The following is a 52,772-nucleotide window of genomic DNA, read 5'->3' as shown; positions in this document are numbered from 1 at the left end:
ACATTGACCCCAAGCATACTTCCAAAGTTGTGTCAAAATGGCTTAAGGACAACAAAGTCAAGGTATTGGAGTGGCCATTACAAAGCCCTGACCTCAATCTTTTAGAAAATTTGTGGGCAGAACTGAAAAAGCGCATGCGAGTAAGGAGGCCTACAAACCTGACTCAGTTACACCAGCTCTGTCAGGAGGAATGGGACAAATTTCACCCAACTTATTGTGGGAAGCTTGTGGAAGGCTACCCAAAACATTTGACCCAAGTTAAACAATTTAAAGGCAATGCTACCAAATACTAATTGAGTGTATGCAAACTTCTGACCCACTGGGAATGTGATGAAAGAAATGAAAGCTGAATGAAATAATTCTCTCTACTATTATTCTGACATTTCACAGTCTTAAAATAAAGTGGTGATCCTAACTGGCACAAGACGGGGAATTTTTACTAGGATTACATTTCAGGAATTGTGAAAAACTGAGTTTAGATGTATTTGGCTAAGGTGTATGTAAACTTCCGACTTCAACTGTATTCTGAGGAGGTGTATATAGACACAGGCGTATAAATGTGGTAGATATTCGGATGCGGTTACTGCTTTTTGTCTTTTGTGATTATTCCGCCGTGGCTCAGTGCTGTCTGGGCCTGTCTGATTATTTGCTTTGATTGTTGGGTCCTGAGGTGAACCAGTCAGCAGCACCTCCTCCACTGTGTGTTTGCATGGTGTGTATGTACACAGTACGTGTGCGTGTGTTGACGTGAGTGCAGATGTGATTTGCTGTGTATAAATGTCTTCCAAGAATCCCAGTTGATCTGACGTCTTTAATTTATGAGATCCTATAAGGATTTTCACTTTGGTTGTGCAGCTGCATGGCAACACTATAAAGGTTTTGGGTTAGGCATTGGGACAAATTAATTATCTCTGTTTTTCAACGTTCTACATGTTGTGTTCCTTACTCTCTTAATGTGTCCACGTTCCTTGTTTCTCACCTGAACTTGACCATGCACTATAATAAATGGAACCTTTATTTAACTACGCAAGTCAGTTAAGAACAAATTGTTATTTACAATGACGGCCTACCCCGGACGACGCTGGGCCAGTTGTGCGCCGCCCTATGGGACTCTCAATCTCGGCCAGATGTGATACAGACTGGATTGAAACCAGGGACTGTAGTGACACCTCTTGCACTGAGATGCCGTGCCTTAGGCCACTGCGCCAACTGGGAGGCTTAGTTGTAAATGCATACAACCATGTAACAACCAATAAAGTGCTTTGGACTTGAACAATAAAAACAATAAAAACCCACTTTTCAGCGAGAAATAAAAACACAACATTCATCTTGTCCTGCGAGAATGCATATGATTATAATGCTAAATGAAAATGAACAATTTGTTGAAACTTGGTAGGCTTTCAGTTTGATATTGGTTTGAATGTAATCACAGACCCAGCCTCCAGGAATCTAGACCAATAGAAATAGTATTACCGCTACAGCACAGAACATTGACTCAAGTGAGAACGTCCGTTCTAATAATCATATTTCTGTGCCTAGACCTCCTGTCTTACAGTGATCTTTCATCTGAGAGCAATACCAGATGAGGGAATATGACACTCTGACAGCGTCATCAGGAAGCTGCACTCTAAACAGGAAGGACAGCGGTGAGGTGGGGGGGGGGGGGGGGGGGGGTAAGGGAAGAGCCTTCAGACTGACCAGTAGAGTACACACCTGTGACCCTCCCCGTTTCTATTTCTGTGGTGGATGTGACGGTCCCTCCCAGTCTGGCTGTCTCCTGCTCTCCTCTCCACACTCTCTCCCTTGTTCTGTTTGGCTAGTTTTGATGTACATTTACATTTACTGAGGTTTGTGCTTATCTCTGACGCCTGTATGTTGCTCAGACCTGGGAGGTTGGGTGAAGGTTGATCGTAATTTGGGAGAAGGTTGGGAGGAGGTTGATGGGAAGTTGAGTGGAGATTTAGGGAATGTTGAAAGGAGGTTCATGGTGGGTTGAAATAATGTTGGAGGGATTTTGTTTGAGAAATGGGAGCCCCCCTCCCATTTCTCAAACAAAATCCCTCCAACATTGTGTAGTGAGGTAATGGGTTTCCTGTCAAAGGAAAAGTCTGAGGCAGAGACCTGTATAGGATATTAATATACTGTAGTACATTGTGGAAGCCCCCCTCTCAACCAGGATAGGGAGAATAGGCAGTCAGAGAATATACTGTATACAAGTGCAAGTACTGAGGACAGGCAGTCAAAGGAGGGCTGATATGTGTACAACATAACATATTTAGATTGTTGTGGTTCTCTATTTCTGTATAATTCTGTATTTAGAGACCCAATACCTGTCCCTATGGCATAGATTCAATGACAGTCCTTAGTAAGGCATGATCTAATCTCAAACCAGTGTTGACATCAGTATAGAGAGAAAAGTAGACATCATTAGCAAACAGAGAATGTTGACATCCTGAGACAGGCATGCCTGGCATTTACCCTGCAGATCATTGAGGCTTAATATGTTGAGCAAGCAAATGTGTGCCAAAACACAGTCAGGGCATGTTTTTGGCAAAGTGGATAACAAGTATTGGCATCATTTCCTCACAAATGACCTAAGGATCCAATAATCAGTTTAATGGATGATGGGTAGAGTGTTGGCACGTGCAAAACTACAGGACCATAGTGCAGACATACACGTAGCTTGGAAAAATGTAATTTACATTAGCCAGCGTACAGGGAGGCATGAAGATAGAAAAACGTTCAGGAGATTATAAAGTTGTAAATTACTTTGGGCAGCTAAACCTGCAAATGTTAGAGGAGCTTGATTCTTGGCTCGTAGCCAGAATAACGCCTTTGGAAAGGGGAGACTTTGACTATGTGTTGAAACAGCATGCATACCTTCAGGTCTGTGAACATCTGTGTGAGTTTGTGTCTCATTTCTCCAAATATATCCTTTGCTGTCTCTCTCTTCGTCTTTTTTTAGTTCTTATTATCCCTCTCTTTTAGCATGTTCTGTTTGTCCTTCACTCCTTCTCCTTGTCAATCCTTCACTCCTTCTCCTCTATGTATTACTACAGACACAGTACATTCCAGTAATGCCTCTCTGTCACTCATTCACTCACTCGCTCCCTCTCTTGATCTCTCTCTCTCTCTCCCTCCCTTCCCCTCTCTCTCTCTCTCTCTCTCCCTCCCCCTCTCTCACTCTCTCTCTCTCTCGCTCTCTTTCTTTCTCACTCTCTCCATCTCTCACTCCCTCTCCTAGACTCAGTCGTTCTCTTGTGACTACTTTACAGTGTTCTGCTGAAACATGACTACCTGGGCCATCAAGAATGTAATGTGTGCCGCATTAACTCTGTAGTCTACCTGCTCCGTCACACTCTTCACATCAGCACACACAGAAACTTCACCTCTCTATCGCTGACCAGGAGAACATACTCAGTCAAATTAATGACTGGCAGACACCGTGAAATCATTTACTGGTGCTTTTTAAAGCACAAATAGTATCTGAGTGTTTTGCTATTTACTGTAGTAATGCTAAACATTTCTGAACTCCAGTACTTTTAGGTGCATCCATGTTGAATGTAAATGGACAAATCATGGACAATTGAAGTCACCATAATGTAAAGTTCCGTTTGCCAAGGCCTCTGTAGAGACTGAAAACATATACAGCGCCTTCAGAAAGTATTCACACCCCTTGACTTTTCCACATTTTGTTGTGTTACAGCATGAATTTAAAATGGATAACGTTTAGATTTTGTGTCACTGGCATACATACAATACCCCATAATGTCAAAGTGGAATAATGTTTTGAGACATTTTGACAAATTAATAGAACCCCTTTGTTATGGCAAACCTAAATAAGTTCAGAAGTAAAAATGTACTTAACAAGTCACATAATAATAGCACACTGTGTAATAATAGTGTTTAACATGATTTTTGAGTGACTACCTCATCTCTGTAACTCAATTATCTGTAAGGTTCTTCAGCCCGAACAGTGTATTTCAAACACAGATTCAACCACAAAGACCAGTAAGGTTTTCCAATGCCTCGCAAAGAAGGGCACCTATAAGTAGATGGATAAACATTTAAAAAGCAGACACTGAATATCCCTTTGAGCATGGTGAAGTTATTAATTACACTTTGGGTGGTGTATCAACAAACATAGTCACTACAAAGATACAGGCATCCTTCCTTACTCAGTTGCCGGATAGGAAGGAAACCGCTCAGGGATTTCATCATGAGACCAAAGGTGACTTTAAAACAGTTACAGAGATGAATGGCTGTGATAGGAGAAAACTGAGGATGGATCAACAACATTGTAGTTACTCCACAATACTAACCTAAATGACCACAATACTAACCTAAATGACCACAATACTAACCTAAATGACAAAGTGAAAGAAAAGAAGGAAGCCTATACAAAATGCATCCTGTTTGCAATAAGGCACTAAATTAAAGCTGAAAAAAATGTGGCAAACAAATTACCTTCATGTCCTGAATACAAAGCATTATGTTTGGGGCAAATTCAACGCAACACATCACTGAGTACCACTCTTCACATTTTCAAACATATTGGTGGCTTAATCATGTTATGGTAATGCTTGTCATCGGCAAGGACTAGGGAGTTGTTTAAGATAAAAAGGAACGGAAGAGAGCAAGTGCATTGGCAAAATCCTAGAGGAAAACCTGGTTCAGTCTGCTTTCCAACAGACACTGGGAGACAAATTCACCTTTCAGCAGGACAATAACCTAAAATACAAGGCCATACACTGGAGTTGCTTACCAAGACGACATTGAATGTTCTTGAGTGGCCTTATTACAGTTTTGACTTAAAATCGGCTTCAAAATCGACAGTTGAAGTTGGAAGTTTACATACACCTTAGCCAAATATATTTAAACTCAGTTTTCCACAATTCCTGATATTTAATCAGAGTAAAAATTCACTGTCTTAGGTCAGTTAGGATCACCACTTTATTTTAAGAATGTGAAATGTCAGAATAATAGTAGAGAGAATTATTTATTTTAGCTTTCATTTCTTTCATCACATTCCCAGTGGGTCAGAAGTTTACATACACTGAATTTGTATTTGGTAGCATTGCCTTTAAATTGTTTAACTTGGGTTACATGTTTTGGGTAGCCTTCCACAAGCTTCTCACAATAAGTTGGGTGAAATTTGTCCCATTCCTCCTGACAGAGCTGGTGTAACTGAGTCAGGTTTGTAGGTCTTCTTGCTCGCACAAGCTTTTTCAGTTCTGCCCACAAATTTTCTATGGGCTTGAGGTCAGGGCTTTGTGATGGCCACTGCAATACCTTGACTTTGTTGTCCTTAAGCCATTTTGCCACAACTTTGGAAGTATGCTTGGGGTCATTGTTCATGGAAGACCCATTTGCAACCAAGCTTTAACTTCCTGAATGATGTCTTGAGATGTTGCTTCAATATATCCACACAATTTTCCCTCTCATGATGCCATCTTTTTTGTGAAGTGCACTAGTCTCTCCTGCAGCAAAGCACCCCCACAACATGATGCTGCCACCCCCGTGCTTCACGGTTGAGTTGGTGTTCTTCGGCTTGCAACCCTCCCCCTTTTTCCTCCAAACATAACGATGGTCATTATGGCCAAACAGTTCTATTTTTGTTTCAACAGACCAGAGAACATTTCTCCAAAAAGTATGATCTTTGTCCCCATGTGCAGTTGCAAACTGTAGTCTGTCTTTTTTATGGTGGTTTTGGAGCAGTGGCATCTTCCTTGCTGAGCAGCCTTTCAAGTTAAGTCGATATAGGACTTGTTTTACTGTGGATATAGATACTTTTATACCTGTTTCCTCCAGCATCTTCACAAGGTCATTTGCTGTTGTTCTGGGATTGATTTGCACTTTTCGCACCAAAGTACGTTCATCTCTAGGAGACAGAACGCGTCTCCCTCCTGAGCGGTATGACAGCTGTGTGGACCCATGGTGTTTCTACTTGTGTACTGTTGTTTGTACAGATGAACGTGGTACCTTCAAGCGTTTGGAAATTGCTCCCAAGGATGAACCAGACTTGTGGAGATCTACAATTTGTTTTTCTGAGGTCTTGGCTGATTTCTTTTGGTTTTCCCATGATGTCAAGCAAAGAGGCACTGAGTTTGAAGGTAGGCCTTGAAATACATCCACAGGTGCACCTCCAATTGACTCAAATGATGTCAATTAGCCTATCAGAAGATTCTAAAGCCATGACATCATTTCCCCAAGCTTTTTAAAGGCACAGTCAACTTAGTGTATGTGAACTTCTGACCCACTGGAATTGTGAATTATAAGTGAAATAATCTGTCTGTAAACAATTGTTGGAAGAATTACTTGTGTCATGCACAAAGTAGATGTCCTAACCGACTTGCCAAAAGTATAGTTTATTAACAAGAAATTTCTGGAGTGGTTGAAAAACTAGTTTTAATGACTCCAACCTAAGTGTATGTAAACTTCCGACTTCAACTGTATGTCAAGACTTGAAAATGGCTGTCTAGCAATGATCAACAACCAACTTGACAGAGCTAGAATAATTTTTGAAAGAATAATGTGCAAATATTGTACAATCCAGGTGTGCAAAGCTCTTAGAGACACACCCAGAATGACTTAGCTGTAATCGCTGCCAAAGGTGATACTAACATGTATTGACTGCATTTTTCCACATTTTGTTTCGTTACAGCCTTATTAAAAAAAAAAAAAAATATTCCCTCATCAATCTACACACAATACCCCATAATGACAAAGCAAAAACAGGTTTACAATTTTCTGCTAATTTATAAAAAGTATTCAGAGCCTTTACTCAGTACTTTGTTGAAGCACCTTTGACAGCGATTACAGCCTCAAGACTTCTTGGGTATGACGCTACAAACGTGGCACACCTGTATTTGGGGAGTTTCTCCCATTCTTCTCTGCCAATCATCTCAAGTTCTGTCAGGTTGGATGGGGAGCGTTGCAGCACAGCTATTTTCAGGTCTCTCCAGAGATGTTCGATCGGGTTCAAGTCTGGGCTGTGGCTGGGCCACTCAACGACATTCAGAGACTTGTCCCGAAGTTACTCCTGCGTTGTCTTGGCTGTGTGATTAGGGTCATTGTCCTGTTGGAAGGTGAACCTTCGCCCCAGTCTGAGGTCCTGAGCGCTCTGGAGCAGGTTTTCATCAAGGATCTCTCTGTACTTTGCTCCGTTCATTTTGGCTCGATCCTGACTAGTCTTCCAGTCCCTGCCGCTGAAAAACATCCCCACAGGTTGATGCTGCCACCCCCATGCTTCACTGTAGGGATGGTGCTAGGTTTCCTCCAGACGTGATGCTTGGCATTCAGGCCAAAGAGTTCAATATTGGTTTCATCACACCAGAGAATCTTGTTTCTCATGGTCTGAGAGTCTTTAGGTGCCTTTTGGCAAACTCCAAGCTGGCTGTCAAGTGCCTTTTACTGAGGAGTGGGTTCTGTCTGGCCACTCTACCATAAAGGCCTGATTGATGGAGTTCTGTAGAGATGGTTGTCCTTCTGGAAGGTTCTCCCATCTCCACAGAGGAACTCTAGAGCTCTGTCAGAGTGACCATCGAGTTCTTGGTCAGCTCCTTGACCAAGGCCCTTCTCCCCCGATTGCTCAGTTTGACCGGGCAGCCAGCTCCAAACTTCTTCCATTTAAGAATGATGGAGGCCACTGTGTTCCTGGGGGCCTTCAATGCTGCAGACATTTTTTGTTACCCTTCCCCAGATCTGTGCCTTGACACAATCCTGTTTCGGAGTTCTTCGGACAATTCCTTCGACCTCATGGTTTTTTCTCTGACATGCACTGTCAACTGTGGGACCTTATATAGTCAGGTGTGTGCCTTTCCAAATCATGTCCAATCAATTGAATTTACCACAGGTGGACTCCAATCAAGTTGTAGAAACATCTCAAGGATGATCAATGGAAACAGGATGCACCTGAGCTCAATTTCGAGTCTCATAGAAAAGGGTCTGAATACTTACATAAATAAGTTATTTCTGTTTTAGTTTTTTTTATAAATGTGCCAAAATGTCTACAAACCTGTTTTCACTTTATCAATATGGGGCATTGTGTGTAGATTGCTGAGGGAAATGTTTTTATTCAATCCATTTTAGAATAAGGCTGTAACGTAACAAAATGTGGAAAAAGTCAAGGGGTCTGAATACTTTCCAAAGGCACTGTATTTCTGTATTTCATTTTCAATAAATTAGCAAAAAATTATAAAAACCTGTTTTCACTTTGTCATTATGGGGTATTGTGTGTAGATGGGTATGAAAAAAAATCGAGTTAATCCATTTTGAATTCAGGCTGTAACACAACAAAATGTAGAATAAGTCAAGGGGTCTAAATACTTTCTGAAGAAACTGTAGTTCTGCTGTTGTCTGCTTACTGCTGCCGTGCAGTAATACTTCATCATATGAGCATTTTGTCTATTTCATAAGAATCAGGCATGTAGACCACATTCATCTATAGCATTAGTTAAGTTATGGTCACCTGGGGCGAGATGCGGACTGTTGCCTGCCAAAGTAATCTGTGCACTATCCTAAAGAGCTTTAGACTGTCCTTGAATATTTCTGCTTGGATGCAAATAAGGCTTTGGCTTGGGTTCAATTGACAACCTGCCCATCTTCTCACATCTTATACAGAAAACATGTTTGCTAGGTTAAAAAAAATTCACATAACATCTTGGTATCGGTTTATCTTGATAAATAATCATGCATTGTGGTCTTTTATTATGTGGAAACTTACACTATCAAAATTCAGTGTGAATCAATGAACCAAGATGGGTCCTTGGTTTGCTTTGCATTGTCTCCACATAAGAATTGGTTTTGTCTCTAGCCGAATAATTTTTTGTTTTTAATTTTTATGAAGATAGCTACATTCCTCCATCCAGCAAGGGAACCTGAGCCATGTGAATGGTAATGGTGGTGCTAGCATAAAGGTGGAGCTAATGATTCCCTGCCATCCACTTGGTGTATTTGATACTCTGTTATCAGCAGGCTAGGCACTAATGGAAGATCAGTCTGTGGAGTTCCACAAGGCTCCCTACTGAGACATTCTGTCAGTTGGAGCTGGACTGATCGTGGATCAAGGGCAAGATGGAACAGCATAAGCATGGAATAGGCCAGATATCACCTAGAATGAAAATATGGCCTGTAATAGGCATGGAATAGACAAGATATAAAGCTTTCCATGTGGATATAGGTAACACATGGAATGAGGCGATATCCCGAAGCGGGATTGTAGTCCACATTTATGAATATATTTAAGGGGTCAGGTGCTGCTGATACTTTGTACGTGTTAAATTAACACTTATTGGTGTTATTAACTCCAGTGTTGGAGTTAATAACAAGTGTTAAACCAATATAAATCATTATCACATTTCCCAGCATGGTCTATTGCAGGTTGATTTTTAAAATTGTTTGTTTCTATATCTATGTTTTTGCATGTACATTGATCGATTAATTAATTGTATGCTACTCAAATATAAATAACATACATTTTTCTAAACTAATCCAATCTGGAATTATTGTAAATGCTTTAGGTAGTCTCATATATTCAGTCATTCTGAATGCAGGTTGCGGGTGAATACAAATTGCAAATGTTGGATATCCCCACTCTGGCTGGATTCCAATAGGAATTACGCATCACTTTGCAAGCCAGCATAATATGACTTGCAGGCCTGATATTGCCTATAAACCATGAGTTTCAGGCAACTATATTAGGGTAAAACTAGGCCCTCAAATGAAGGTCTAATTAAATATGTGTTTTGTTGTATTAAATAATACAATTTCAATGATAACAGATTCACTTAGGATATCACTTGGTGAAGGACACAGGACTAAAAATGGATGAATGCAACCATCATGTCTTTGTCACCAACAAATACAGTCATGGTGTTAAATTTACAACTCACTCGAAAGGCCAGGCACTATCGGAAATATGCAATTGAGCTTTACACTAAGCAGTGTGTTAATTTAACAATAAAAAGTGTGGACCCATATAGACACTGGACCAGTGTTAAACTTAACACTCAGTTTTGATTTAACACTGGATCAGTTGCTGTGTGTGCAGGTGTAGCTTTGATTTCTCAAGAGGGGAACATTGTAGGTGAGGGGGAGTAGATAAACTGTAGACCAGGGTTTAGTAGAATACTTAGTAGATGACTCCAATGCTGGCAATACAGAGAAGAATCATACTGTACAATCCTGATGAGCCGGCTCAAAACTGCACACACACACAAAAAAAGGTGAATAATGACTTCTGTGTCAATCCTCCTTCACTTGCTATATAAAGTAACCGTTTTTAACAAATCTTAAACTATAGCCTCTCGTCTTGCAGCTTGAGTGGAGTGTGTACCTGTATTTGGTTTCCAGGGAGAGATAGAAAATGGAAAGGGAGGAGCAGGTACATTATGCATCTGATGAGAGCGGGATTTCCCCACAGACAAGACCAGCACTCAGATCAAACAGAGGATCCTACATCTACCCGCGTCCCAGAGACACCTGCGACCATAACAACTCACATCAAAACCATGAAGTGGAGAGAGAGGCATAAATCACCCTCTACAGAAGTGACAACTTAATAATAACCACATCACATTCATACTGTGTGGAGCATGGACACACATATTCCTACAAAACACACACACACACACACACCGTTCATACCAACATACATGTACAGTACATTCTTATACCTCTTGCCACATACAGATACATAACGTACTCGTATAAGATATAAAACAGAAAGGTGAACGTTTCATGCACGCATACACACAACGATGGATCGTTTTAATAAGATGGATAGTTTTATACACAGGCAGATCATTGAACGGCATTCAGCTACATTAAATGCGCAATGATGTACACCCTCGCACACTCACACACACTGGCCTTGTCTAGCCCCCATTTCCTCCAAACAGAGAGAGCTTTATCAGCCATTGAGAAATGACAGCACTCGCTAAAATATTTGAGGGCTTTTTCACAGATCCAAAGGGGGTCAAGGGTTCCAGATCTAATTTTCCATTGCTCTTGGTATTTACTTTTATTCCGTTTTTTCCCATCATGGCCTAGAGCGGTTAACTAGCTAGCGCACTGTATTAAAACGCTTCAATATAAATGTCCTTAATATAAACACAAATATGAAGCTGTTTATATATGATGTTTCTAAGCATTACAAGCTATCCTGTTTTGTGTTTGTTTACTTTTTTCCGTCAGAGTGGGGAGGTTGGTGTAGATTGGTGTTGGCAGTGGAGCCTCGGGCCAGTTCAGAGTTGAGTTAAGGTCGGTCCTGCTGCCTAATTCTGGTCCATTAACCTTTGGTGTTGCGCTTACCTCCAGCCCTAACATAGGCCTCGACCCTTACTCAACTTCAGTCCCCCCAAGCCCCTCTTAAACCGCTACTCTGACCCCCCCCCCCCCCCCCCCCCCAAATACCTTCTTCCCTGATTGAGACTTTTGAGGGTCAAAGGATCATGTCCCCCCTCTCAGACGAGATGGTCTATACAAACAGATGTTAACAGATGTTGCAGCTGTTACTGTATGATATGATTCAGTAATTCAATTACTATCGTTGTTATCTTGTCTCTTCTTTCTCTCTCTCTCTCCCGCTCTCTCTCTCTCCTCTCTCTCTCTCTCTCTCTCTCTCTCTCTCTCTCTCTCTCTCTCTCATTCTCTCATTCTGTCATAATCATGACTAATACTTCCACCAGTGACTTGACTCATAATGGATATGCCATACAGCCAGTGGCCTTGGATAAATGTGTGAACGTTACATACATAGGACTAAATATATATATATAGCTCAACAGCTCAGTTTCCACCGTCGACTGCGGTCCGAGCAGAAACAATGGCATCCTATTATTCATCAGGCTCTAATTAGGCACGTTCTGGCTGCAGCCCTACTGGTGGTCATGTGTGGTCAGCAGGGACTATGGAACTAGTCTTTATTCTTTTAACGCAACCTCCAAAGGAAATTGAGATTTTTGCCATAACTGCAGGCAACACATATTATGGAGTGTGTTTCCATTGTAATTATGGAGTGTGGTGCTGTCTGGAGTTTGGCATGCGTTCTTTCTCAGGAAGTGTAAGGTGACTCCCTACGTACTGTATGAAACTGAATTTAAATATATCATAATTATATAATAAAGCTCATATGAATTTGGCCTGAGCACATGTTTAAGGTCAATGATCATGATGCGATAAGAGGGCAAATGTCCATAAAGGCAGAGAGCCTGAAAGAGGCTGGACAGGGGAATAGAGTTCAGCCTTGACACATTTTAGTGGCTCATCCAAACTTGACCTCTGGTCCTCTCTTTAAAACCACAATGTTTCACTGAACGGTTTCACTGACCGATTCCTCTGACACCCACACAGCTTCTATGAGCCTCAGCGTAAAATGCCAAACACAGTCACTTCTCTGTCTGTGAGCAATGAACATTTCCTCCCTGACCGGTATGCGGTTTTGTCCCTGGCAATTTACAGCAAAGCACTACATTATTTTCCTATTACATTGATGACATACTTATCTGCTAACAAGTGATGTGGTGTTTCTCAACACCGTTGCTGAAGCTCACTCGGGGAGCTAGTTCTTTTGGCTGTTACTTCTTCTTCTCTCTCTTTTCTCCTTTTTCTTTTTCTCCCCTCTTTTTTCTTTCCCTTTCTACAGACAAAAACAAAAACTATAAAAATGTGACATGTTTTAATTTGTAGTAATAGAGACATATCAACAAATCTAATCAACTTGTACGCATTACATCCAGTCCATAATGTTGGCTCACTATTTTGGGGTTCAAGTCTAAGTGAGTTTAAGTTTGATGAGTCACAGGCAGTATTGTCCAGAAATGTTCCATAAACATGAGCAGATAGGAAAGGTCATAATTTCTGAGAATAGCTCTGGTGGTGTTAAGATACACCTCTTAGGCCTACTTTCTCGCTAGGGGCGATGTGAGTAAAGGACACAGGGACCACGATCACGACCTGTCATCATGTGAGATGGAGGAAGAAAGGGCACTGCGTTATGAGGTAGCCTATTCATCTCTGTTCTGTTCTGAAGTCAGTGTGGGTTATTCATTACATGGTCATTGTAAATTCAGCATCTATTTCGTGAATATGTAATGAATGAATAAATTCATGGATTAATCAATTCATGAATTCATTGAGATTTAAGGCATCTGTCTTTACAAACCCCAACTTTGTATATAATTATTTTCCATATGCCTGCTGCTACTGGGAAACTTTTGAGATTCCAGGAAAGCATATCTACTATACTTTTTTATGTAATGAATGTTACACTGTAAAAAATGTCCTGTTGATTTGACAGTAACTTACTGGCAGCCAGTTACTTGTAAGTTACTGTAAAAAAAAGGAACAGTATGTTACTGTACAGTATTTTATGGTATACTGTTACTATTTTTACGGTATACTATTTTACAGAATACCAATACCGTTACTGTAATATATTTAAAGTGCCAATAATTCTACTTTGGTCATTTTACAGTAACAAATACTCTTACTGTAAGGCCTTATTTGCTTATTTCCCAGAGTTCCTTGCCTTTCAAGTGAATTGTAGAGTTACCATCCTTGACTGTAATTGTTAGTAACAGATTTTTTAATTCCTTCATTTTCTGTCCTGTGGCTTTCACCAAGTGAGTTCCTAGGCGAATGTTATCATTCAAATTAAACTCTTCATGACAACACATTACATGCAGTGCCTTCAGAAAGTTTTAAAACCCCTTGACTTTTTCCACATTTTGTTGTGTTACAGCCTGAAATTAAAATGAATTAAATGTAGATTTTGTGTCACTGGCCTACACAGCACATAATTTTAGCCCATAATGTCAAAGTGGAGTTTTGTTTTTAACTTGACAAATTAATTCAAAATTAAAAACTGAAATGTCTTCAGTCAATACGTATTCAACCCCTTTGTTATAGCAAGCTTAAATAAGTTCAGGAGTAAAACTGTGCTTAACAAGTCACATAATAATAATAGTGTATTAGTATTATTACCGCTCCTCCGCTCTCTCCACTGGCTTCCAGTTGAAGCTCGCATCCGCTACAAGACCATGGTGATTGCCTACGGAGCTGTGAAGGGAACGGCACCTCCATACCTTCAGGCTCTGATCAGGCCCTACACCCAAACAAGGGCACTGCGTTCATCCACCTCTGGCCTGCTGGCCCCCCTACCTCTGAGGAAGCACAGTTCCCGCTCAGCCCAGTCAAAACTGTTCATTGCTCTGGCACCCCAATGGTGGAACAAGCTCCCTCACGACGCCAGGACAGCGGAGTCAATCACCACCTTCCGGAGACACCTGAAACCCCACCTCTTTAAGGAATACCTAGGATAGGATAAAGTAATCCTTCTACCCCCCCCCCCCCCCCCCTTAAAAGATTTAGATGCACTATTGTAAAGTGGTTGTTCCACTGGATATCATAAGGTGAATGCACCAATTTGTAAGTCACTCTGGATAAGAGCGTCTGCTAAATGACTTAAATGTAATGTAATGTAATGTAGTGTTATGCGGATACTATTTAATGAAGCTGCCAGTTGAGGACTTGTGAGGCGTCTGTTTCTCAAACTAGACACTCTAATGTGCTTGTCCTCTTGCTCAGTTGTGCACCGGGGCCTCCCACTCCTCTTTCTATTCTGGTTAGAGCCAGTTTGCACTGTTCTGTGAAGGGAGTAGTACACAGCGGTGTACGAGATTTTCAGCTTCTTGGCCATTTTTCGCAAGAAATAGCCTTCCTTTCTCAGAACAAGAATAGACTGACGAGTTTCAAAAGAAAGGTCTTTGTTTCTGGCCATTTTGAGCCTGTAATCAAACCCACAAATGCTGATGCTCCATTTACTCAACTAGACTAACGCCGGACAGTTTTATTGCTTCTTTAATCAGAACAACGGTTTTAAGCTGTTCTAACATAATTGCAAAAGGGTTTTCTAATGATCAATTAGCCTTTTAAAATGATAAACTTGGATTAGCTAACACAACGTGTCATTGGAACACAGGAGTGATGGTTGCTGATAATGGGCCTTTGTACGCTTCTGTAGATATTCCATAAAAAATCTGCCGTTTCCAGCTACAATAGTCATTTACAACATTAACAATGTCTACACTGTATTGCTGATCAATTTTATGTTATTTTAATAGACAAAAAATGTGCTTTTCTTTCAAAAACAAGGACATTTCTAAGTGACCCCAAACTTTTGAACGGTAGTGTATATCCCCATGAAACTGACTGAGATAAAATAATTGGTATGCAGATTCTGCAGGGATGTTTCATGGTAAAACTTGAAGAATTGTCTTTCACGATTGAATGAGGTGGTGGTTTTGTCTTACAGTAATCTTATACTATGGTATTATATTTTGTTCTGTTATGGTCCCGTGTGGCTCAGTTGGTAGAGCATGGTGTTTACAACACCAGGGTTGTGGGTTTGATTCCCACGGGGGACCAGTAGCGGATCAAATTTTTTTTTAATGAAATGTATGCATTCACTACTGTAAGTCGCTCTGGATAAGAGCGTCTGCTAAATGACTAAAATCTAAGTATAATGTAGAATAGTATCATTATGTGATCTTGCAGACATTGATTCAGCTTTGATCTGACTTTATTAAACAAGCATTATTCTCCTCAGTAGCCTGTTCTCTCCGCATAAAGTAGAGAACATACACATGATCTGCACATGTGCAGAAGCTTCAGGATATTTAGTCTGCCGGACTTGTACCAATAAACTAAAAATAAATATTGCATTTATAATAACAATTATCAAAAACGTTTTCTGTCTTGCTTCAGAGGATTTGCTTTGATTTTGTTGCCTGTATGCTTTAAGTGTGGCATTTTTATTGGAATATTCACAAATACAGTAAGTGAACTGCTACTGTGTTTTATGCAGCATTTTTACAGTGATATTCGAAAATACAACAAATATTTCCCTGACATATACATTTTTCCCACAATGCAATGTAATTTACTGTAATCTACTGTATTCAGTTTATAAGTAAGTTACTGCTGATTATACAGTAATTCACTGTGACAATTACAGGATTTGTTTTACAGTGTATTGTACTTTCAAACATCTGTGATAATAGGCTATTAAAAATATGTAGAAATCGCTCTGCCATTTTCTGGTTGCTAAAATTCTAATAGTTCACCTAATTTCAGTTTATGTGACAAAAAAAAAGCAAGTGTAAAGAAGTGTAGATAATCTTTGTACCATCTAAACCGCTGTGAAATATATTTTCCATAACCAAAATGATTGTATTTTCAGCAGTTTGTAGCTGGTGTACAAAACCGAAAGTAAAAGATGCAAAAACTAAACTTAAGAACGAAAAGTTTATAAATAGGGCACATAGAACAGATGTCTAGCTTCTTAGACTTGCTTTCAATGAGAATGACAGATCTATGACACACATTTCTGTGTGAATGTGCAGCTTTTAATACATGGTTGCAGACATAAACCCTTGCAATAACTCACACGAGACTTCACCTTTAAGACCTTTCCCTCAAGAGGCAGTAGCCCAGTCAGTCCTTTTCTATGTAGATGATGGCCCTGCCTTCAGGGGGCGAGAGAGACACTGTACAAACTCTTGGAAATCTGCTCTCCCGTCAAGTGCGGTAGAGGCGTAATCAGGAGGGAACAGGGCTAACGCGCACTGTGCCACAGAGAGCTTTGGATATTGATAAGCCTGTGACGAAGCAGCGGACAGCAAACTCCCATTGTAGGCTACGTACCACACTTGTGTTGCGCTTCATATAGAGGCGCACCGTGCGTTATAAGGAGAGAATAACCTCGTGTAGGCTACAACGCGTGGAAAAGGAAAATAAAAAGGGATTTTAATCAACTTGAAGAGTTTTGATGTCTCGAGGGATAACCTAGCATTCGCCTGTATTAATGTGTAGTATAAATAACATTTTACTAATCTAGTCTAGAATATTGTTTGTTTGTAAGCTTTGTCTGATATATACAAGTAACTTAAATTGTTTGAAGATTTTCTTTCTCATTATATTGATTATTTTTTAGGATAATGTAAGATGTTTATTTTAAAGCTATAGGCTATAACATTGGGCGTTTTAATTTCGCACCTGGACTTTTAATGACTCGACTGGTGCCTTAAAACATTTTTAAATTGTGATACCAAACTATCTGAGACTATCATCCCGACTGCATGAGATTATTGTGTTTGGAACACACCACAAACAGTTCCTTGGGGATTTAAACACATCAATTCAAGATGGACCAAATCATCATTAAAAAAGTCGCCTTACTCCCCTAGTTCCCTGACAGTGGAATTTCGAACTGGGTGGACGTTTTGTGTGGCAAGCGAATCATTGAGTAGGCTACAATTGCTAATTCACTGGATACTTTGCTGAGACGGCAAGTGTGGGTGTCCGTCCACTCGCAAGGCAAGGAGTTCCAATTCCACAGAGCGAGCCGCTGTCCCCACGCCTAGTGCTGAGGGGAGAGACTCGTGCTGTTTCCATAAATGCTTGGTCTATCGCGGAGAATCCAGCCTGGGCAGCAAGATGAGCTCGTGGGTTTGGGTTCAGCTGCTCCCGTTGCTTGCGGCATGTCTGCGGTCGGGCAGCGCAGAGGTATGTGACAGAGTCAATTAATTAAAATATAGGCCTAATTGCCCAAAGTCCGTTGCCAAATATATGTTTTTCTGTTTAGCTAATTTGAAAGACTACGTTTATTTTCTTTGTTTAATTTCACTGTGAAGGGTAAAATTAGGCACCATTGTTGAGTATATTTGACACCAGGCCCCAATTATAGACCATTGTTGAATTTCAGGGTCATTGTATTTTAACAATGTGTGCACTTGGCCTTGTGTGCTCTCTAAACAAAAGGCACCAACTTGTTACATTCAATAATGTTTTGTACAAAACAAATGTGAACCAGGCCCCTCACCCCTCCACTTAGTGTATGCTTGTGGCGTACAACCACATGTGCACTTGTTATTATTGATTAATCAGGAAGTAGTAATTAAGCTGTGTCTTGTACGTTAAACTGCTCATCATCTGAACCACACCTTATGACAGCTCACCTCATGGCTTTAATGCTTCTATATACAATTTATTTTAAACAGTCCTAAGTTTCACTTCAGGCTGTGAGGGCCTCGTGGTGAGGACATCCGATTGGGCCCTGCTTTGCAAGGTAACCATAGAACAATTACAGCACATGGCAGACCCGTCTACAGAACCTAAACTTCTTATAGTCCAGAATCCCTAAGTGAAAATAACAATCTTTCTCCATGAACATACATTTTTTTGGTATGCTTGGGGCACATGCTCTGATGATGCGCTCATTCGTTGGGCCCCATAACGAATGCTTGTCCACATGCTCATGCTCAACATGGGCCCCTCTCCAGATGTCTAAACTCATAAACCTGTTGATAAACATCATATGAGTGGAAGGTGAAGGCCATCTAAAATCTCACCACACCCATCATGAAACATGCCTGGGAGCTAAGCAAGGCCAAATGTGTATTGATGTGTATGTGCATGTGTGTGTGAGTGTGTCCACAGGATATTTGACAGGCTAGCAATAGGATGAGCCCTTGTCACAGCAACACAACTATAAATCATTGTAATTATGCTATGGCTGACCATTGTCTTGAATCATGGTGTTGAGGGCCTTAATACACATGATGACAGTTAAAAAGAATAGGAAAAAGACGTTAAACTCAAGGAGAGAGGGGTCTCGTCTTGACTGCTGGAGTCGATTCTATGTACTTTGTATCGTAGCATACACAGCAAGCATCCTAAAAGTTCCTTCCCCAGGATACGTCCTGCATATGACACACATGTTAAGTGCATGGTGAATTATATCATGGTGAGTCCTGTCCCCTTATGGTTTCTATCTTTAAGAGAGGAGATATTATTCAAGTTTGAGGGTCTCATTTTGATAGACTTGAGAAGAGGCCAAAGTGGCCCTAACTTTAATATAATACTAATATAGACAGAGTGTACAAAACAGTAAGGACCCCTGCTCTTTCCATTACATAGACTGACCAGGTGAATCCAGGTGAAAGCTATAATCTCTTGTTGATGTCACTTGTTAAATTGATTTCAATCAGTGTAGATGAAGGGGAGGAAACAGGTTAAAGAAGGATTTTTAAGCCTTGAGACAATTGCAACCTGGATTGTGTATATGTTCCATTCAGAGGGTGAACGGGCAATACTAAATATTTAAGGGCCTTTGAACGGGGTATGTTTGTAGGCATTGGTTTGTTTCAAGAACTGCAATGCTTCTGGGTTTTTCACAAGTTTGTGTATCAAGAATGGTCAACCACCCAAGGACATGCAGCCAACTTGACACAACTGTGGGAAGCATTGGAGTCAACATGGGCCAGCATCCCTGTGCAACGCTTTCGACACCTTGTAGAGTCCTTGCCCCGACGAATTGAGGCTGTTCTGGGTCAAAAGGGGGGGGGTGGGGGGGGGGGGGGTGCAACTCAATGTTAGGAAGGTGTTCTTAATGTTTTGTACACAAAGTTTTTATATGCCATTTAGCAGACACTTTTGTCCAAAACAACTTACAGTCATGCATTTTACTTACTAGTGGTCCCAAGAATTTAACCGACTATCCTGGCATTGCAAGCACTATACTCTACCAACTGAGCTACATCGGGCCATCTTTGGGAAATTCACAGGATTAGGCAGTAGCGGCTGTGGGAAGAGACTGTAGTGAAACAAAGCTCTGACTATGTGGGTCATAACAACATACACACACAGTCTTCAGTTATGGGAAATGAATGTGTAAACAGGGCGAAATGCGGCGCACCCCTGCTTTGCTGGGTTTCCTTGAATGCCATTCAGTTGCTTTCATGCTATCAGATCTATGACTTCCTTTTTATTTATTTTTATTTATTCAACCTTTATTTAGCTAGGCAAGTCAGTCCTCTAATGTGTCTTTTTCCCAGAACTGCCAGTGGTGTGTGTTGTCCACCACATTTGTCATGTCAAAGACTTGGCTTTTGGAGGCAGCCTTGGAGGGATGCAAATAAACGTCCCAAATCATACGAATTGCCCTGAGGACAGGTTGTTGGAGGTGGCAGTAAGGATGGGTTAGAAAATATTGTTAAGTATAGTTGAACTAGTTCTCTGTCATCTGTACATCCTCCCATCCAGTGATGTATTGGTGTACATGCCTGTAGCTAGTGATCATATGAGGTGTCTTTGAGGTATACCATCAGGGAATTCCCTCAATCAACTATATCCCACAGAATGGAGTCTAGCTGTATAATGTAATGTCTGAATGTGTTTGTGTGTGTTCCTATAAACGTATGCATAAACCATGTGCTCATAGGCATGGTTTAAGGGATTGCATGTGAGAATGTGCACATGTTCAGCCGTATGTGCATGTGTGTGTGTGTGCGTACCCGCATGCCGGCAGGCAGCAAAACTAGACCCATAATCATGTATCCTTATTCCTCACCTCTCTACTCCTATAGCCTGTACCTGGCATTCCTCAGCTCAACCCACTTCCCATTAAACATCACTAGGGCAATGTATTCCCTGCTAAGTGCACTATGTATGAAATACGGTGCCTGTTGAGATGCAGCCTGGGTCTGTCTCTGTTTCCATCTCTATTCAGAGCGATGGAGATCTACTGTGTGATGGCTCTAAAACAAGTGCCTGTCTCAGTCTGTGTAATCAGAAGAATGACGATAGATTTTAGAAGACACTGACTGTTCCAGAACTTCCAGATGTGACTCAGTCAGATGCAGATTTGTTTGCGTGTGTGTGATTTAGAGTTCACCAATTAGGACCAGAGTAACTCCTGGATTCCTACAGTGTTATAGGGTGAAGGTTATGATTTTCTGTTTATGTCAGTTGCAGGGGGTGAAGTGTTTATTTAATTTTTCCCGCTCAGACACAAATCACCATGACAGCGGCCACTCTATGAACAAAGGCCCAGACCATAATGCGCAGCCAGCACAATTAGGGTGCGTCCCAAATGACATTGCTCTGGTCAAAAGTAGTGCACTAAATAGGGAATAGGGTGCCATTGGAGCCTCAGCCTTAGACTGGGGCCAAGGAGAGGAAATAACTGGGATGGCTCCTCAGGGGCATCACTACACAAATAGAGATGTTAATTTAACTCATGGCATTTTCCTTTTGTATGACTGGACTTTCTTCAGTGCCCAACAACAATGGGGAAAAGTACATTGTGTACATTAATAGTGTGTGAATGCCGTTCACGCATGGCTTCTTCCTCCTCAAAGCGCTCCCCAAAGGGCTTAGTTCTATTCTCACAAGAAACTGAATGGATGAATGTAACGGGCAGAGGTGGTTCGACTTGTGTTAGCTCCCGGTATGAATGCCTAGGCATTAGCTCAGAAAGCTAACCCAGTCTTGTGGTGTGCATGAGACCCGGGATTCAGACCCAATAGGTCAAACAGTGGTAGACCCAGCTAGCAAGAGTTAATATCTCCATAGATGCAACTTCTTCTCCTTTATTCATCCATCCTTCCATTATTCCCCCAATGTCCATCTCTCTGTTCTGATCCACTTCTCCTCCTCCTCCTCCTCCTCCTCTCAATCACTCCATCCCCCACTACTTCCTGAACCCTTCCTGACTCCTGTGACCCCTAAGTATTAGCAGATGAGGTGACACAAGGCCAATAGTCATTCACCCCCTCTTAGTGGCCATTGTGAATCCAAGCAGCCATTTCCTTCATCCTCTTGTTTCATTAATGATTAGGGGGGTAAGTCAGGTAACCCCCTAACCCTAACCCACACCTACCTACATGCAGTGGTGGAAAAAGTACCAAATTGTCATACTTGAGTAAAAGTAAAGATACCTTAATAGAAAATGACTCAAGTAAAAGTGAAAGTCACCCAGTAAAAGTCTAAAAGTATTTGGTTTTAAATGTACTTAAGTATCAAAAGTAAAAGTATAATTAATTTCAAATTCCTTATATTAAGCAAAGCAGACGGCACAATTTTCTTGTTTTTAAAATGCATGAATAGCCAGGGGCACACCAACACTCAGACATCATTTACAAACAAAGCTTTTGTGTTTAGTGAGTCTGCCAGATCAGAGGCAGTAGGGATGACCAGGGATGTTCTGTTGATAAGTGTGTGAATTGGACCGTTTTCCTGTCCTTCTTAGCGTTCAAAATGTAACCAGTACTTTTGGGTGTCAAGGAAAATGTATGGAGTAAAAAGCACATTATTTTCTTTAGGAATGTAGTGAACTAAAACATTTCAGAAATAGTAAAGTAAAGTACAGATACCCCCCAAAACTACTTAAGTAGTACTTTAAAATATTTGTACTTAAGTACTTAAGTACTTTACACCACTGCCTACATGTACCACTGCTGTTGTCTCTTTGCTTCCATATCTACACAGAATAAATGGGGAAGCTGAGAAAATATTTGATTTGGGAGAATCTAGTTTTACTCCTGTCTCATCTCTTTCTCTCAGGGGGATCCTCTCCCTCCAGGTTTGGTGGAGCTGGTTAGGAGCAACCCTATCTCTTCCATAGAGGACCTGCAGCTGCTGCTGCTCAGTACCTCCGTAGGTAAATATCTCCAACGTTGTACTATGCTGATACTCATCAACATGCATATGCATTTTAGCAGAATCTGTTTACAAAGAAACCTACTGTCATAGGTGCATATATGTTTACGTCCCTGGGATTTGTTTATGTCCCTGGGATTCAAACCCACATCCTGGCTTCCGAAGCCTAATGCTCTATCAACTGAGCCGTACAGGACCACAAGCCAGCCAGACACACTGGTCACGCCAAGTGATGGAAGCTCTCTCAGACTAACTAACCTGACCAACAGAGACCAAGGGAAAGATAGTGAAAACTGTTGTCACATGATGCCCAGATTTCATTCCCAACAGGGACAGGCCAACATCACACACAGTAAATACTATAAACAGAATCTCACAGACTGACTAACAGACAAACCGTCAAACCCACAGTGACACAGAGGGCAGAAAGACTTCTTAAATAGATACACATATTACCCAGATTTTATTCCCATCATTGAATAGCGAACATCACATACAGTAAACACTATATACAAACTCAACGAGATAAGAGAAACAAAGAGGGAACTATTCAGTGTCTCAAGATACAAAAACATACAAACATGAGGTCATGACAGAAATAAATTCCCACACAAACAGACATCTATTAAGGGGAAGCTAAACTTATAAACAATGCCTCAAACTCTCGCATAAACACACACATGCACCGTACACAGATAAACACACAGACGCACACACGCACACACACACACACACACACACACACACACACACACACACACACACACACACACACACACACACACACACACACACACACACACACCCCCCCCGTAAAAGTCATAACCCCCTAAAACATTTTTTAAATAATAAACAATTGAAGCAACAAGCTGATTAGATCTGTAAACTAATATTGGATTGGATTGTTTTTTCTCAGATGAGGATTTCTCAGATGATTTTTTGCCGAGTGGACAACACTCCAACAACACTAGCAACCGACTGCCAAGGAGTCTGGGTGAGTTTTCACCTTCCTCATAGTCTCTGACACTAGGCTATAATTCCACATATTTCCGTCACTCATGTTGACTTGGGTGGTTTTGGACAGCTGTATCTAATCCAAAATGAGTTGTGTAATGCATGTTGTGGTAAAGAAACATCTAAAGTATGTCACCATATTGTGATTCGTTAGTTATTTGCTGAACAAACACCTTATGGCTTGCAACTCCAAGTTACACTCCAGCACGTATGGAGACTCATGCGTACACTGTTTCAATAGCATGTGATTTCTTTAAACAGCATAAGTACTATACCTTCAGTAGAATTAGTGTAAACAAAATGTTTTATACATTTTGAGGCCTATGTGCTGGCTGTTTTGTATGCACTGAGCAGTGTAGAGGGTATGCTTTTAACATTATGCCTGAGGCTCCAGCACATTTACAATTATGTGTCTGATTTGCTGATTAATGTACACTGACCCATCTTATGAAACCTGTAAGTAATATATGAGTTTTTAAATGGTCCGTTTGTCCGTCTGTCCGTCTGTCTGTCTTTGTTGTCTCAGACGCCCAGCCGGCTCAGCAGGCACTATGTAAGGTGAGGACAGAGGTGATGGAGGTGACCCGTGCCATGTTGGACCGCAGCAACGCCAACTTCATGTTGTGGCCTCCCTGTGTGGAGGTACAGCGATGCTCCGGCTGCTGCAACACCAAGAGCCTGCAGTGTGTCCCCGTGCTGACCCACACCAGGCACCTACAGGTACATATACACCACCCCCCATCTCAACACCTGTCCTCTACCCTGAAACCCAGGTTGTTTCTGTAAAAGATAATGTTCTCAGCTGACTTAGGCCTACCTGGTCAAATAAAGGGTTAGTCCTAAAAAATAAAAAAGCGATTTAGTCATTTTGAATCTCCCTCCTCCTCTTCCTCCTCCTCCGCCTCCTCCTCACTAGGTGATGAAGATCCAGTACGTGGACAAGCGGCCCAACTACTCCAAGGCAGTCGTCTCGGTCCACGACCACGTGGAGTGTCGCTGCCAGCCCGCCCCTCGTCCCCCGGCCGCCCCCAAGAAGAAGTCCACACCCCGCAGACAGCAGAAAGACAACAAAGGAGAGGGCCGTCCAGCCAAGGCCAGATCCAAGGAGGAGCTGCACCGCAGAGATGAGCTGAAGCACAACCAGAGGATCCAGCTGGAAGACCTGCTGGACCAGCACTGGAACCCCAAGGACACCTCCTCAGACGCAGGGGAGAGGAAAGGGGGCTATGGGCTGGACCATGACAAGATGGATGCTCAGTGGGTGCTTAACTCTACCAGACAGCTGGGGGCTAATGAGTGGACCGAACGTCGACATCACGATGACATGGAGGAGGGGCGAGACAGTAGTAGTGTCAACGGCACTACAACCGCAATGGACATCGACATGGCACAGCTTGACCACGAGAAGAGAGACAGGGTCGAGACACGAGGGGACTCGCTATTTAACATTACTGAGGGAAATGTCAGTAGGGGAGATAGGCAGCAGGGTAGTCTGAGCCTCAGTGAAGAGGAGGGAGACCAGGAGACACAGAGACAACCCACGCAAACACAGAGTCCCTCGCGACGCACCAACACATCAAAGCAACAGCGACATGGGACCAACTCCTCCTCAGAGGAAACCAAAAGCAGAGAGGGAGCCAATCAAAGAACGGAACAGCGATTCCATCCTACGGAGGAAACCAATCAGAGGCCCGAGAGCAGATTCCCTCCCCTTGAGGAAGCTGATCAAAGACGTAAAGACAATGAGACCCCTGATTCAGAGAGGAGCCTCCAGCACGCTCTCCAACTGGAACAGGAGAAGCTGGAGGAGGAGAGGAAGGAGCTGTTGTTACTCCACAGGAGGCTGGACGATGAGAAGGAGCTCCTGAGACGCGAGCAACAGAAACAACAGCAAGAAGAAGAGGAGCAGCAGTACCATCGGCCTAATCATAAACATCAAACTCAAACCACCACACAAAGAACAGGTAGATAGAGAACATTGTGAGCTAGCAAGTGTGTGTGGTGTGTGTCTGTGTGGCTGTGTCTGTGTGTGTATGTGTTTTGGATTTATGTTTCTCAGTTTCATGTGTATTCCAAACTGTTAATTAAATCATCTGAATCTGATATTCTCCTATTCTCCCAGACACAGTGTCGCCCACTTCGACGCGAGCGCCCTCAGTCCTGGCTGGTCCCCGGCCACCTGCTCGGCCCGGCCCACCTAGGAAGAGAATGAGGAAGAACAACCGCAAGCGCATCAGCAAGGCTGCAATGAGAGCAATGCTAATGTAGAACCTACAATCTCTCTGAAGGTAAGAGATAGAACAGATAGAAATGGTTTCCTAACACAAATACTTTCCAAACCCATTCAAATACTTTCCAAGTACTTTCAAATACCAACACTTTCAAATACTTTTTTAGGCAAGGTATTTGCAAACAGTTTTCAAATACTTTCCTAACCCTTTCACATACTTTCCACAGAAAAGTGTATATTCATATACAAAAACTATATTCTAGACGAGCCTGGTCTAGATTACAACCATTTTAACAATTTTTCTGTTTCTCCTTCTCATCCAGGGAGTGATGCTCTCTGTGTTTGTTGTGGACAATCCAGTGGCGACACCGAGCAGTTCATTCCTTTCTTATGAGTTAATATTCGAGTGTCAGTAACCAGCTCGTCCTGTGACCGTGAGGTATTCCCTAATAGTACTAATGATTGTCTGGTGAACCCAAAACAACCCTTGGACGGAAAGAAATATGGGACAAGAAGAATGGGATGTAAATACATACGAGGTTGAGGTGATCCATCAACATATCTCTGATCCATCAAAAGATGATCTCCTATTAACAACAAGATGTTCCCCCAGTCGGATCAAGAACATTGGAACGTCGGAACAGAACATTCAAACAACATTAGAACGTTGAAACACATCATTGGAACAACATTAGAACTTTGGGAGATATCATTGGAACACGGGAAGAACGTTGGAACGTTCACAAGGATGTTGGACTGTCGTTGGACTCAGTGCTATTGGACCTCCCTCGTGACTTTTGAACAGCATAGTAAACCACTCCAGTCAGTAGAGATCAAGTCGGTTAAAAACTCTTCATATTCTCATCCAAGGCATGGTTTATTATCCCAAGAAGTGGACTGATCATGCTTGTCAAGAAGATCAAAGAGAGAGAGCATTTTTATGTCAGTCCAAATCTCCCGTTTCCCTATGAGCACAATACGTTGAAAATACGTGTTTTTCGTTGAAAATACTTTTAAAAAATACATATTTCCAAAATGTTGCTTACTGGGTTCTGACATGGAAGAAGACATTTTATTTTTCGGACTAGAAAGGTACAATGATAGAGGACCGGGAAAATACCATGGCAAGCAGATATTGCAGGGACAATGGGAAAGAAATGATGACATTTATATGAGCTAGGACTGTTGGAATGACTGGTAGTCTTGACTGATGTGAGCAGTATCCCTACATTGTGCTTAGGCTGCTCTATATGTTCTAGTCTATTCCTGCACTAAGGAAGGTCAATAGAACTACACAGCAAACATATTACATGTCTCAATAGTTACACAATGTAGAATCTCATTTTCTATAAACATATTTAATTGTATTTAATTTGATCTAAAACACTGGAATTCCATCAACAACAATGCACAGGTTTGCATTCTCATGTTCAGCTGAGGCTTCTGCACTTCTTTCGGAGAATGGGATTAAAACAAGATGCAAGGTGCTAAACGGGGTTGCATTACACCTTTAAGTCTGTCTTTAACATTATTTATTCCTTATATCACATAGGTCTCCTGTGTTCATTTTCAGTAGGATTACTGCATATGAAGCATTTTGGGGGTTGAATATCGATCCCTTTTCCGGTCTCAATATAATTTGAGCTGTCAGCCTTTGTGCGCACAGACCATATCCTAAATTCAATCAGATTAAGCGTTATGTTTTGGCAGTGTCAGAGGAGGAACTGCATTGGAGCCGTCAAATTGGCTCGAAGTTCAGAACAAGAAAGTGTAGGCTATATATAAATAATTACGCTCAAATTAAAAACCGATGAATCAAATGATAGGATTTTCATCATCCTAATGGAGGTGTAGATTACATCTCACATTCCAGTGTTCCAACTTGTTAACAAGGCTGCATAGGATTTCTGTTAATGAGACTCAGCCAATGGCAATGTCCGCTTTAGGGATTAACGCCGGGAGCCACTTACGGATTTGACAGCTCTAACTCAGTTCCACCTCTGACACCGCCAAAACAACCGCTATGGGAATGTTGGCTAAAGGGGACGCGGATCTGATTGAATTGAGCCCAATGTAACTACAAAGAAAAGCTTTGAAAAAGGGAAAAGGTGTTGCCTGCCATTCACTGTCTGTATGATAGACAGGTGATGGTAATGACTTTGTGTTGTTGTATAACTTTGTGTGTCAGTGTGGTTGTGCGTGTGTATGTGCGTGTCTGTGCTCGAGCGTGTGTACAATATGCGTGTGTATGCCCATGTGAGTGTTAGAGTATATGTAAGTATGGGAACAGAATCATATTTATGTGTTTGATCACTAACACTCATGAATCCATAAATCAGATAGTCCCTTATTCTAAACGCTCACGGCTAACCAGTCCTTGTCTGCATAGGGAACAGTAGAGCATCAGACCTTCTGTATCCTGAGGCTGTGTGTTGCTTTATTTAATACAGATAGACACAGAAAGGGTACTGGAATGAGGCGCCATTGTCATTTTTAACACAGACAATTATGCACTATCAAATACAGAAATTGGGGCTTCTCTCTCTCTCTCAGTTTGTGACAGCACACACAAACACGCCGCAGACTGAGACTGCAGTATTGTGACCCAGCTAAAGCAAGGATTGTGGAGAAATCATACAGTGTGACTGTGGGCCAGTAATCCTAGTTATAACAGCCCTGCTGTATTCAAGCCTTTGCTACAAAATGTTGACATTTAATCTTGATTTACAGTAAGTTGTCCTAAAAAAAGGGTTCAAGCATTGCTTTGTAATATCCTATGGATTTTACAAGGCCATTTAGTAAAACTATTTGGTGTATAATCTAACACTACAATTTGAAGAGAAGAAGTGCCCTGATAAAAGTGTCAGATATTAAAAGCAGCATGGGCCAGATGTGTCAAGCAAAGAAGCTCAGTGCTTGTGTGTGGGCCACTGCTGGTCACCTGTCAGGTAAAGTGTTCTCACTTCAGATAGCCTAACTACCAGCCAAACTTATTTTAAATATTGAAAATGTGGCATATGTCATAATGCCTTCTTTCAACTGTAATTAGTTATTGTCTGTTTTGTTATGAGTTATCAAAAAATGAATGTTGTGATAATGGCCACTTAATTCTATTTTGATATGATTATAAAAAACATATGTGAGAAAGTGTACTTGTGCTGTGAGCTGTTGTCCTGCTTTTTGTGTTGTGAAGTAAGAGAAGCTACCCACTGGGCACAGACGTCAGTTCAACGTCTAGTTTTGATTTACATTTGGTTGAGTTGTCAACTAAGGTGAATTCAAGTTTTAATGTCACGTGCACAAGTACAGTGAAATGCCTTTCTTGCTAGCTCCAAACCCCAAAATCTATCTCAATAGCTAGGTTTCCATCCAATTGGCGGCAGATTTTCATTCAGTTTTAATGTACTGAATAAACATCTAAAGTTCATTGTGTTTCCATCACATTTCAACTCTCCTGATAGTTGTCACAAAGACTGTTGTGTTAAATAGCAAATGTGCCTACTCGGGTCTTGGCACGTGCACTCTAGCCAACAGCTCGTAGATACAGTGCGGGTAGGCTGTGAGGTCAGTGTTGCCAACTCCTCAGTAAGGAAAGTAGCTATTGGCTGTCCTAAAAGTCGCTAAATGTTGTCATCACCTAATTTGCATAATTGGCCATGTGCATGTAATTGTGATGGACGCTGTAGGAGAGAGGAATAATGTCGTGGGAGAGACAAAAAGTGAGTAAAAAACACCCTAAATATGTTTAGAACTACAAATTAACTTTCTTCTGTCGATTCTTGTTTTTTTTATGTCACAATTCCAACTCTCCTCCTTTATCCGGGCTTGGGACCGGCAAAAGTGACCCAAAAGAGACACTCTGTCAGAGTTACTTCGTTTTTTAATTTTAATTTAAAATAAAAGTTTTTTAGTTTAGTTTTCTTAATTTGGTTTGGTTTTTAACCTTATGGTCCACTTAGGAGCCTACAACAAGTCACAGTAAAACATGAACATTTTTAACCATAACATTTTTACATTTTTTTGTATACAATCTACATTAACAATCTAAATGGACCAAAAAGAGACAATAGGCAAAACTGTCAATGGCAATGTGAGAAAATTATGGTAACTAGTCTGGGCCTAATTCAGGTTAAAAAATGTTTTAATGTAAGCCATGGCGGGATCAGCCAGTGGCGGCTTCCCGCATGCGCGATTCATTTGCAGTCTGGACGCGGAGGGGTGAACATCTCCTGCTCTGACTGCAGCTGGGAGGGACTGTTGCGCGAGGACTGGGCCGCCTGTGAGTACTTTGGGACGGGGGTGGGGCCCACGGCAGCACCCGCTGCTCATTGAGAAGAGTAAGAACAATACATGCTTTCACGTCAGAGTCTCCAAAAGTCTTCAATAACACCAGAAAAGGTCGCTAGATTTGTCACTAGTCGCTTTTTTGAAAATGTGTCGCTAGAGGGGTCTGAATACTCGCTAAATATAGCGACAAAGTCGCTAAGTTGGCAACACTGTGTGAGGTTAGGCTAGTCTACATGATGAGATTATTATGGATAAGAGCGAGACAATTTTTTTGCAGTCAAGCATCATCCCTCATTTCACCAGAATAAGACCTTCGATATTTATTGGAAAGGAGCATCAAAATCACTGTGCACTTTCACCACCCTGTGAAGTTCATCATCATTTATTTAATCTGTAGCCTAATAAACTGCATGGTTTTCTGAGTCATAGTGGGAGGACCACATATCATATCATCACGTGACTCCAAATTGACTTCGATATGATGGATATTAGGGCATTAAGACGTTTCTACCACCATTTCTCGCATTAACTAATTTTACCGACACCAAAAGATCCCACCATGGCAACGAACATATTATCTGTCGGCATTTATAAAATTGTACCAAAACTACAGTGCCTGGCAAAAGTATTCATGCCCCTTGGCATTTTTCCTATTTTGTTGCATTACAACCTGTAATTTAAAGGGATTTTTATTTGGATTTCATTTAATGGACATACACAAAATAGTCCAAATTGGTGAAGTGAAATGAAAAAAATTACTTGTTTAAAAAAATTATATAAAATAAAAACCGGAAAAGTGGTGAAATGAAAATTACTTGTTTCATAAAATTCAGAAAAATGAAAACGGAAAAGTGGTGCATGCATATGTATTCACCCCCTTTGCTATGACGCCCCTAAATAAGATCTGGTGCAACCAATTACCTTCAGAAGTCACATAATTAGTTATAGTCCACCTGTGTGCAATCTAAGTGTCACATGATCTCAGTATATATACACCTGTTCTGAAAGGCCCCAGAGTATGCAACATCACTAAGCAAGGGGCACCACCAAGCAAGCGGCACCATGAAGACCAAGGAGCTCTCCAAACAGGTCAGAGACAAAGTTGTGGAGAAGTACAGATCAGGGTTGGTTATAAAAAAATATCCAAAACTTTGAACATCCCACGGAGCACCATTAAATCCATTATTAAAAAAAATGAAAGAATATGGCACCACAACAAACCTGCCAAGAGAGGGCAGTCCACCAAAACTCACGGACCGGTCAAGGAGGGCATTAATCAGAGAGGCAACAAAGAGACCAAAGTTAACCCTGAAGGAGCTGCAAAGCTCCACAGCAGAGATTGGAGTATCTGTCCATAGGACCACTTTAAGCTTTACACTCCACAGAGCTGGGCTTTACAGAAGAGTGGCCAGAAAAAAGGCCATTGCTTAAAGAAAAAAATAAGCGAACACGTTTGGTGTTCCACCAAAAGGTACGTGGGAGACTCCCCAAACATCAGTCTTCTAGAGATTTGAGACTGGGATGGAGGTTCACCTTCCAGCAGGACAATAACCCTAAGCATACTACTAAAGCAACACTCCGAGTGGTTTAAGGGGAAACACTTAAATGTCTTGGAATGGCCTAGTCAAATTCCAGACCTCTATCCAAATGAGAATCTGTGGTATGACCTATATATTGCTGTACACCAGCGGAACCCATCCAACTTGAAGGAGCTGGAGCAGTTTTGCCTTGAAGAATGGGCTACAATCCCAGTGGCTAGATGTGGCAAGCTTATTGAGACATACCCCAAGAGACTTGCAGCTGTAATTGCTGCAAAAGGTGGCTCTACAAAGTATTGACTTTGGGGGGGTGAATAGTTATGCACGCTCAAGTTGTCTGTTTTTTGTCTTATTAACAATATTTTGCATCAAAGTGGTAGGCGTGTTATGTAAATCAAATGATACAAACCCCCCAAAAATCCATTTTAATTCCAGGTTGTAAGGCAACACAATAGGAAAAATGCTAAGGGGGTGAATACTTTTGCAAGCCACTGTACCTGTTTCCATCACAGCTGTCATTATATATATTTTTTTATACGGTATGACTTTACTCCAGAGGAGGCTTGTGGGAGGAGCTATAGGAGGATGGGCTTATTGTATGGCTGGACTGGAATAAATGGAACGCATATCAAACACATCAAACATATGGAAACCACATTCCATTCCAGACATTACAATGAGCTCGTCCTCCTATTGCTCCTCCCACCAGCCTCCAATGCTTTACTTGTATAGAAACTGTGGATGGAAATGTGTAGGACTAAAAATAACACAAGGTAGAACAAAAACACAGAAGAAATAAAAATAAGAAATAAAATAAGAAGCTATATACAGAGTCAGTTCCAATACTATATTTACAATTTGCAGGGATACTGGAGTGATAGAGGTAACATGTATAGGGGTAAGGTGACTAGGCATCAGGATATATGATAAACATTGTAGCAGCAGCGTAAATTATGATTGTATGTGGGTGTGTGTGTGCATGTTATGTGTGCGTGAGTGTGTAGAGTCCTGTGAGTGTGCATAGAGACAATCTAAATAAAGAGTGCAAAAATGTAAATAAAATACAAGGGTCAACACAGGCTGTGCAGTCATTCTGTTAGCTATTTAGCAGTCTTACGGTTTGGGAATCGGTGAGGATCAGTGGCGTGTATTCAGGGAATCCAGGCTTCACCAAAAAATTGACAAAGAAAAAAAGATACAATCATTTATCTTTCGTCTCTCTGTGTTTTCATAATTTTCTTTCAATTCTAAAGAGGCTTCACTGGAGAAAGCATCTGAGTGAGCGAAACAGCGCATCACTGTTTCTGTATGTGTAGGCCATCTATCTGATGCTGTCTGGTCATAAAGAGCATGACATTGTTGCCACTTGTAGCCTTGAATGCAAGGGAAGCCTGCGAGAATTTGGCCTCCCTTGACAAAAAAGTATACAATAATAGCCATACAGCATTTGAGCTAAACTGTGAATGGTCCTGCTGCACCCCAAAAAAGGTGTCAAGTGAAGTCGATTTGGCTTCAAGCCTATCACAGAGAAATTTGTCATTGATAGAAACAACTTGAATTGATGCATCTCGTTGTGTTGTCCTCCGGTGGCTGGCTAGCTGGCTAGCTAAAATTGGCCCTTTTCTAAATTAGCCATGGATGGAGAGAGGGATTTGGACTTGTGGTTTTTCTTAGTTCTCTGTACTGGCCAATGATTATAACGGCGATTCTGATCCAACCATAAAATACATTGTGCACCTGGACTGAGAGGATGGACGGTTATTATGTAGCAGGATGTAGAAGGCTAACGTTAACTAGCTAATGTTGCACATGAAGAGAAGTTAGGCTAGCGAGCAAGCATTTTAGCCAGGTAGCCTAGGACAACAAAAAATAAAAGTGTGTACTGAATGACAGAGTGATAGACAGTTTCGTCAATGTGAATGAGAGGAGGATGGCATTGCCATTTCTCTGAAAGTAGGTTGAGTCAACATGTTTTTTCTACTTGCACGAACGCACAAACACACACACAAACACTCACACACAGAACCATGGACAGCCACATCATATTTAGCTTACATTGATTGGACTAAATGGTTTTTGGTATCTTTTAGTTGTCACTGTATTAGACTAAGCATAGGTGATTAGATGATCAAATCAAACTTTATTTCTCACTTGCACCAAATACATGTGTAGACCTTACCGTGAAATGCTAACTTACAAGCCCTTAACCAACAGTGCATTTCAAGAAAGAGTTAAGAAAATATTTACCAAATAAACTAAAGTAAAAAAGTAATAAAAAGCAACACAACACAATACAATAACGAGGCTATATACAGGGGGTACCTGTATAAGACATTTTCCAAGATGGCGTAGCAGTCAGACATCTTTGTCCTGTCATGTCCCTTGTATATATATTTTTACATCTTTTTCTTCGCATATCTTTTTAAAATATTTTCCTAAACCTCAACTTCTAAATATTCTCCTGCAACCCGCCTCACCCAATGTGGCGTGGATCTGTTTTTATTTCTAAAGTATTTCTATTTACTTCAGATCTGGAATCCCTCAACTGAAGCTAGCCAGCTAACTACCTACCAGCTATCAGTCAGCAAACCATTGCTAGCGGTCATCAGCTCACCTTTAGCTTGGAAAGCTCTTGCCAGTTCGAACATAACGGACCCATTATTAATTTTTTTCCCCATATCGCCGGATTCCTACTGCAAACTCTGAACATTTTCATCTGGATCTTCGCAACTAGCTAACCGCAATCCTGGGTGACTACTCCTGGCTAGCGTTTCCATCCCGGAGCAAGCACCAATTAGCCTGAAGCTAGCCCGGCCAGGGCTCCTGTGCTACCACCGAAGCCCACTCCTGGGCTACAATATCCGAACCCTTCTACCGCCGGTACGGGGCATGGAACGCCGATCCTCTACGACTGGAATACCGACATAATCTGCCCGAGGATTCCAACAGGCCCCTCAGGCGCGACGTCCACTGAAGGCCCATTCTGCTAACTGCGGCCTACTAGCTACCTAGAGCTACTTGGAACCCTACTAATTCCACGACTGGTCTATCGACGTCACCGCATGAAGAGGCAAAAACAGACTTACCCCCATCGCGATGTCCCCCAAAGGCTAACTTGCTAGCCCAAAGTCTGTTAACTGCTAGCTTGCTTGCCCCGGTCTGCTAACTGCTAGCTTGCCCCGGTCTGCCAACTGCTTGCTTGCTAACCCGGTCTGCCAACTGCTTGCTTGCTAACCCGGTCTGCTAACTGCTTGCTTGCTAACCCGGTCTGCTAACTGCTAGCTTGCCAGCCCCGGTCTGCTAACTGCTAGCTTGTTTAGCCCCGGCCTACTAACTGTTAGCATCAGCCTGCTAACTGTCTGAATCGCCGTGTCCCCAGTCAGCCCAACCACTCACTGGACACATATGTTCACTTGGCTACGCATGCCTCTCTCTAATATCAATATGCCTCGTCCATTACTGTCCTGGTTAGTGATTATTGTCTTATTTCACTGTAGAGCCTCTAGCCCTGCTCAATATGCCTCCAACCATGTTGTTCCACCTCCTACATATGCGATGACATCACCTGGTTTAAACGTCTCTAGAGACAATATCTCTCTCATCATTACTCAATGCCTAGGTTTTCCTTCCAATGTACTCACATCCTAAATTACCTTTGTCTGTACACTATGCCTTGAATCTATGCTATCGTAACCAGAACCGGCTCCTTTTACTTTGTTCTGAACGTGCTAGACGGCCAGTTCGAATAGCCTTTAGCCGTACCCTTATCCTACTTCTTCTCTGTTCCTCTGGTGATGTAGAGGTTAATCCAGGTCCTGCAGTGCCTAGCTCCACTCCCACTCCCCAGGTGCTCTCATTTGTTTACGTTTGTAACCGTAAAAGCCTTGGTTTCATGCATGTTAACATTAGAAGCCTACTCCCAAAGTTTGTTTTACTCACTACTTTAGCACACTCTGCCAACCCAGATGTCTTAGCCGTGTCTGAATCCTGGCTTAGGAAAACCACCAAAAACCCTGAAATCTCCATCGCTAACTATAACATTTTCCGCCAAGGTAGAACTGCCAAAGGGGGCGGTGTTGCAATCTACTGCAAAGATAGCCTGCAGAGTTCTATATTACTACTCAAACAATTTGAGCTTCTACTTCTAAAAATGCACCTTTCCAGAAACAAGTCTCTCACTGTTGCTGCTTGCTATAGACCTCCCTCTGCCCCCAGCTGTGCCTTCGACACCATATGTGAATTGATTTCCCCCATCTATCTTCTGAGCTCGTGCTACTAGGTGACCTAAACTGGGACATGCTTAACACCCCGGCCATCCTACAATCTAAGCTTGATGCCCTCAATCTCACACAAATGATCAATGAACCTACCAGGTACAACCCCAAATCCGTAAACACGGGCACCCTCATAGATGTCATCCTAACTAACTCGCTCTCCAAATACACCTCTGCTGTTTTCAATCAAGATCTCAGCGATCACTGCCTCATTGCCTGCATCCGTAATGGGTCTGTGACCAAACGACCACCCCTCATCACTGGCAAATGCTCCCTAAAACACTACTGCGAGCAGGCCTTTCTAATCAACCTGGCCGGGGTATCCTGGAATGACATTGACCTCATCCTGTCAGTAGATGATGCCTGGCTATTCTTTAAAAGTGCCTTCCTCACCATCTTAAATAAGCATGCCCCACTCAAAAAATGTAGAACTAGGAATAGATATAGTCCTTGGTCCACTCCAGACCTGTCTGCCCTTGACCAGCACAAAAACATCCTGTGGCGTTCTGTATTAGCATCGAATAGCCCCCGTGATATGCAACTTTTCAGGGAAGTTAGGAACAAATATACACAGGCAGTTAGAAAAGCTAAGGCTAGCTTTTTCAAACAGAAATTTGCGTCCTGTAGTACTAACTCCAAAAAGTTCTGGGACACTGTGAAGTCCATGGAGAATAAGAGCACCTCCTCCCAGCTGCCCACTGCTCTGAGGCTAGGAAACACTGTTACCACCGATAAATCCACTATAATTGAGAATTTCAATAAGCATTTCTCTACGGCTGGCCATGCTTTCCACCTGGCTACCCCTACCCCGGTCAACTGCCCGGCACCCTCCACAGCAACCTGCCAAAGCCCCAACCATTTAGTTGATGTTCTGAAAGAGCTGCAAAATCTGGACCCATACAAATCAGCCGTGCTAGACAATCTGGACCCTCTCTTTCTAAAATTATCTGCCGAAGTTGTTGCAACCCCTATTACTAGCCTGTTCAACCTCTCTTTTGTATCGTCTGAGATTCCCAAAGATTACCCCTACCCCGGTCAACTGCCCGGCACCCTCCACAGCAACCTGCCAAAGCCCCAACCATTTAGTTGATGTTCTGAAAGAGCTGCAAAATCTGGACCCATACAAATCAGCCGTGCTAGACAATCTGGACCCTCTCTTTCTAAAATTATCTGCCGAAGTTGTTGCAACCCCTATTACTAGCCTGTTCAACCTCTCTTTTGTATCGTCTGAGATTCCCAAAGATTGGAAAGATGCCGCGGTCATCCCCCTCTTCAAAAGGGGTGACACTCTAGACCCAAACTGCTACAGACCTATATCTATCCTACCCTCTTTCTAAGGTCTTCGAAAGCCAAGTTAACAAACAGATTACCGACCATTTCAAATTCCACCGTACCTTCTCCGCTATGCAATCTGGTTTCAGAGCTGGTCATGGGTGCACCTCAGCCACGGTCAAGGTCCTAAATGACACAACCACCATCGATAAGAGACATTACCGTGCAGCCGTATTCATCGACCTGGCCAAGGCTTTCGACTCTGTCAATCACCACATTCTTATCGGCAGACTCGACAGCCTTGGTTTCTCAAATGATTGCCTCGCCTGGATTACCAACTACTTCTCTGATAGAGTTCAGTGTGTCAAATCAGAGGGCCTGTTGTCCGGACCTCTGGCAGTCTCTATGGGGGTGCCACAGGGTTCAATTCTCGGGCCGACTGAATTCTCTGTATACATCAATGATGTTGCTCTTGCTGCTGGTGATTCTCTGATCCACCTCTACGCAGACAACACCATTATGTATACTTCTGGCCCCTCTTTGGACACTGTGTTAACTAACCTCCAGATGAGCTTCAATGCCATACAACTCTCCTTCCGTGGCCTCCAACTGCTCTTAAACGCAAGTAAAACTAAATGCATGCTATTCAATTGATCACTGCCCGCACCTGCTCGCCCGTCCAGCATCACTACTCTGGACGGCTCTGTCTTAGAATACGTGGACAACGACCAATAACTAGGTGTCTGGTTAGACTGTAAACTTTCCTTCCAGACTCACATTAAGCATCTCCAATCAAATTAAATCTAGAATCAGCTTCCTATATCGCAACAAAGCATCCTTCACTCATGCTGCCAAACATAGCCTCGTAAAACTGACCATCCTACTGATCTTCGACTTCGGTGATGTCATCTATAAAATAGCCTCCAACACTCTACTCAACAAACTGGATGCAGTCTATCACAGTGCCATCCGTTTTGTCACCAACGCCCAATACACTACCCACCACTGCGACCTGTACTCTCTCATTGGCTGGCCCTCGCTTCATACTCGTCGCCAAACACACTGGCTACAGGTTATCTACAAGTCTCTGCTAGGTAAAGCCCCGCCTTATCTCAGCTCACTGGTCACCATAGGTGCACCCACTCATAGCACGTAGGCTCCAGCAGGTATATTTCACTGGTCACCCCCAAAGCCAATTCCTCCTTTGGTCGTCTTTCCTTCCAGTTCTCTGCTGCCAATGACTGGAACGAACTGCAAAAATCTCTGAAGCTGGAGACTCATATCTCCCTCACTAGCTTTAAGCACCAGCTGTCAGAGCAGATCACTGCACCTGTACATAGCCCATCTGTAAACAGCCCATCTATCTACCTACCTCATCCCCATACTGTATTTATTTATTTATCTTGCTCCTTTGCACCCCAGTATCTCTACTTGCACATTCATCTTCTGCACATCTACCATTCCAGTGTTTAATTGCTATATTGTAATTACTTCACCACCATGGCCTATTTATTGCCTTAACTCCCTTATCTTACCTCATTTGCACTCACTGTATATAGACTTTTTGTTTTCTTTTGTTCTACTGTATTATTGACTGTATGTTTTGTTTATTCCATGTGTAACTCTGTTGAATGTGTCAAATTGCTATGCTTTATCTTGACCAGGTCGCAGTTCCAAATGAGAACTTGCTCTCAACTAGCCTACCTGGTTAAATAAAGGTTAAATAAAAATTAGTCAATGTGCGGGGGTACAGGTTAGTCGAGGTAATTTGTACGTGTAGGTAGGGGTGAAGTGACTATGCATAGATAATAAACAGCGAGTAGCAGGGGGGAGGGGGGGTGTCAATATAAATAATCCGGTGGCCATTTGATTCATTGTTCAGCAGTCTTATGGCTTGGGGGTAGAAGCAGTTAAAGAGCCTTTTGGTCCTAGACTTGGTGCTCCGGTACCGCTTGCTGTGCAGTAGCAGAGAAAACAGTCTGACTTGGGTGATTGGAAACTTTGACAATTTTTTGGGCTTTCCTCTGACACCGTCTAGTATATAGGTATTGGATGGCAGGAAGCTTGGCCCCAGTGATGTACTGGGCCATACGCACTACCCTCTGTAGCACCTTACAGCCAGATGCCCTTGCAGGATGCTCTCGATGGTGCAGCTGTAGAACTTTTTGAGGATCTGGAGACCCATGCCAAATCTTTTCAGTCTCCTGAGGGGGAAAAGGTGTTGTTGTGCCCTCTTCACGACTGTCTTGGTGTGTTTGGACCATGATAGTTTGTTGGTGATGTGGACAGAAAGGAACTTGAAACTCTCAACCCGCTCCACTACAGCCCCGTCAATGTTAATGGGGGCCTGTTCGGCCCGCCTTTTCCTGTAGTCCACGATCAGCTCCTTTGTCTTGCTCACATTGAGGGAGAGGTTGTTGTCCTGGCACCACAGTGCCAGGTCTCTGACCTCCTCCCTATAGGCTGTCTCAGCGTTGTCAGTGATCAGGCCTACCACTGTTGTGTTGTCAGCAAACTTACTGATGATGTTGGAGTCGTGTTTGGCCACGCAGTCGTGGGTGAACAGGGAGTACAGGAGGGGACTAAGCACACACCCCTGAGGGGTCCCAGTGTTGAGGATCAGCGTAGCAGACGTGTTGTTGCCTACCCTTATCACCTGTTGGCGGCCCTTTAGGAAGTCCAGGATCCAGTTGCAGAGGGAGGTCTTTAGTCCCAGGGTCCTTAACTTAGTGATGAGCTTTGTGGGCACTATGGTGTTGAACGCTGAGCTGGAGTCAATGAATAGCATTCTCACATAGGTGTTCCTTTTGTCCAGGTGGGAAAGGTCAGTGTGGAGTGCAATTGAGATTGCATCATCTGTGGATCTGTTGGTGCAGTATGCGAATTGGAGTGGGTCTAGGGTATCCGGGAGAAAGCTGTTGATGTGAACCATGACCAGCATTTCAAAGCACTTCATGGCTACCGACGTGTGTGCAACGGGGTGGTAATCATTTAGGCAGGTTACCTTCGCTTCCTTGGGCACAGGGACTATGGTGGTCTGCTTGAAACATGTAGGTATTACAGACTCGGTCAAGGAGAGGTTGAAAATGTCAGTGAAGACACTTGCCAGTTGGTCATCGCATGCATATGTTTACATGTTGAAGTTGAAATGGTGCTGGAATAGTGGAGGCAGTTCCTGTTTTCTTTGCAACCTGCAGTACCTCTCCGTGGTTCTAAATCAATAGTTGTTTATTCGTCCAAAAATGTTGGAAACATTAACTTTCTTGACCATGCTGTAGGACATGTAACTGTTTGATACATGCAATATGCTTTGTGGACTTTACCGGACAGAGGTTGTTCTCCGGTTTTGTGATGAAACAAAGGATTTGTTGAACTTATTCTGCCACTGTGTCTTCTTATTGTTGTAAGCTATAGAGCAAACAATGTAATTATCACAACACACAGGTTGTAATATTTCTTTTTTTTTCTGGTTTGGCTTCCCACTGATTTTACCCACGCACCGCTACTGTTGGATAGAAGCTGTTCAGGAGCCATTTGGTGTCAGACTTGATGCCACGGTACCGCTTGCCGTGCGGAAGCAGAGATAACAGTCTATGGCTTGGGTGGCCTTCCGGGCCTTCCTTTCACACCGCCTGATATAGAGGTCCTGGATGGCAGGGACCTTGGCCCCAGTGTTGTGCTGGGCTGTCCGCACCACCCTCTGTAGCGCCATGCGATTGAAGGTGGTGCTGTTGTCATACCAAACAGTGATGCATCCAGTCAAGATGTTTTCAATGTTGCAGCTGTATAACCTTTCGAGGGCCAAGGAAAAAAAAACTTTTCAACTTCCTGAGGGGGAAGAGGCGCTGTTGCGCCTTCTTCATGACTGTGCGCGTGGACCATTTTTTTAAGTCCTTAGTGATTTGGACATGCAGGAACTTGAAGCTCTCGACCCATTCCACTGCAGCCCTGTTGATGACGATGGGGGCATGCTCACCATCACATAGATTTTCTGTGTTGAAATGACGTGGAAACAAAGTTGATTCAACCAGTTTTTGCCCAGTAGGACACTTTAAATAATTTTGTGAAGTCATATCTATCTGTTCCCAAAATAGAATAGGCCTATAGGCCAGAACCAGTGGAAGTGACTCAAATTAACCACTGTCACATTCTACCTATCAGGTCCATTTACTTTCTTTTACTTCAGTTTTTGAGAGTTGGCGAGAAAGAGTTCCCTTAAACGAAACAATACATTTTTGTCTGTGAGCCAACAATAAGGACGGACAAGGTGAGGCAGAGCGATCAGAATATCTTACAGAGAAGTTCGAGGAAAAACAGACTTACAGATTCGAAAAGCAACTCGTGCTTTTTCACAGAGAAGCATCAACAACAGATGAGTATGAAGTGGAAACCAGCTGGGAAAGAACTGCTATGTAAACTGCACTTTGATTCTCTGACAGTGTTTTGGCGCGTGAGTCTCTCGCTGATGCAGTGCTGAGGCGAAAATGCAGCAGGTGCTCATTCCAAAGTGACTGCGGTGGGGACACACATGAACTCTGGCACACCTCGTCATTCTGTGGTTTACTTTGCACACTTACCCTCTACTCGACTTCTGGAACTCACAAACTCAGCTGTAAAACTGCATCTCAGCCCCTGATTATGGCCTTTGAACACAGCAGCTGTCCCTCTCTTGTATATTGGGCTTGGGCATACACAACATAGCTTTATGTTCCTCTCAAGACATCATACAGCAGGTCCCAGAATCCCATATCCAAGGCCCCTACCGTCAACCTCACATCCCCATACTACTTTTAAACGGCACACCATCTCAACATTCAGCACAGAGGTGGGAGGATATATTCAAGGAAGGGATGGTGAAGTTGTTTAACCCCCACAAACATCAAACAACAATAGGGAGAGCACAGAGGTGGGCCTGTTGACTGCCCCAATAGCCCCCCAGTTGATTGGGTTCATCCACCATGGCAGTGGGTGTCTGTGTGGGACCAGGGACCATGACTAAGGCGACATGGTTCGCAGATGACTGGGCCACCCCTACACTGATCTGGGTCATTGGATCAGAACAACACCATCCCCAACTCTGGACATTCACTTCCCCTGCCATGTGAGATATCTCATCCTCTTTCTCAGTTTGTTGGGACTGTTCAACCTTCTAACTCTGTTTCTCTTCTGCCCTTTCTCCACTGGTATTCAATGATGCCTTGAGTGGAGCAGGTGATTGTGGCGTAGACAGGGTAAGTGATAGATCCCATGGTTCTGGTGGTGATAGCACCCTTAGAAATCTCCTGGTGTCTTCACAGTTTTCTTCTTTTCTATATTTAGGCATTATATCTACAGCACTCTGCAAGCAAACACACACACACCCACACAGGGGCGCAACATTGGTTTTAGAAGTGTGAGGGACAAAACCTGTCTGGGGGTCCTACCTAAAGCTAAAACCCTTTTGGGATCATTTTGGGGTCACTTTTATTGTAAATAAGAATAGAATACGTTTCTAAACACTTCTACATGAATGTGGATGCTACCATGATTCTGGATTGGGGTCATCTTGGAGTCACTTTCATTGTAAATAAGAATATAATGTTTCTAAACACTTCTACATTAATGTGGATGCTACTGTACCATGAATGAATCGTGAATAATGATGAGTGAGAAAGTTATAGACGCACAAATATCATACCCCCCAAAAAATGCTAGCTTCCCCTGTTATTGTAATGGTGAGAGGTTAGCATGTCTTGGGGGTATGATATTTGTGCGTCTAACTTTCCCAGTCATCATTATTCACGATTCATTCATGGTAGCATCCACATTAATGTAGAAGTGTGTAGAAACATTATATTCTTATTTACAATGAAAGTGACTCCAAAATGACAATATATTATTTACAATTTATTTCATTTTGGCACAAAATAATCTAAAACACAACCTAAACAAACAGAAAATGCATCCAACAAATGTGTAGTCACAAGCATGATGTAGTCATTGCGTGCTATGAATGTGGCACCAAATACTTTTTACTTCTTTAATACACATACAAGTGAATTTGTCCCAATACTTTTTCTCCATTGAAATGGGGGGACAATGTACAAAAAGTGATCTAATGTCTAAACGGTTCATCCGATATGGATGAAAATACCCTCATATTGAAGCTGACAGTCTGCACTTTAACTTCATAGTCATTGTTTCATTTTAAATACACACTTTTGGAGTATAGAGAAAAAAATGCTTCACTGTCCCGATAATTACGCAGGGCACTGTAATTCATATCATAGGCCTAATCGTACTGTAGAGCTCATTTTACTGGCACACAATATAGCTGGATCACCCCGTCCTGCCTCTAGAGGTCCACCACCCTGCAGCCCCCCAACCCAACACACCCCACTCAGCTTTAGGATCTTAGTGAAACATTCATAATTGGTTTCAGGTGTTAGGCCAAGGCCAGAGTGACAACCAAGAACCCCAGGGCCGGGACTGAGCAGCCCAGAAGCTAGGGATCTCCCCTGACGTGGGCATGTTTTCAATACAGACTTCTTTTGTCATACAATATTCCATATAAGGCATCCAGACCTTATGAAAGTTATCCAGTATACCTTTAATCTTGTAATAAATCAAATCCAGTGATACATATCTTGACATTTCTGACATCCATTGTGACATAGTGGGAGGCTAACCAACCTTCCCATTAAACACCAGCTGGCTGGTGTGTTTACGGACATATTCAATTTCTCCCTATCCCAGTCTGCTGTCCCCACATGCTTCAAGATGGCCACCATTGTTCCTGTACGCAAGAAGGCAGAGATAATCGCCGCATTGCCTCTCACTTCTGTCATCATGAAGTGCTTTGAGAGACTAGTCAAGATCCTATCCCCTCCACCTTACCTGTCACCCTAGACTCACTGCAATTTGCATACCGCAATTTGCATACCGCGCCAATCGCATACCGGGCCTCCGTGTGGCCTGGGCCTCCCTGTATGGCTCAGTTGGTAGCGCATGGTGTTCGCAACGCCAGCATGGTGTGTGCAACGCCAGGGTTGTGGGTTCAATTCCCACGGGGGGCCAGTACAATTTTTTTTTTTAAATGCATGAAATGTAAGTATTCACTACTGTAAGCCGCTCTGGATAAGAGCGTCTGCTAAATGACTAAAATGTAAAATGTAAATAGGTCCACAGACGATGCAATCACCATCACACTGCACACTGCCCTATCCCATCTGGACAAGATGAATAGCTATGTAAGAATGCTGTTCATTGACTATAGCTATAGCATTCAACACCATAGTACCCTCCAAGCTCATCATTAAGCTTAAGGCCCTGGGTCTCAACCCCGCCCTATGCAATTGGGTCCTGGACTTCCTGCCGGGCCGCCCCCTGGTGGTGAAGGTAGAAAACAACATCTCCACTTCGCTGATCCTAAACACTGGGGCCCCACAAGGGTGCATGCTCAGCCCCCTCCTGTACTCACTGTTCACCCATGACTGCGTGGCCATGCACGCCTCATCAAGTTTGCAGACGACACAACAGTAGTAAGCTTGACCACCAACAATGACGAGACAGCCTATAGGGAGGAGATGAGGGCACTCAGAGTGTGGTGTCAGGAAAACAACCTCTCACTCAACGTCAACAAAGGAGATGATCGTGGACTTCAGGGAACTGCAGAGGGAGCACCCCCCATCCACATCGACAGGATAGCAGTGGAGAAGGTGGAAAGTTAAGTTCCTTGGCGTACACATCACGGACAAACTGAAATTGTCCACCCACACAGACAGTGTGGTGAAGAAGGCGCAACAGCGCATCTTCAATCTCAGGAGGCTGAAGAAATTTGGCTTGTCACCTATAACCCTCACAAACTTTTACAGATGCACAATTGAGAGCATCCTGTTGGGCTGTATCACCTCCTGGTACGACAACTGCACCACTCACAACCGCCGGGCTCTCCAGAGGGTGGTGCGGTCTGCACAACGCATCACCGGGGGCAAACTACCTGCCCTCCAGGACACCTACAGTACAGCACCCAATGTCACAGGAAGGCCAAATAGATCATCAAGAACAACAACCACTCGAGCCACTGCCTGTTCACCCCGCTACCATCCAGAAGGCAAGGTCAGTACAGGTGCATCAAAGCTGGGACCGAGAGACGGAAAAACAGCCATCACTAACACAGAGAGGCTGCTGCCTACATACAGACTTGAAATCATTGGCCACCCTAACAAATGGATCGCTAGTCACTTTATTAATGCCACTTTAACAATGATGTTTACATATCTTGCATTACTCATCCCATATGTATATATTGTATTTTATACCATCTACTGCATCTTGCCTATGCCGCTTGGTCATTGCTCATCCATATATTTATACATACATTTTCTTATTCCATCCCTTTACTTAGATGTTTGTGTATTAGGTAGTTGTTGTGGAATTGTTAGATTACTTGTTAGATATTGCTGCACTGTCAGAATTAGAAGCACAAGCATTACGCTACACTCCCAATAACATCTGCTAACCATGTGTATGTGACCAATAACATTTGATTGGATTTTGATTTTATTTAATGGCAATGCATCTCTTAGCCGCTATAAATGCCAGGTTACATAGTTTCTTCAGATACCAGTCTCCAGTATCAACATTTCCAAGGAAACAAAAAACAGTCAGAAGGGAGAATCTGTAAACATGCTGACATAAAATAACATTCTCTTTTCCAGAATACAGACAACCTTCACAAGAGCATAACATATGCAAATGTCTCCCCTTTTTGTTTTTTACACCACCAGCAGAGGAATTACATTTCAGAGTGCGTGATATTCCATTTCACTGGCATATAGTACGTTCTATGGATGGTCTTAAACTACAGTAATTTATGTCTGAGATTATATGAACAAGACAGGGTATTCAACCATATCTGTATCCATTCATCATCATCAATAGTCTCTCCCGGGTCTTCCTCACATTTTTATTTGACATGTTTTGTGCCATCAGGAAAAGCCTCTCAACAATTGATACAGTTTGGAAATCAACTTTAGAGGTTTGTCAGACTGCCTTAATATAGTTTCAATCTTTGAAGCTTCTTGCTTGTCCAGTGTTTGCTGCACAAGGGGAATAAAGTGTTGCATCTTCAAAAGTTCACCTTAGCTCCATCACAGACTGGTCTTCCCTGGTTGCCTGACCCTGCTGAGACCCCAGTCACCATATGAACCTGCTCAGATGAGGCATGTCAAATAATTACCTTGGTGTACATTTTTACATGATTTTATCCAAGAATAGAATCAATGCTTCAATAATGGAAATTACCATTATTCCCAGATCCCAGACTTGAGACTGTAGCCCATCCATCAACTCAAGATCGTTCCCGAAGACTGGTCTTCCCTGGCTGTCTAACACTGCTGGGACACCTGTCACCATCTGATCCTGCAAAGACATGATGAGCATAGTGTTGTGTACCGACTGTGCATCATGACAATGAAGCCTGTAGAGCTGTTTATACCATGTCACTGTGAAAAGTAGGGAATTAGCTAGGGAAACTGACATATCAATAACATTACATTGCTATTCTGACACCCCCAAAAAACTCACAAAACTCACAAACCGTCAGAATATCGGTCTTCAATCGTTTGGCCGCTGGTTTCATCATTTGATTTAGGTCTAGGCTAGTATGATTGAGGCAAAAAGAATAGCTACAGTTCGTGAGCTAGCTACCTAGCTCACGTTAGCCAACTTTTGGCTTGCTCTAATGGTATATCAACTGGCAAAAACTAGCCAAGTTAATTTACTTCTGTTGAAACAGGACAAAACAAAGGCTACAAAACATTGCCATACCCACAACAGCTGTTTTATACTGCTTCCTGACAGACAGCTAGAGACTAGAGCTGAACTGGCTGTGGTAGCTACAGTACTATCTAGCTAGTTCATTCATGTCAGAGAGAACTTCAGTCGAGAGGGGATGAAACATGTAGCTAAAGCATTAGTTAACGTTTCATGTCAGTTACACTACAAACTCAGCACTGTGAATATATATACACTGCTCAAAAAAATAAAGGGAACACTTAAACAACACATCCTAGATCTGAATGAAAGAAATAATCTTATTAAATACTTTTTTCTTTACATAGTTGAATGTGCTGACAACAAAATCACACAAAAATAATCTATGGAAATCCAATTTATCAACCCATGGAGGTCTGGATTTGAAGTCACACTCAAAATTAAAGTGGAAAACCACACTACAGGCTGATCCAACTTTGATGTAATGTCCTTAAAACAAGTCAAAATGAGGCTCAGTAGTGTGTGTGGCCTCCACGTGCCTGTATGACCTCCCTACAATGCCTGGGCATGCTCCTGATGAGGTGGCGGATGGTCTCCTGAGGGATCTCCTCCCAGACCTGGACTAAAGCATCCGCCAACTCCTGGACAGTCTGTGGTGCAACGTGGCGTTGGTGGATGGAGCGAGACATGATGTCCCAGATGTGCTCAATTGGATTCAGGTCTGGGGAACCTGTTGTCTATTCCATTTGCACAACAGCATGTGAAATTTATTGTCAATCAGTGTTGCTTCCTAAGTGGACAGTTTGATTTCACAGAATTGTGATTGACTTGGAGTTACATTGTGTTGTTTAAGTGTTCCCTTTATTTTTTTGAGCAGTATATTTTCTGTTAAGTCAAATAGCAGTTACCTTGCCAGCTACATCAATCACATAAAGATTTGTGCTTACTTTTACAACACGCACGCACGCACGCACGCACACACACACACACACACACACACACACACACACACACACACACACACACACACACACACACACACACACACACACACACACACACACACACACTCTCACGGAGGAAGAAATCAAGCCTGAATAAGATAACAGCCCTTAAGATAAGATAAGAGCCCTTGTGCTGCAGGGAAATATAAAGATCATATCCATTGTGTGTGTGTGTGTGTCTGCCTCTGTGCGACTGTGTGAGTCATGTGTCCAAGTACTAAAGGAAGACTACAGATGACCTGTAGTCTAATGTTGCTTACTTAGAGTCCCCAATGTCTCCTTCACAAAGCTTTTGTGGCTCCCTAATTACCTCCATCTCTTTGACGTAGAGAGCATGGAACATGTCATTTTACTGCATGAAAAGTCTGCAAACATCAGTAAACAACTTTTTCACTTCTCTCTAATTTAAAGCCATTTTCAATTTCTCCTCTGTTCAATTTCCAAGACTTGCACATGATCAGAGATGTAACAAGCCTGAGTCTCTGTCCCAAATGGCAGCCTATTCCCTACTTAGTGCACTACTTTTGAGTAGGGCCTTATGGGAAGCATATTTCGAGTCGTAAGAATTAGGGGAAGGCCCATTGAACACAAAGTCTCAAAGTACTGCAGTGCATGGTGGTAGGTTGTTTTTTTGGTTGTAGGTCATTCCTGAGTTGGAATTACAGTGTAGCAGTGGAGGCTCCTCAAAGGAGGAAGGGGAGGATAATACTCCTCAGTGAATTTCATAAAAATAAAATGGTGAAATATTGAAAAAATATATATTTTTAAGATGAAACTATACTAAATACTGCATACTCACGTCACCAGATTATTTATTTATTTATTTTTATTTCACCTTTATTTAACCAGGTAGGCTAGTTGAGAACAAGTTCTCATTTACAACTGTGACCTGGCCAAGATAAAGCAAAGCAGTTCGACACAAACAACAATACAGAGTTACACATGGAATAAACAAACATACAGTCAATAATACAATCGAAAAAGTCTATATACAATGTGTGCAAATGAGGTAGGATAAGGGAGGTAAGGCAATAAATAGGCCATAGTGGTGAGATAATTACAATATAGCAATTAAGCACTGGAGTGATAGATGTGCAGAAGATGAATGTGCAGGTAGAGATACTGGGGTGCAAAGGACCAAAATAAATAAAATAAATAACAGTATGGGGATGAGGTAGTTGGATGGGCCATTTACAGATGAGCTATGTACAGGTGCAGTGATCTGTGAGCTGCTCTGAGAGCTGTTGCTTAAAGCTAGTGAGGGAGATAAGAGTCTCCAGCTTCAGTGATTTTTGCAGTTCGTTCCAGTCATTGGCAGCAGAGAACTGGAAGGAAAGGCGGCCGAAGGAGGAATTGGCTTTGAGGGTGACCAGGGAAATATACCTGCTGGAGCGCGTGCTACGGGTGGGTGCTGCTATGGTGACCAGTGAGCTGAGACCTAGCAAAGACTTATAGATGACCTGGAGCCAGTGGGTTTGGCGACGAATATGATGCGAGGGCCAGCCAACGAGAGCATACAGGTCGCAGTGGTGGGTAGTATATGGGGTTTTGGTGACAAAATGGATGGCACTGTGATAGACTGCATCCAATTTTCTGAGTAGAGTGTTGGAGATTATTTTGTAAAATGACAACACCAAAGTCAAGGATCGGTAGGATAGTCAGTTTTACGAAGGTATGTTTGGCAGCATGAGTGAAGTATGCTTTGTTGCGAAATAGGAAGCCGATTCTAGATTTAATTTTGGAATGGAGATGCTTGTGAGTCTGGAAGGAGAGTTTACAGTCTAACCAGACAACGTGGTATTTGTCGTTGTCCACATATTCTAGATCAGAACCGTCCAGAGTAGTGATGCTGGACGGGCGGGCAGGTGTGGGCAGCGATCGGTTGAAAAGCATGCATTTAGTGTTATTTGCATTTAAGAGCAGTTGGAGGCCACGGAAGGAGAGTGGTATGGCTTTGAAGCTCGTCTGGAGGTTAGTTAACAAAGTGTCCAAAGAAGGGCCAGAAGTATACAGAATGGTGTCATCTGCGTAGAGGTGGATCAGAGAATCACCAGCAGAAAGAGCGACATCATTGATGTATACAGAGAAAAAAGTCGGCCCGAGGATTGAGCCCTGTGGCACCCCCATAGAGACTGCCAGAAGTCCGGACAACAGGCCCTCCGATTTGACACACTGATCTCTGTCTGAGAAGTAGTTGGTGAACCAGGTGAGGCAGTCATTTGAGAAACCAAGGCTGTTGAGTCTGCCGATAAGAATGTGGTGATTGACAGAGTCGAAAGCCTTGGCCAGGTTGATGAATACAGCTGCACAGTATTGTCTCTTATCGATGGCGGTTATGATATCATTTAGGACCTTGAGCATGGCTGAGGTGCACTCATGACCAGCTCGGAAACCAGATTGCATAGCGGAGAAGGTACGGTGGGATTCGAAATGGTCGGTGATCTGTTTGTTAACTTGGCTTTCGAAGACCTTAGAAAGGCAGGGTAGGATAGATTTAGGTTTGTAGCAGTTTGAGTCTAGAGTGTCTCCCCCTTTGAAGAGCAGCATGACCGCGGAAGCTTTCCAATCTTTGGGGATCTCAGACGATACGGAAGAGAGGTTGAACAGGCTAGTAATAGGGGTTGCAACAATTTTGGCGGATCATTTTAGAAAGAGAGGGTCCAGATTGTCTAGCCCGGCTGATTTCTAGGGGTCCAGATTCTGCAGCTCTTTCAGAACATCAGCTATCTGGATTTGGGTGAAGGAGAAATGGTGGCGGCTTGGGCAAGTTGCTGTAGGGGGCGCAGGGCTGTTGACCGGGGTAAGGGTAGCCAGGTGAAAAGCACGGCCAGCCGTAGAAAAATGCTTACTGAAATTCTCAATTATCGCGGATTTATCGGTGGTGACAGTGTTTCCTAGCCTCAGTGCAGTGGGCAGCTGGGAGGAGGTGCTCTTATTCTCCATGGACTTTACAGTGTCCCAGAACTTTTTGGAGTTTGTGCTACAGGACGCAAATTTCTGTTTGAAAAAGCTAGCCGTTGCTTTCCTAATTGCCTGTGTATATATATATATATTTTTTTTTTTCTTATTATTATTTTATTTTTTTAAAAATTTTTAAATTATTTTTATTTTTTTTGCCTGTGTATATTGGTTCCTAACTTCCCTGAAAAGTTGCATATCGCGGGGGCTATTCAATGCTAAGTAAAACACACTGTTTTGCAATAAAGGTCTACAGTAGCCTCAACAATACTCTGGGGTAACACCATGGTGAAGCTGGAGAACAGCTAGTTTTTCGTCCTCTGGGTACATTTACAAACCTAAGAGGCTCATGGTTCTCACCACCTTCCATAGACTTCCACAGTAATTATGGCAACTTCTGGAGGACGCCCTCCAACCTATCAGAGCTCTTGCAGGAGGAACTGACATGTACACCCAATCAAAGAATCAGAGAATGAATCTCGTACTGAAAGCATAAGCTACAGCTAGCTAGCACTGCAGTGCACAAAATGTGGTGAGTAGTTGACTCAAAGAGAGAGAAAGATAATTGTTAAACTGTTTTGAACAAATACATTTCTTCAAAAATGAAGGAGAGAGAGGCTGCAGTCCAAATTCAAAGTACATTGCCCTTGGGCCTAAATCCTCAGCCCTTGAATGACGTTTTACATCGTCACATCCAAGTGTACCTTAAATGTCCCATGCCCAAGCGAGGGAGAGTGATGATCAGAGAGGCAACGTCCTTGGTGAAATCTTGAAATTCAGCTTTTAAAAATCTACCTAAATATATTAATGTACCTAGCAAGCTAATGTTGGTGGCAGGTAGCCTAGTGTTTGGAGCGTTGGACTAGTAACCGAACGGTTGCAAGATCGAATCCCCGAGCTGACAAGTTAAAAGTCTGTCGCTCAATGATGGCCTAGGAACGTTGGGTTAACTGCCTTGTTCAGGGCAAGGCAGTTAACCCACTGTTCCTAGGCCATCCTTGAAAATAAGAATTTGTTCTTCACTGACTTGCCTAGTTAAACAAAGGTTAAATAAAAAACATAGCTAGCTAGCACTCCTGTCAGGTAGCTAGCCAGCTACAGTCGGCTAGATAGTTTTATTGTTTGGTTATCCCAATACGTTTCAGAATTACCCAAAATATGTTTAAGAAGCTGTTTACGTTTTATAGGGTCCTTACTACTAGATTAAGCCAATTTGCCAACACTAAAATAAATGTAATCTATATATTTATTTTAGCAAGCTAGCTTCGTAATCTGACATGCCAATAATCTGACATGCCGTGTTGATTAAATTTGACACTTCGCAGCCACCGGAGTATGACACGTGACTACAGTTTGCATTGAATTGTGGGTCATATCAACCCCGCAAGTGATCAAAGTTCTTCACTCGCTCCCTCGAGCTAAATCGAGGGCCGAGGGGGCAACGTTAGTAAATTGGACCTCCACTTAAGATGGTAATTAAACTACATCTGGTTTCGACAGGGATTTCCCCAAGGGAAAGTTGCTAGCACGAGGGCTGAGGGGGAAAAATAACGTGTTTGGACTGCAGCTAGAGAGGGCTAGCTATATTTCTTTTTTTTTCTCACTTTCACTTAAAAATACACTATGCAGAAATTGCTCCGCCATTTCCTGGTTGCTAAAATTCTAATAGTTTGCTTAATTTCAGTTTATGTGACAAATAAAGCAAGTATTGTGTAGAGAATTATTGTACATCTAAACCGCTGTGAAATATCATTTCCATAACCAAAAATATTGTATTTTCAGCTGTTTGAAGCTGGTGTACAAATCAAAAGTAAAAGACTCAAAAACAAAACATAAGAACGTGAAGCATAGAAATAGCGCACCTAGAACAGATCTACCGCTTCTTACACTTGCTTTCAGTGATAATGACAGATCTACAACACACATTTCTATGTGA

General features: G+C 42.5%; 1 protein-coding gene and 1 non-coding gene across 2 annotated transcripts; both read left to right on the top strand.

Annotated features, from left to right (window-relative positions):
- The first annotated feature begins 15,353 nt into the window (after positions 1-15,353).
- Positions 15,354-15,429, top strand: trnav-uac (transfer RNA valine (anticodon UAC)). The gene has a single exon. It is a non-coding gene; the product is annotated as a tRNA-Val (tRNA).
- A 1,155-nt stretch (positions 15,430-16,584) lies between these two features.
- Positions 16,585-28,899, top strand: LOC106600896 (uncharacterized). Its single transcript, XM_014192654.3, has 7 exons — positions 16,585-17,568; positions 22,408-22,504; positions 23,420-23,497; positions 24,044-24,237; positions 24,434-25,481; positions 25,640-25,805; positions 26,071-28,899. The coding sequence occupies exons 1-6, from the start codon at positions 17,500-17,502 to the stop codon at positions 25,783-25,785; spliced, it is 1,632 nt and encodes a 543-aa protein (XP_014048129.2). The 5' UTR covers positions 16,585-17,499; the 3' UTR covers positions 25,786-25,805; positions 26,071-28,899.
- Positions 28,900-52,772: the final 23,873 nt, after the last annotated feature.

Source organism: Salmo salar, chromosome 03, assembly GCF_965601325.2.
Source record: "Salmo salar chromosome 03, fSalSal1, whole genome shotgun sequence".
Taxonomy (NCBI): domain Eukaryota; kingdom Metazoa; phylum Chordata; class Actinopteri; order Salmoniformes; family Salmonidae; genus Salmo; species Salmo salar.
Note: the sequence above shows the minus strand (reverse complement) of the source record. Positions and strands in the feature narration are given on the sequence as shown.

What these genes read in the sequence shown, in the direction of transcription:
- LOC106600896 (XM_014192654.3), top strand. Translation starts at nt 17,500, where the DNA reads ATGAGCTCGTGGGTTTGGGTTCAGCTGCTCCCGTTGCTTGCGGCATGT. An exon ending in GCTGCTCAGTACCTCCGTAG is followed by an intron (nt 22,505 to 23,419) that starts GTAAATATCTCC and finishes GTTTTTTCTCAG; the next exon opens with ATGAGGATTTCTCAGATGAT. An exon ending in CCGACTGCCAAGGAGTCTGG is followed by an intron (nt 23,498 to 24,043) that starts GTGAGTTTTCAC and finishes TTGTTGTCTCAG; the next exon opens with ACGCCCAGCCGGCTCAGCAG.